At 34.0% G+C, this 60,948-nt stretch overlaps 1 protein-coding gene and 1 long non-coding RNA gene across 4 annotated transcripts; one reads left to right on the forward strand and one right to left on the reverse strand.

Moving 5' to 3' along the window:
- The first annotated feature begins 3,934 nt into the window (after positions 1-3,934).
- On the forward strand, positions 3,935-5,665 carry LOC145051534 (uncharacterized). Its single transcript, XR_013683682.1, has 3 exons — positions 3,935-4,290; positions 4,643-4,711; positions 5,319-5,665. It is a non-coding gene; the product is annotated as an uncharacterized LOC145051534 (long non-coding RNA).
- Positions 5,666-47,961: 42,296 nt separating this feature from the next.
- LOC145053912 (uncharacterized) lies at positions 47,962-55,899 on the reverse strand. 3 transcript variants are annotated; one of them, XM_079002031.1, is made up of 9 exons: positions 55,519-55,899; positions 52,955-55,071; positions 51,870-51,980; positions 51,589-51,676; positions 51,284-51,462; positions 51,054-51,197; positions 50,819-50,947; positions 50,557-50,738; positions 47,962-50,218 (listed from the first exon to the last, which is right to left on the reverse strand). In XM_079002031.1, exons 1-8 carry the CDS (start codon positions 55,736-55,738, stop codon positions 50,568-50,570), a joined length of 3,159 nt encoding a protein of 1,052 aa, XP_078858157.1. In that variant the 5' UTR covers positions 55,739-55,899; the 3' UTR covers positions 47,962-50,218; positions 50,557-50,567. The 3 variants fall into 3 exon arrangements, with proteins under 3 accessions (XP_078858157.1, XP_078858156.1, XP_078858155.1); XM_079002030.1 differs by lacking the exon at positions 47,962-50,218 and adding an exon at positions 50,365-50,418; XM_079002029.1 differs by lacking the exon at positions 47,962-50,218 and having other exon boundaries at positions 50,365-50,738.
- Positions 55,900-60,948: the final 5,049 nt, after the last annotated feature.

Here is a 60,948-nt window from a genome sequence, read left to right on the forward strand (position 1 = left end):
TATTTTTCAGTATATCATTAATTTAGTTTTGACAAATTAAACCTATCATAATGACTATATTAAGTTCAATTTCAATTTCAATTTCATTTATATTAGTGGTAATTAATGTTTTTCTTAATCTTTGTGTTTTTTATCTGTGGACAATAATATTGAGACGGAGGAGTATAATTTTAAGATATATATTTTTCACGTCATTTAATTTATTTTTCATTTTTCAATATATCATTAATTTAGTTTTTGACAAATTAAATCTATCATAATGACTATATTAAGTTCAATTTCAATTGCAATTTCATTTATAGTTTAAACATTTATATTTAACATTTTGTTATAATTAACGGATTTAGTATATGGGTCTGCCAACTAAACATATAATTTTAATTTATTTTTTTTTCTCATAATTTGCACTTATTTCAAATTTCAAATTCAAATAAACTTCTTATTTAATCTTTCGTATTTACTTTTGTTTTAATCAATTTGTATAGTATATGGGTCTCACAACTTGTTGTGATTATATGTGTATCATAAATAGAACATGAATTAGGGGTTGTTTGATATTGATGCTAATCCAGTTCGGTCCTCAATCAGAAATTGTTGTGTTTGATTTGGGTGGTTTATCGTCGAACTTAGTCCAAAGAAATCTGAGGATTCGGTCTTCATCTCAAAACCTTCTGACCAAGTTTTGGCTTTCAGTCGGCCCCAAATGACACGCCTTGTCCCCGTCTCCTTTAATCGATCATATGCTTTCTTTCATGTTTCTTCGTTCTTGGTTCGGTAGGGAAATCAATTTTAGGTATCTTAAATCAGTTTTGGATTTGAAGATCGATTTCAGGTATCTTAAATCAGTTTTCAATTTTAGACTCCACACAAAACCAGAAACGGAGAAAAATATCAATATGGTTAATGTTGAAACTTAAATTTGTTTTGGATTTGAAAGTCAACGAGTTAAGATTTTGCAGGTGAGTCCGAAATTAAGAAATCATGAATGAATTGGTGTTTGTTCCTGCTTAGTTATGTCGATTGAATTAAAAAAAAACGTTGTTCCTATTCCTTTTCATTCATTGAATTGGTTTTTGTTGATTGTTGATTGTGTTTATTATAAATCATTTAAGTGGGTTTCATCTAAAGCACATGACGGCCAATCAATTACTTCATCAACATTTATGGCCTATTTTTCGGTTTTTGTTTGCTCTTGGATCATTTATTGTGTTTATTATAAGTTGTGATTGTGTGTTTTTTATGCAACAGTGATTCATATGCAATTAGTCATCCCTTTTCAAGCATGTTATTTGGACTATGTGAAATCTGGTTCAACAAGCCTTGAAGAACAACTTGTAGCTTTGTGGGGTAAGATAAAAGAATGAAGGCAAAAGCTTAGGACTTTAAATGTAGTTTTAGAGTGTTGTGTAACATAGTCATTTTGCCTTCATTTTTTTAACCAACAAAGCTGCAAGTTTTAACCCAGTTAACACAGTCTGTTGTGTAACATAGTCATTTTGCCTTCATTCTTTTATCTTAACCCAGTCAGAAGCTTAGGACTTGAAGAACAACCTGCACCGGGCCTTCAGTTCACCTGGTCCACTCTTTAAGTCTACAGTATGATTCGACCACATGTATCGGGCCTTCAGTCTATCTGGCCCACTCGCCGAGCCTCGGCACGTCTGGACCGCCCTCTCGGGGCCTTCAGCCTATCCGGACCGCTCGTCGGGCCTTCGTCCTGACTATGCGCCCTCCCGAGTCTGCAGTCTATCCGGTCCGCCCTGGGTATGTTGGCCTACAACACAAAGCAAGAACCGCCTCAACCCAACCCCAATCAAACAACCATGTGCACATATAACATATAATCACATAACAATCCATAGACAACCAAACCGATCTAACAGATCATATAGCATAGCAACATCCTAACCGGGATACCGACCTGACCGGTCACTAACATAGCATTATCCTATATACCAGGACACCGACCTAAACCAGGTCACTAACATAACATACTACCATCCTAACTACCAGGATGTAATCAATAAACACATCATGCCACAATCCAGATACAAATATATAGAGGGCCGACCTTGGTGCCTTAGGCCTCGTTGATATAGTGAGGATAACTCACCTCGCAAGTAGCTCAGAAGGTAGTGTCAAACTCTTCTAGATGTTGCTCCAACTCTAACACCTATATTCACCAATGCCCCTTTGCTATCAAAATCCAATTTACCAAAATACCCTCAGAAGTCCAATAGTCAACCCTTGGTCAAAGTCAAAGTCAACTGCCAAAGTCAACAGTCCATGTTGACCTCAACTCGTCGAGTACAACCAGCCACTCGCCGATTTCCTTGCATAACTCGCCAACTCCCCGAGTCACATGAGCGACTCGTCGAGTTCCTAGTGTCAGTGGTCGTAAACCCTTGGGCAACTCGTCGAGTTTCCCTATACAAATCGTCGGGTTCATACATGTCCAAAGGTTGGGAAAATCCTAGCCGACTCGCCGAGTCGCTTGATTGACATCTTCATCAGACCCGCCGAGTCGTTTATCTGACTCGTCGAGCCTACAACTATCTTCATCGGACTCACCGAGTTTTCCTGACACTCGCCGATTCCATTCAGTCCTTCATCCATACAGAGGCTTTTTAAGCCATGCTAAGGCTCCATATTGTAGATCCAGTCCCCCAAGGCATGTTTTGTTGGAATAGTGTCTAAGGCTGCAACTATATTAGGCAAGTATTTGACCCGATTGTGCATGGTCCTTTTGGGTTGCCTTCACCATAGCAACTTGATAGGATGATTTATTAAGAGAGAATAAATATTATTAATATATTATGAGAATAATATAAAGAATAATAATATTGTTATTTGATTAATATAAGTCATAAATTAATTGGTATTAGTTTGGTGACTTAAAGAGATTAATTAAATAAGAGGGTATAAACTGTCAATTGTTTGATAGTTAAACTTTAGACTGTAAATCCATATTGGATAGGGGTGGACGGATTCTAGAAGCTAAAGGATAGCTTAAAATCGTCCAAGGCTATCTAAGGAATGGATTTGAATTGCTTTAAGAGAAGATTATCCAACTAGGGTTTAAGTTGTAACCCTTAAGGAGTCTACAAGTATAAATAGACCCTATGGCAAAGGGAAATCGACACTTTATTGAAAGTAGAGAACCCCTGGCCAAATTCCCTCCCCTCTCCTGTAACGCCCGGGTTTCAGGGCTAAGCATTTTTGTCAATGTAATAGTCTAGGTCAACTCTTGTAACTCTTTTTGAAATAATAAAGATGAAATATTTGAGTATTATGTGAATTATATGTGTTTATTATTTAATTATAAATGTATAATTAATAAAGAATAAAAATGAGCGTCAAAATTAAAGTGTGAGATAATCCCGATATCTCTACATAAAGTTGTAGAATATGTCTCAAGGTTTCCGTTCATATAAGGAACGCCGAAATCCAAGTTATAACGAAGAAGTTATGACCCGTCGAAGTTTCACGACAGAACCGGCACGATACCGGGAAGCGTGAATAGTGAATTTACGATAGAGCGAGATTTAGCCTTAGTGATCTAAACGAAAGTCGTAGAATATGTTAAACTAAGAACATCGATAAAAAGAACGCCCAAATCTGACTTCGTATGAAGAAGTTATGAGATTTTAAACAGACCAATCCTGTCCCGGCTTGTTAAAAATATAACTTTAAAAATAAAGTCAAAATTAGCCGACGGAGTCTAAACGAAAGTTGTAGAGTACGTCTTCACCTACGCGTGGATATAAAGAACGTCAAAAACGGAGTTCGTATGAACGAGTTACAAATTATAATAGCATATTTACGTATTAAAATAAAGTATAAATCATGTATACGTACACATATATATACATATGTATATATCATTAGAAAGGTATCGACGATGCGGTCATTATAAGACTAATGTTGAGTTCTTTCGACATTAGCTTAGTACAAATATCATTAAATCCATTTATAATAGTATTATAGAGGGGTGTTTAGTTGTTTATATAACTAAAAGGTCATTAAGTAATTATGGAGGGTAGTTTTTGAAAATTCAATTAGTATAAATAAGAGCCTTGGGCTCTCATATTTCTTGCACCATTCTCTTGATTCAAGAGTCTTTCTCTCCTTATCCCCCGAGCATTTCGGTCCCTCGTGATTCGACTTCTCTTTCTGTAGCTTAGTATAGTAAGGTGAGCGCTGAAGCGCTGCACGAATCTTTCTTAGAAAGATTCAGCGACGAAGTTCTGCCCCTGCAGAGCCCGACTCCTAGCTAAAACCCCCTTGTAAGTAAGTTATGCTTACCTTATTTTAATATAGCTTATATTTAAAATTAGTATTGTTATTATGAACTTATAATAAATATCTGAGCTATTATTATAACTTATATAAGTATCGTTATAATATATTTTTTTAACTACTCACGGTACGGGGAATCTGGTTTAAAGGGCCGCATAGGGTTGTTGGATTTCAGAAGTGCTATATGCCAAAATGGTCCTGCCCTCCGGTGTTTTATGTCTGGCCCCTGTCTGTACATAGTGGTTGGAAAATATTGTTTAACGCTTATATAATAATAATAATACTAAGACTAATAGTTGGTCACGGTAAATATTAGACTAAAATTTAGCGATAATAATGTTAGGTTTCGTCGAAGGAAAATAGAATCGTTAAAAGCAAGCGCTGCCCGATTTTGGAATCATCACCTTAACAAGTGAGTGCATAGTTACTTTCAGCTTACACATAGATATGAAGTATTTTAAATAAATTACGTGCTATGTGTGCATATTATCTGAATACTTGCTATCTATGTTGGATGAACATTGTTATACATGTTTTCAATGATTTAAACTGTATATGTATTTTATATCTACGAAAATGTTGGGGTAAAACATGGGTAGATGTAATAGCTGATGTGTGATAAAATGATGAGAGGCCTCGATGTTGATGTTGTTGTTTCTGTCATCTAGCGGAGTATGGATGACGACCACGGACTCTTCTAGACAGTCCAGTGGAACGCTAGCAGGCTCGCAACCTGTAGGTGTTTGTGAACGACGTGTTCACCGGTGTACTCCATCCCCCACATGGTTGCCTTTAGGACATTTATTGCTGAGGAATCCCCTTAGCAGTAGTGTCCGTCCCGATGATGATCCTTAGGCTAGGTCCCTTATGATAGGTGTTTAGGGACGTAAAGTGAGGATAACGGGAACGGGTAATCGGGTTATTGTTGATTGAATTAATAAACTTATTTATTGTGGGTTGAAAACCCTATGTGCTCACCAGGCTCCCAAGCCTGACCCACTCAGTTTTATGTATTACAGGTAGTGGCGCATGAGCATAGGTGTGATGTTTTGGACGAGGGATTACGGATATAGGCCTGTAGATATGAAATAATGTAGTAAGGCTTATATTGTACTGTTTATGCTTTTGATCTGTACGAACATGACATCCCGAGTCTTTTAATGAAATACATTTCTATGGAAATGCTTTTGATAAATCTTTATCATATTTTTGTTTTGGGACAAATTCCGCAACACTTTCATTTAAAATGTAACTCTGATTTTTAAACAAAGCATAAACAAACCGGTCTTTTGTGGCCGTGATTTTGGGGATGTCACATCTCCTCTCTCTCAAATCATCCTCCTTGCTATTTGGTGTTTGTAAGCCATTAGAGGAGTTACAATTGTGACTCTAGAGCTCCAAGACAACAAGATCAAACAAGAGATTCAAAGGTATGATTCTAGATCTGTTTTGTATTGTTCTTATACCTAATTATTCATTAGAAGTCTTGGATTCAAAGAATGTTTAATTAGAAAGTCAAGATCCAAGCATTAGGGTTTTGCATGCGCACATAGGAAAGTTCTTATGGCTAAAACCAATCAGTGGTATCAGAGCCTAGCTTGGTTTCTAATAAATTGTTGCTTGTTTGTTTGAAACTTAACTGCAAAATTCGATTTTTATGTTTCTGAGTCATGGACTCGGCGAGTTGGCCTGACTCGGCGAGTCCGTTGGTGCACTCGGCGAGTCCAAGCGTCAGGGAATGGCCAGATTCGGGATTTCTTCATGATTATCTTATGGAAACTTACCTTAATCATATTAGATCAACCCTAATCCGATTTTTTGATATATATGACTATAATCTTGATCTAATTAAATATATTTATCAGCTAATAAAATATTTAATTTCCTTATATGATAATTAATTAATTTTTTTGATTAATTTGGTAATTATCTTGCAAGAAATCTTGAATAAATCAAATATGGATAATTAGGAAATTAATTGTTAATTAGAATTATTTGTTATTTGATCCTCCAGGTTTTAAATGTTTAAAACTTGTCCTCAAGTTTTGATATTTATGTATTGTAATTAAAAGTTTTAATTTAGACAATTTAAATTTCAAACCCTAAGTTTTAAAAGTTAAAAATATAACCATATACTAATATAATATTACAAGATTAATATATATATATATATATATATATATATATATATATATATATGTATAACTAAAATGCTAGTCTTACTATTAGTAGGCCTCATTCACGAAGCCGATCTATAAGGTGGGTATAAGGTTGCGGCCTATAAAATGGCGCTTAATGGGTGTACACTCACACCCACCGCTTGCTTGATCGGTGGAGGGTCGTTAGCCGAACGGGTATGATAGGGCAACCTCATCCTCTCATTAAAAGTATAATATGAAATACAAAGTAACTACACATTTTAAAATTTCCCAATCTTAGTTACTTTAGGAAAAGTGAATTGATGCAATCCCATGAAATTACACTTTGCACCCTTGCTAAGAAGTTATTGGAGCGTGTGTGGTTTACCGGCACACTAATTGGTTCTAAGCAAATGTGGCAAAGGGTGATTCATTGTTTATCATAGTTCGATGGAGCGTGTGTGGTTTACCGGAACATCGAATAGGCGATCGTTACAATGAAGGCACCATGTGAATTTGCATGGTAATTCACACCCGCTTTGTGATCCTCGGTATCCCAGTCACAAACAAGAGGGGCATATCGAGATTTAAACATGCCATTGAATAGTTTCAGTGAATCTCATCCGAACCTAGGAATTCTCAATACATTTAGGACTTATAGTTAGTTTTTTTATGGTGGAGAATTAGTGAATCGTCATTCACTTACCTTCATATTATTTGCATGTTGGATTACGGCATCCCTTTTCTAGTATGTAAATGTTATTGTTGGATCCTAGCCCTAATTTTCTTATTGGGTGATAATTAGGGATTCTTATTCTAATCTATCTTTGTCCTTTTTTTTCTAATCGTAGATGTCGAACGCTAACAACGCTGCTGCTAGTTCTTTCACGTTGATGAGCCTTTGCCAAAAGGTCACCTTCGATGGAACGAACTTTAGCGAATGGATAAGATACATTCGCACCATTGCTCGCTATGAGGACAAGGAGTATGTCCTTGGTGAGAAGCTCGAGAAAATCAACCCCGAAATCGCTACTCCAGCCGAAATCACCGCTTTTGAGACTCATGAGCGAGATGCAACGAAGGTACATTGCATCATGATTGCTACCATGAACTCCGAATTCCAAAAGTCCTACGAGGACATGTACCCGTACGAGATGCACCAAGACTTATTGGAGAGATACCACCAGAACGCGAGACAAGAGCGTTACGAGATTTTCTCTAACATGATTTCTGCTAAGATGGGTCATGGAGAGTCTCTTACCGTGCACCTGCAAAAGATGCAAAGGTATGTCGACCGCTTCACAAGTTAAATGTTGACTTTGGGGAAGACTTGGCGATCGACATGGTGCTTCACTCTTTGCCTCCGATGTACAATCAATTTAGGATGAACTACCACATGAACAAAGAGGAGGTCAACCTAAGCAAACTCCAAGGTCTCTTGAGGGTCGCTGAGAGCAACTTCAAAGACAAGTCTATTGCACCAACTCCCAATCCACCCGCTGGTCCTGTCTTGGCTATTAGTCAAGGAAAGGGAAAGAAGAGGAAGGCTTCGTCTAAGAACTATCACAAGGTTAAAGCCCAAGATGGTGCCTCTTCTAGTGGGACCAAAGTTGATCCTGCTAAGCCCTGCCCTAATCCTAAGAGGCAGAGTGCCACCACTGCTACAAGATAGGACATTAGAAGAGAAGCTGCCCAGAGTACCTGCAAGCCATCAAGGAAGGAAAGATCAAGCCATCTTTCGCAGGTATATACACAATTAAATCTAACGATTCTAATCATGCTATTTCTTGGGTTCTTGACACCGGTTGTGGTTACCACATTTGTGTTGGATTAGTGTCTAAGTCCATAACTATTTTGGTATGTACTTGACCCGATGGTGCATGGTCCTTTTGGGTTGCCTTCACCAAAGCAACTTGATTGGAGAAATAAATAGAGAGGGAGGTTATTATGATTTATTAATATGTTATAACAATAATATATTAAAGGAGAAATCATATTTTTTTAATTAATATTGGTCAATAATTAATTAAGAATTAATTTTGTGATCAAGTGTAATTAATTAAACTAGAGAGGCTGAATTTTAATTATGTGATAGTTACGAAATAAGGTAAGGATTATCTTAATTATAGGGTGAACGAATTTAAGGAGATAATGCCTTAGAATTCGACTAGGATAAGGGTTTCTAAGACTTATCTTATGGTTGCTTGGTGGGCAAGCAACTAGATAAGGATAAGGACTAAAACCCTAATCTTTACACCTATCTAAACCCCCTAAGGCTCATGAATTCGTCTAAGCCTTCCCAAGAAGTCCTAAGGACGAATTTCCACCTCTCTCCTCTCTCTTTATACCTTCTCCATTTGCTCTTGGTGTTTGTAAGCCATTAGAGGAGTGACATTTGTGACTCTAAGCATTCCAAAGTCAATTGAAGGAGGAATTGGGATTGTTATTGCTACATAACAATCAAGGTAATATCATAAACCTAATTATATGTTAATATTGATTTCCATATGCTAGAATTAGGGTTTATAGTCTTGGATTCAAAGCATGTACAATAGAGAAACCTAGATCCAAGCATTAGGGTTTGTATGAGCACATATGATGTCTTATGACCAAAACCCATCAGTGGTATCAGAGACTTGATTGGTTTCTATTGTATTGATGCTTGAGATGTTTGAAAAAAATTCGATTTTTGGTGTTTTGCTTGATGGACTCGGCGAGTCCCACTGTGGACTCGGCGAGTTGCCCCTACTCGGTGAGTTGCCCCTACTCGGTGAGTTCCAAAGGGTGACTCGGCGAGTCGGTGCGTTAGACAGAGGTATATTCGGGATTTCTTGCTGTTTTTGCTTATGGATAGTTACCTTATCATGTTAGATCAATATTAATCTGATTATATGATATATTTGACTATAATTTTGATCTAATTGAAGATATTTATCAATTAATAAGATAATTGTTTCCTTATAAGATAATTGATTAATTATTTTGACTAAATTGATAAATTGTTTTGCAAGAAATCATTAAACAAATCAAATATGGATAATTATGTGATTAAATGTTAATTTAAATTATTTGTTATTTGATCCTTGTTGTTATGAAAAGTTTCATATTTTGCCCTTTAGGTTTTATAGTTTAAATTTGAACCCAAAGGTTTTGAAATTTAAATAGTTGAAACCCTTATGTTTTGAAAAAGGTTTCAAAACTTGCCCTCAAGTTTTGGAATTTAAATTTTGATGTGTATTTAAATTCTAAACTCTAATGTTTGAAATATTTCAAAACTTGCCCTCAAGTTTTGGAATTTAAAAGTTGATTAAAAGTTTAATTAGGAATGTTAAATTCTAAAACCCTAGTATTGTTTTGAAAAAGTTCAAATCACACCCTTATGGTTTTATTAATTAATTAAGGTGTATAATTAAAAGAGGTTTAATAAATCCATAAAATTTTTGGTTTACAATTTAATTGAATTAAAGGTATAATTGTTAAATTTGACCACCTAATATTTTAAAAGTATAAAATACACCCTATACTATATATAACATTAAAAGTCTAACATTATATATATGTATGAGTAAAAGTCAGTCTTACCGTTAGTAGGCCTCATTCACGAAGCTGGTCTATGAGGGGTGTTTAAGGAAATTGCCTATAAAATGGCGATTGAATGGGTATCCACTCTTACCCACCGCACTCTTGACTAGTGGAGGGTCGTTAGCCGAACGGGTAGGATAGGACGAAACCTTCCATTATAAGTATAATGAATTATCAAAGTAACTAAATGTTTTTATAAAATTCCCAATCTTAGTTACTTAGGCAAAAGTGAATTGATGCAATTCCATGAAATTACACTTTGTGCCCTTGCGAAGACATTAGTGGAGCGTGTGTGGTTTACTGGCACACTAAATGGTTCTAAGCAAAGGTAGCAAAGGGTGACTCAATGTTTGTCATAGTTCGGTGGAGCGTGTGTGGTTTACCGGCACATCGAATAGGTGACTATAACAGGTGAGGGAACCATGTAAGTTTGCATGGTTATTCACACCCGCTTTGTGATCCTCGGCATCCCAGTCACAAACAAGAGGGGCATATCGAGATTTAAACATGCCATTGAAAGTTCAATGAATCTCAAAGAATCTAGGAGTTTTCATAGATTTAAAACTTAAATTTCTTTTCGTTTTTCGTGGTGGAAATTAGTGAATCGTCATTCACTTACCTTCAAATGTTCTGAAATTTGGGTTACGGCATCCCTCTCCCGAGTTGTAGAATATTGTGGTGGGTCCTAGCCTTAGTATCTCATTTGGGTGATTTACTAAGGACTTATTCAATCAACTAACTTGAATTCGTTTTCTCCCGTTTTGTAGATGTCAAAGTTCGACAACTATGGTTTTCCCAAATCCCGTGGAACAAGCATTCCACATGAAGATGATATTCCATGATTCAGTCGAGGAACAAGAGATCATACTTCACTTCCTCCTCCTCCTCAAATTATTCTCCCTAACCCACAAGTTTAAAGGCTTGAAAAGTTCAAGATCACTCAAGCCCTTTTGGCAAGTAAACATAAAGAAGGAAAGTCAGTGTGTGCACACGTCCTAGGGATGAAGTCGCACATTGATAGGTTAAGAATGTTGGGATCCATTGTCTATGAGGAGATGGCTGTTGATTGGGTTCTTCAGTCACTTCCTAACTCATATAGTGAGTTCGTAAGAGATTACTATATGATGAACCGCGACGTGACCCTTATAGATCTCACCTATATGCTTATTGCTGCTGAATCAGCAATGGTTTGGCGCAATAGAAAAGCAAAGTTGATTGGTGAATCTGCCTTCAAGACCACTATGGGTATAGACAATGGCAACGAAAGACATGCTATGATCGAAAAGTTTGATCATAAGAGAAAGGCAATGTCTAAAGTAGTTCCATGTCATGTTCCAAAAGAGTCAATTTGCTTTTATTGCCAAGAGAAAGGGCATTGGAGACGAAGCTGCCCCATTTACCTAAGAGATCTAAGAGATGGGAGAGTCGAAACGTATGGCTCTAATATAGGTAAAATCCACTAACTAACTCTTTTAAGCTTCTATTCTAGATTCTTAATTCATAATGTGATAAGATTACAATTGATGTTTTGTAGAATCGAAGAAAAGAAAGGGAGCTTAAAGGAAGAAGTGAGCAGAATCTAACCATGAAGGAATGGATTTCGATCGCATTTCTCGAAGATTAGATTCTTAAGCTACTACTTAGAGTTAGAGTTAGATTGCTAAGAAAGATGTATTAGCATAAGTTTTTCAATGAGTTACATTGTAAGGACAAATTTTTCTGCAATAAAATAAATTTTGATTTTAAATTTTATTTATTTATCCTTGCAATGACGTGTATGAAAAATTGATGTTAAAATGTTTCTATTATTAGCAATAATAGATTTGGTTCTTATTATGTTATTTATGGAAAGTCGAGAGTTTACCAAATAGGGAGAGTTTCTCATCGCCCAAGTTTCAATTGGACAGAAATTTGGAATCACGCAACTTGGTTGCATGATGAATGAGAAATTTTGTATTTGGAAATTAGACTAGTTCGTTGACAAAGTGTCAAGTGAAGGACTAGCAGATCGAGCACACAAAGTTGCGTGTTGATCAAGTCCATCATAAGAGTAACAAACATATTCGTCATGTTTTACTAAAAGTTTAGTAAATGTGATTATACTTACAAGATTAAGTGTAATTATGAATTAATTCGGAATTGATTAAAAAGGTTTAAATCAATAGCATAACGAATAAGAAGAATCAAGTAGGCAGAAAGATAAAAGGTTTCTTCATTCTAAGAAGAAGGGAGAGTACCTTTTATACTTTATGATAGGTCTTAATGATTAAGAACCATATCTCAATTGATCCTCTAAGTGAGTCTTAGTACAATTGTATGTCTAAGAAGAGGAATCAAGGATTGAAGAAATGATTAAATCAAGAAGTCAATCATACTTCGTTCCAATAACAAGTCTTAAAGTTAAGATTGTGACATTGAGTGATAAGTATCAAGAAGGTTTGAAGCATTCATCAAATGTGGAAAAGTTGTGATGTCTTGGATAAGACAAAGACCAACTAAGACCAATTTATGAAGTGTTTTGATAAAAACTACACTAAATCTTGAATATTTGTTTGTCAAGAAATGTTTTGACAAAAGGATCTTATATGTCAAGGAGTCAGTGGGAGTCTTAATGGTCTTGAAAAGTTTCAAGAAGAAATCAAATAGACCTTATCAATCATCACTAGCACACGAGTTGAGGTTTACAACCTATCGTGTTGACATCATTTTGTTTCTATGCCGTTCCGATTGAGTTAATTATGCATATGAGTTCTATGAGTTCTCATTTGAATGCATAAAAGGCAAGGACCTTGATCAATGGAAAGTACATTGATAAGAAAAGGTGAACTGCTTAACTACTTGGAAGACATGGTGGGCAGCTGTGCTACCATAAAGGCAAGAAATCGAGATCAAGAAAGTTTGATCCATATGAGTTTGAATTTGTCGTAAACTTTGGTTTTAACAAATTCACATGGATAGGAACACATACACCGTTTAAATCTAAGTGTCATCAGATTTCCTCCTTCATGAAAATGATTGTGAGGAAATGCTTTCACTAAGAAAGATTTTAAGAAGATAATGATTGTAAAATTGCATTCTCGAATTCAATTATGGTTACGGTATCCCTTTCCATAATTTGAATTGTGAGGTTTGGCAATTGTTTACACACACATATGAACTATCTAAGGCAAATGTGTATAAGTTCAAGAAGCCTTGATAAAAGATTATCAAATCATTAAGTATTAGAAACATGAATTTAAGAGATTCAATAAGTATTGTTTTCTGAAAGTTTAGTTGTTTCTGAATACATGTCAAAGCTAGTGGGAGCATAAGTGTTATGTTTTATGGTAATCATCATGATAGTGGGAGCATAAAAGTTATGATTGTATGATTATTATGGAAAGTGTTGCAAGTTAGCAATATTAATTATAGAAAACAAGAGTTATACCTTGCAAAGTCGTAAGGGTTGTAAAGTTGTTTTGCTATAATTAAGGGAGAGAATATTATGCTTCAATTAAAATCTAAAGGATTAGGTTGAGAAATGTTAATAAATTTAGTCAAAGGTACATAGTGTGTTCTTAAAATTTCGATTATGATTACGACATTCCTCTTCACAATTCGGATTTTGAGAACATAGCAAATAAAACATTATGCGTCGTGTCCCATACGCTTCGGGTACAGGATCCATTGCAAATGCTTTGATATTTGACCATTCTAAAATTTTCCAAATGTCTAGCGCATTTAGAGGGAAAAAGGACTAGAATCGGTTTTGACTAAAATAATTAAACAACTATCAAAGGACAATCCAAAGTTCGCCGAGGATTGGTCGCTTGTGAGTAGTTGGAAGTATAGTATTGGAAAATATGGAAATGTTTCCATATTGGATGGACCATATCGACTCTATTATGAATAGAAAAGATTCTATTAAGAATGAGTTGTCATATGAAACATATGGAAGTGTGTCCATATTGGGAATTGAATATTGAGAAATCTATGACTAGATTAGAAACTTCTATGCAAAAGGATGTTCAAAGAATGTACTTTGAGTGAGAGACATCACGTCTATGGAATTGTCTTGTAACAATCTCCGATAGAAGACTTTGTAATATCATTGGCAATAGTCTTTGTGACTTTGGTGCAGTGACATTACGAAAGGATAAGTTGCATAGAATGTTAGAATCTAGCATATTCTATAAGTAGCAAGAATTTGATATTCTTTAACTTATGAAAAACGGATTTGGAGTTGTGAAATGAGAATGATTGGAAATGTGTTCAATGTGATCTATTTCACAAAGTCAGAACCATAGGTAAACATTGTGTGCATGCTAAGAGCATGGGACAAGTGTAATAATTCAAGTAAAAAGTTGATTACCCGAAACGACAAATAATGAGTAATCAATATGGTGATAAATAAAAGGCGTTTTATTTATACTCAAAGGTTTGAGGCCATATGGGATTAGTATTATTCTTGTGTTTCACATTTGCATGTTTTGACTTCCAGAATAATTGAATTTATTAAGAATAATCGAATTATTTGAACGGGCCACAATCATTTATATGTTGGAAGTAGATATGAATGAAGACTGTCGTGAATTGGTGTGTGGATTGTCTAAAAGAGTATTAGACATAAGCAAATGTTTGCTGCAACATTCATGAGTGCTTATGAATATGATTTGAGCATTGGATTAAACCCACGCTCACTTGGATCACTCCATGAATTGTATCACGAGTGATTGGTGAGACGATAACATCTTATATTCTTGAAACCGAGATGTGTGAGTTGTATCTTGCAAATCGGTTGCACATTGATAATATGTAAACGCACTAGTAACTGTTGGATTAGTGTCTAAGTCCATAACTATTTTGGTATGTACTTGACCCGATGGTGCATGGTCCTTTTGGGTTGCCTTCACCAAAGCAACTTGATTGGAGAAATAAATAGAAAGAGAGGATAATATGATTTATTAATATGTTATAAGAATAATATATTAAAGGAGAAATCATATTTGTTTAATTAATATTGGTCGATAATTAGTTTTGTGATCAAATGTAATTAATTAAACTAGAGGGGCTGAATTGTAATTATGTGATAGTTACAAAATAAGGTAAGAATTATCTTATAAGTATGGTGAACGAATTTAAGGTTGGAAAGCCTTAGAATTCGAGTATGATAAGGATTCAAGGATTATCTTATTGGTTGCTTAATGGATAATCAACTAGATAAGGATAATGACTGAAACCCTATCTCTACACCTATATAAACACCCCTAGGGTTATGAATTCGTGTATCCCTTCCCAAGAAGTCTTAGATACGAATTCTAACCTCCCTCCTCTCTCCTTTTACCTTCTCCACTTGCTTATGGTGTTTGTAAGCCATCAGAGGAGTGACACTTGTGACTCTTTGCTTTCCAAGGTCAATTCAAGGAGGAATTGGATTGTTATTGCTATATAACAATCAAGGTATGTTCTTAAACCTATTTACATGTGAATTCTGATTTCCATATGCTAGAATTAGGGTTCAAGTCTTGGATTCAAAGTATGTACAATAGAGAAACCTAGATCCGAGCTTTAGGGTTTGTATGAGCACATAGGATGTCTTATGACCAAAACCCATCAGTGGTATCAGAGCCATGATTGGTTTCTATTGTATTGATGCTTGATGTAACTGAAAATCGTGTTTTGGCCTCACTGTTCGACCTGACTCGGCGAGTCACTCTTGGACTCGGCGAGTCAGCCCTACTCGGCGAGTTCCAGAGGGTGACTCGGCGAGTCGGTGCGTCAGACAGTGCTTATCTCGGGATTTCTTGCTGTTTTTGCATTGGGATAATTACCTTATCATGTTAGATTAATATTAATCCGATTATATGATATATTTGACTATATTTTTAATCTAATTGAAGATATTTATCAATTAATAAGATAATTGTTTCCTTATAAGATAATTGATTAATTATTTTAAGTAAATTGATAAATTGTTTTGCAAGAAATCATCAAATATGGATAATTATGTGATTAAATGTTAATTTGAATTATTTGTTATTTGATCCTTGTTGTTGTGAAATGTTTCATATTTGGCCCTTTAGGTTTTATAGTTTAAATTTGAACCCCAAAAGTTTTGTTGTTTTGAAATTTAAATAGTTGAAACCCTAATGTTTTGGAAAAGGTTTCAAAACTTGCCCTCAAGTTTTGGAATTTAAATTTTGATTAAATAATTTAATTTTGATGCATATTTAAATTCTAAACCCAAATGTGTTGAAATGTTTCAAAACTTTCCCTCAAGTTTTGGAATTTAAAAGTTGATTAAAAGTTTAATTAGGAATGTTAAATTCTAAAACTAGTATAGTTTTGAAAAAGTTCAAATCACACCCTTATGGTTTTATTAACTAATTAAGGTGTTTAATTAAAGAGGTTTAATAAATCCATAAAAGTTTAGGTTTACAATTTAAGTAAATTAAAAGTATAATTGTTAAATTGAACCACCTAATATTTTAAAAGTGTAAAATACACCCTATACTATATATAACATTAAAAGTCTAACATTATATATATGTATAACTAAAAGTCAGTCTTACCGTTAGTAGGCCTCATTCACGAAGCTGGTCTATAAGGGGTGTTTAAGGAAATTGCCTATAAAATGGCGATTGAATGGGTATCCACTCTTACCCACCGCACTCTTGACTAGTGAAGGGTCGTTAGCCGAACGGGTAGGATAGGACGAAACCTTCCATTATAAGTATAATGAATTATAAAAGTAACTAAATGTTTTCAAAAAATTCCCAATCTTAGTTACTCAGGCAAAAGTGAATTGATGCAATTCCATGAAATTACACTTTGTGCCCTTGCGAAGACGTTAGTGGAGCGTGTGTGGTTAACCGGCACACTAAATGGGTCTAAGCAAAGGTAGCAAAGGGTGACTCAATGTTTGTCATAGTTCGGTGGAGCGTGTGTGGTTTACCGGCACATCGAATAGGCGACTGTAACATGTGAGGGCACCATGTAAGTTTGCATGGTTATTCACACCCGCTTTGTGATCCTCGGCATCCCAGTCACAAACAAGAGGGGCATATCGAGATATAAACATGCCATTGAAAGTTCAATGTATCTCAAAGGATCTAGGAGTTTTCATAGATTTAAAACATAAAATTATTTTTCGTTTTTCATGGTGGAAATTAGTGAATCGTCATTCACTTACCTTCAAATATTCTGCAATTAGGGTTACGGCATCCCTCTCCCAAGTTGTAGAATATTGTGTTGGGTCCTAGCCTTGGAATTTCATTTGGGTGATCTACCAAGGACTCAATCAATCAACTAACTTGAATTCGTTTTCTCCCGTATTGTAGATGTCAAAGTTCGACAACTATGGTCTTCTCAAATCCCGTGGAACAAGCATTCCACATGAAGATGATATTCCACGATTCAATCAAGGAACAAGAAATCATGCTTCACTTCCTCCTCCTCCTCCAATTATTCTCCCTAACCCACAAGATTGTAAAATTGAAAGGTTCAATATCACTCAAGCCCTTTTGGCAAGTAAACATAAAGAAGGAAAGTCGGTGTGTGCACACGTCCTAGGGATGAAGTCGTGCATTGATAGACTAAGAATGATGGGATCCGTTGTTAGTGAAGAGATGGCTGTTGATTGGGTTCTTCAGTCACTTCCCAACTCATATAGTGAGTTCGTAAGAGAGTACTATATGACGAACCACAACATGACCCTTATAGATCTCACCTACATGCTTGTTGCTGCTGAATCAATAATGGTTTGGCACAATAGAACAGCAAAGTTGATTGGTGAATCTGCCTTCAAGACCTCTATGGATATAGACAATGGCAATGAAAGACATGCAATGATCGAAAAGTTTGATCATAAGAGAAAGGCGATGTCTGAAGTAGTTCCATGTGTTATTCCAAAAGAGTCAATTTGCTTTTATTGCCAAGAGAAGGGGCATTGGAGACGAAGTTGCCCTAATTACCTAAGAGATCTAAGAGATGGGAGAGTCAAAGGTATGACTGCGCTTTAGGTAAGAATCCACTATCTAACTCCGTTAAGTTCCTATTCATTGATTCTTAATACATGATGTAATAAGATTGCATTTGAGTGTTTTTGTAGGATCGGTGAAAAGAAAGGAAGCTTGTTGAGAGAGCAAGATGAATCTAATCACCAAGAGATGGATCTTGATCGCATTGGACTTGAAGATTAGATTTTGAGCTTAAATAGTTATGATAGAGTTGTTAGAAATTTTCCTTTTACATAGTTTTCAATGGATTTTGCATTGTAAGGACAAATTTTTCCGCTGCTTTTTTATAAATAAAATAAATTTTCGTTTGACTTATTTATTTATTTGTTTATCTCCTTGCAATAAAATCGTTATGAAAATTGATGTTCGAATATTTCTACAACGAATGGATATGATTCTTAGTTATGTTATTTATGGAAATGTCAAGAATTTACCAAATAAGGAGAGTTTCTCATCGCCCAAAGTTTCAATCGGACAGAAATTTGGAATCATGCAACTTGGGTGCACGATGAATGATAAATTTCATATTTGGAAATTAGACAAATTCATTGACAAAGTGTCAAGTGAAGGACTAAGAGATCGAGTACACAAAGTTGTGTGTTGATCAAAGTCCACCATAAGAGTAACAATGATATTCGTCATGATTTACTAAAGGTTTAGTAAATATGATTATACTTACAAGATTAAGTGTAATTCTGAATTGATTAAAGGGTTTAGATCAATAGCAGAACGAATAAGAAGAATCAAGTAGGCAGAAAGATAAAAGTTTCTCCATTCTAAGAAGATGGGAGAGTACCTTTTATGCTTTATGATATGTCTTAGTGATTAAGAACCATATCTCAATTGATCCTCTAAGTGAGTCTTAGTACAATTGTATGTCTAAGAAGAGGAATCAAGAATTGAAGAAATGGTTAAATCAATAAGTCAATCATACTTCGTTCCAATAACAAGTCTTAAAGTTAAGAGTGTGACAATGAGTGAAAAGTATTAAAGGTTTATAACATTCATCAAATGTAGGAAGTTGTGATGTCTTGAATAAGACAAAGGCCAACTAGTACCAATTTATGAAGTGTTTTGATAAAAGCTACACTAACTCTTGAATATTTGTTTGTCAAGAAATGGTTATTGACAAAAGAATCGTATATGTCAAGGAGTCAGTGGGAGTCTTAATGGTCTTGAATAGTTTCAAGAACAAATCAAATAAACCTTACCAATCATCACTAGCACACGAGTTGAGGTTGACAACCTATCGTATTGACATTATTTTGATTATGTGCTGTTCCAATTGAGTTAATTATGCATATGAGTTCTATGAGTTCTCATCTTGAATGCATAAAAGGCAAGACACCTTAATCAATGAAAGGTACATTGATAAGAAAGGGTGAGATGCTTAACTACTTGGAAGACGTGGTGGGCAGCTGTGCTACCATGAGGCAAGAAATCAAGATTAAGAAAGTTCGATCCATATGAGTTTGAATTTGTCGTAAACGTTGGTTTTGACAAATTTACATGGATAGGAACATTTACACCGTTTAAAATCTAAGTGTCATAAGATTTCCTCCTTCATGAAAATGATTGTGAGGAAATGCTTTCACTAAGAAAGATTTTAAGAAGATAGTGATTGTAAAATTGCATTCTCGAATTCAATTATGGTTACGGCATCCCTTTCCATAATTTGAATTGTGAGGTTTGGCAATTAGTCTTAATTGTTTAGACAAGCATATGAACTATCGAAGGCAAAGGTGTATAAAGAATCCTTGATAAAAGATTATCAAAGCACTAAGTATTAGAAACATGAACTTAAGAAATTCAATAAGCATTGTTTTCTGAAAGTTAAGATGTTTATGAATACATGTCGAAGCTAGTGGGAGCATAAGTGTTATGTTTTATAATAATCATCAAGATAGTGGGAGCATAAAAGTTATGATTGTATGATTATTAAGGAAAGTATTGCAAGGTTAGCAATATTAATTATAGAAAACAAGAGTCATACTTTGCAAAGTCGCAATAGTTGAAGAGTTGTTTTGCTATAATTAAGGGAGAGAATATTATGCTTCATTTCAAATCTAAAGGTTTAGGTTGAGAAATGTTAATAAAATTTAGTCAAAGGTACAAAGTGTGTTCTTAAAATTTCGATTATGATTACGGCATCCCTCTTCACAATTCGAATTTTGAGAACATAGCAAATAAAACATTATGCGTCGTGTCCCATACGCTTCGGGTATAGGATCGATTGCAAATGCTTTAATGTTTGACCATTCTAAAATTTTCCGAATGTCTAGCACATTTAGGGGAAAAAAGGACTAGAATCGGTTTAGACTAAAATAATTAAACAACTATCAAAGGACAATCCAAGTTCGACGAGGATCGGTCGCTTGTGAGTAGTTGGAAGTATAGTATTGGAAAATATGGAAATGTTTCCATATTGGATGGACTATATCGACATCGTTACGAATAGATAAGATTCTATTAAGAATGAGTTGTCATATGGAACATATGGAAGTGTGTCCATATTGGGAATTGAATATTGAGAAATCTATGATTAGATTAGAAACTTCTATGCAAAAGGATGTTCAAAGAAAGTACTTTGAGTGAGAGACATCACATCTATGGAATTGTCTTGTCACAATCTCCGATAGAAGACTTTGTAATATCATTGGCAATAGTCTTTGTGACCTTGGTGCAGTGACATTACAAAAGGATCATTGCATAAAGTGTTAGAATCTAGCATATTCTATAAGTGGCAAATATTTGATATTCTTTCACTTATGAAAAGGATTTGGAGTTGTGAAATGAGAAGGATTGGAAATGTGTTCAATGTGATCTATTTCACAAAGTAAGAACCATAGGTAAACATTGTGTGCATGCTAGGAGCATGGGACAAGTGTTGAAATTCAAGTAAGAAGTTGATTACCCGAAACGACAAATAATGAGTAATCAATATGGTGATAAATAAAAGGTGTTTTATTTATGCTCAAAGGGTTGAGGCCATATGGGATTAGTATTATTCTTGTGTTTCACTTTGCATGTTTTGACTTCCAGAATAATTGAGTTTATTAAGAATAATCGAATTATTCAAACGGGCCACAGTCGTTCATATGTTGGAAGTAGATATGAATGAAGACTGTCGTGAATTGGTGTGTGGAATGTTTAGAAAAGTATTAGACATAAGCAAATGTTTGCTGCAACGTTCATGAGTGCTTATGAATGTGATTTGAGCATTGGATTAAACCCACGCTCACTTGGATCACTCCATGGATTATATCACGAGTGATTGGTGAGACGATAACATCTTATATTCTTGAGACCTAGATGTGTGAGTTGTATCTTGCAAATCGGTTGCACGTTGATAATATGTAAACGCACCAATAACTTGGTGTTATAAAACATATTGTTGTGTGTGATTCGGTGCGTGAGTGCAAGCGAGCATTGTATCAAAGTTTATCCGTTCCTTTTATCCAAAGTAGGATAAAAGCGATATCTTTGGGCCCCTCGATGGTTTAGTGATGACAAACGTAAATGCTCGGCCGGGCTAGGGCTAATTTGATTTGTTCAATTAGTCAGTCGTCATAAATCGGAAATCGAGATATAGTACAAAGAGAATGATTTGAAATCATATCTCATATGATATCTAGAATGGAGGAATATATGATCCCTTATCTAAGGACACGCGTATTTGATATGATCAGAGTTGACAGCGGCTTTGGAAAGCTACGATTGCAGATCGGGATCCGAAGTCATACGCAGAATAGTTATTAGACTTATCCAAGTGGGAGACTGTTGGATTAGTGTCTAAGTCCATAACTATTTTGGTATGTACTTGACCCGATGGTGCATGGTCCTTTTGGGTTGCCTTCACCAAAGCAACTTGATTGGAGAAATAAATAGAAAGAGAGGATAATATGATTTATTAATATGTTATAAGAATAATATATTAAAGGAGAAATCATATTTGTTTAATTAATATTGGTCGATAATTAGTTTTGTGATCAAATGTAATTAATTAAACTAGAGGGGCTGAATTGTAATTATGTGATAGTTACAAAATAAGGTAAGAATTATCTTATAAGTATGGTGAACGAATTTAAGGTTGGAAAGCCTTAGAATTCGAGTATGATAAGGATTCAAGGATTATCTTATTGGTTGCTTAATGGATAATCAACTAGATAAGGATAATGACTGAAACCCTATCTCTACACCTATATAAACACCCCTAGGGTTATGAATTCGTGTATCCCTTCCCAAGAAGTCTTAGATACGAATTCTAACCTCCCTCCTCTCTCCTTTTACCTTCTCCACTTGCTTATGGTGTTTGTAAGCCATCAGAGGAGTGACACTTGTGACTCTTTGCTTTCCAAGGTCAATTCAAGGAGGAATTGGATTGTTATTGCTATATAACAATCAAGGTATGTTCTTAAACCTATTTACATGTGAATTCTGATTTCCATATGCTAGAATTAGGGTTCAAGTCTTGGATTCAAAGTATGTACAATAGAGAAACCTAGATCCGAGCTTTAGGGTTTGTATGAGCACATAGGATGTCTTATGACCAAAACCCATCAGTAACTTGGTGTTATAAAACATATTGTTGTGTGTGATTCGGTGAGTAAGTGCAAGCAAGCATTGTATCAAAGTTTATCCGTTCCTTTTATCCAAGGTAGGATAAAAGCGATATCTTTGGGCCCCTCGATGATTTAGTGATGACAAACATAAATGCTCGGCCGGGCTAGGGCTAATTTGATTTGTTCAATTAGTCAGTCGTCATAAATCGGGAATCGAGATATAGTACAAAGAGAATGATTTGAAATCATATCTCATATGATATCTAGAATGGAGTAATATATGATCCTTTATCTAAGGACACGCGTATTTGATATGATCAGAGTTGACAGCGGCTTTGGAAAGCTACGATTGTAGATCAGGATCCAAAGTCATACGCAGAATAGTTGTTAGACTTATCCAAGTGGGAGACTGTTGGATTAGTGTCTAAGTCCATAACTATTTTGGTATGTACTTGACCCGATGGTGCATGGTCCTTTTGGGTTGCCTTCACCAAAGCAACTTGATTGGAGAAATAAATAGAGAGGGAGGTTATTATGATTTATTAATATGTTATAAGAATAATATATTAAAGGAGAAATCATATTTGTTTAATTAATATTGGTCAATAATTAATTAAGAATTAATTTTGTGATCAAGTGTAATTAATTAAACTAGAGAGGCTGAATTTTAATTATGTGATAGTTACAAAATAAGGTAAGGATTATCTTAATTATAGGGTGAACGAATTTAAGGAGATAATGCCTTACAATTCGACTAGGATAAGGGTTTCTAAGACTTATCTTATGGTTGCTTGGTGGGCAAGCAACTAGATAAGGATAAGGACTAAAACCCTAATCTTTACACCTATATAAACCCCCTAAGGCTCATGAATTCGTCTAAGCCTTCCCAAGAAGTCCTAAGGACGAATTTCTACCTCTCTCCTCTCTCTTTATACCTTCTCCATTTGCTCTTGGTGTTTGTAAGCCATTAGAAGAGTGACACTTGTGACTCTAAGCATTCCAAAGTCAATTCAAGGAGGAATTGGGATTGTTATTGCTACATAACAATCAAGGTAATATCATAAACCTAATTATATGTTAATATTGATTTCCATATGCTAGAATTAGGGTTTATAGTCTTGGATTCAAAGCATGTACAATAGAGAAACCTAGATCCAAGCATTAGGGTTTGTATGAGCACATAGGATGTCTTATGACCAAAACCCATCAATTTGTTCTAATGTGCAGGGACTAAGAAGAAGTAGGGATGTGGAGCAAGGAAGAATCAATCTAATCATGGGGAACAAAAGATCATCGCCTGTGACCAATATTGGAGTGTATTCTTTAGTGCTTAGGAATAATTTATGTTTAGATTTGAACAATTGTTGCGATTCGCCAGAAATGGCTAGAAACATCATTTCATTTCATGGTTTGTTTAGACAAGGTTTTAGATTTTCTTTTAATAATGAGAATGGTTCTATTTTAGCTTATCTAAATGTTGTCTTTTACTTTGAAGCTATACCATGTAATGGAATATATGAAACTGTTATGATTGTTGATAACTTAGGAAATGATGTTTTAAACATAAATTCTTCCACTAGTATGGATAAAGCATCCTTGTGGCATTGTCGTCTTGGACATGTCAACAAGAAACACATAGCCCAACTCCAAAAGGATGGAGTGTTGGAGTCATTCGACCTTAGGGCAGATGACACGTGCGAGTCTTGTTTACTTGGAAAGATGACTAAGTCACCCTTCACAAGTACGTGTGAAAGGGGTGAGGGTCTATTGGACCTAATACATACCGATGTATGTGGACCACTTAGATCAACCACGAAGGATGGGAACCGCTTCTACGTAACTTTTACCGATGATTATAGTAGATATGGGTATATCTATTTAATCAAGCAAAAGTCAGAAACCTTTGAAAAGTTCAAAGAGTTCAAGAATGAAGTAGAGAATCAATTGGGCAGGAAAATCAAGATGCTTCGATCCGATCGAGGAGGAGAGTACCTAAGTCTTGAATTCCACGATTATCTCAAGGAGTGTGGAATAGTTTCACAATTGACGCCTCCTAGGACACCGCAGTTGAATGGTGTGGCAGAAAGGCGTAATCGAACCTTGTTGGACATGGTTCGCTCTATGATGAGTTGTGCTTCACTACCTATCTCTTTTTCGGGGTATGCCTTAGAGACTGCCGCCCATATCCTTAACCGAGTCCCTACTAAGAAGGTTGCCAAAACACCTCATGAGATGTGGGCAGGGAAAGCTCCTTCGTTAGCACATATCAAGGTTTGGGGTTGCGAGGCTTTCGTAAGACGAGATACTCACGACAAGCTCGAACCTCGTAGTGAGCAATGTATTTTCATCGGCTACCCGTAGAAATCCTTTGGATATCTCTTCTATAGACCGAAGGACAATGTTGTCTTCGTTGCGAGGAGAGGAGTTTTCCGAGAGCGAGAACTCATAAGCCAAGGAGACAGTGGGAGGCAGATCGAGCTTGAAGAGATTCAAGAGTCGATAGATGAAGGAACCTCTACCGCTGACACTCAACCCGAGGAGGAAACTCCGGTTGAACCGATTGACGAATCCTTACCTCTTAGACGTTCCGATAGAGTTAGAGTTCAACCCCAGTTTTATGGTTTTCATATTACTACCAAAGGGGACACGTATATTAGTGATGGTACACTAATAAATCTTGATGAACCTAATAGCTATAAGGAAGCCATGGCAGGCCCGGAGTCTGAAAAGTGGAAAGAGGCAATGGATAGCGAGATCCAATCCATGTATGATAACCAAGTTTGGAATTTGGTCGATAATGTTCCCGGACGTAAGACCGTTGGGTGCAAGTGGATCTTCAAGAAGAAGACCGACGTGGATGGAAACGTACACACATATAAAGCGCGATTAGTCGCGAAGGGCTTTACTCAAACTTCCGGAGTTGACTATGATGAGACCTTCTCACCAGTTGCGAAGATAAAATCTATTAGAGTGATGCTAGCGATTGCCGCATTTCATGATTATGAGATTTGGCAAATGGACCATTTATGTAATTTTGTAAAGACATAACTGCAAAAATGGTCCTTGTGGTATACATTTTTCTAAGGTTTAGTCCAAACCTCGATTTTTTTTGGCTTCGTGGTCATTTTGAGCTAGTTTCGTTGCAGATTTGGTCCCTCAGTAAACTGAAATGACTTTAACACCCTTGGGGTATTTATTTTCTATTTTTCTTTCATTTTTTTAAAAATCTAATATCTTTTTTATTTATTTAAACAATAAAAAAATAAGAGTGTCCACCTCTCTTTCATTTTTTAAAAATCTATTTTTCTTTCATCTCTACCTTCTTCTGTGTTTTCGACCAGAAGAAGGTAGAGATGAAGTCGGCGTCTGAACAAAATCCCTCGTTCTGACCTATCCATCACCATCAGACCACCCAAACTTTCACCTTCTCATCCCTTTTTCTTCGTTTCTGGTTTTCGTTCGTCGAAAAAAACCAAATAGTGGTTGCATCAAGGGCTAAGGTTTGTTTTGTTCTAAATGATTTTTACGTAAGGGAATAAATGAGTGATATGTGAGAGGTGATTGGTGACTTTTGATTGTAGACCATCGATAGTTTTTTGAATGTCGATTTCTTGCTTGATCAATCGATTAGGGACTTCTGATTTATAAAGTGTGTATTCATGGATTCTCTAGTTTCTTAATCATTCAACATATGATTTCTAAAGTGGGTGCATGTTAACAGATCTTAGGGTGAAAAATCGGTTGGTGAAAAGCAACACAGAGCATTCTCCAACTTTATTAAAGTCATTTCAGTTTACCGAGGGACCAAATATTCAACGAAACTAGCTAAAAAGCACCATGAAGCCAAAAAATTGAACTTTGAACTAAACTTCAGAAAATAAAAATGCATACCACATGGACCATTTTTAAAAATTTGTCTTTTGTCAAAAATATAAAAAACAAATTGAATATACATACATATATATATATATATATCATATCATCATACATCATACATACTTATAAAGCTAGCATTTTTTCTTGAATCTCATGCATTTGAAACCCTCTTTTTTAACAAATGCAACTCAAAAGTTTTCTTAATTATGATTTAACACTCAAAAGTTTTATAACTTATATTATGTTTAATTAACATTTAGTGAAAAGTTTACTATAAAAAGGTCAATCTTTTGGGAAGACATGCATACAAATTATATAGAAATTTCAGAAAGAAAACAAACTTAAAGGTTTTTGTGTTGGATGTGCGACTCTGCCCCAGGTCCAAAACCCAACGAGGAACAGGAGAAAGGGCGGAAACACACATACTAAGTCTGCGTAATCATAATCATATACCACCCTCGCGTATACACTAAATAGCAATAGGTAGGCTGTATTCGTCCATAGCCTTTGTGCTCGAACTTGGTCTGTTGGACGAGTGGTATTTCGTGACGGTCTGCGGACATCTGACGATAAGGCTTCGTAGGACAAAGTACTCTTCACACGAGTACTGCGGGGTTTAGAATAAAAAAGATAAAACTGAGGTTTAGTTCGGACTTTCGATACGAATGACGAAAGTTTCGAGAACTTGCTGATCGAGGCGATAGAAACATATGAACTCAGTATGGTAAGGACCATGCCAACTCATGACGAATGAAAGCAACGAACTCTTTACTGAACTAAGTTTTGGTCAAATGAAAGAAACGTCTGATAAACGACGATGTATCCCTGGTATGCTCGATATTGTACTCCTAGTATGTTCAACAATGTACTCTTTGTAACTGTTCCCGTGTTTCATGTTTTCTAATTGAAGTTAACACTCCTATGTATCGTACCGCTATGTGCGCATACATACGAACAAAAGTGCTCTACTAAATGGTGGGGATACTTTATATCATAATCCTCTTTGGTACCACTACCATCGCCTGCCATATACAAGTTATGAATATTTAAGATGTACCAGGCAGTCGACTGAGTAACTCTGCCTCAAATCCTCAACCAATTAAGGGATGGGGACCTAAGAGGAGTCACTCACTCTAAGTCTGCAACATCTTAGTTGCGCACAACCCTGATGTATATGGTGAGCCATAACAGCTTCTCTAAGGGATCTTTTAGTTCTCTTGAATACGGTGACCTATTTCAACATGTGAGTTGTTATAGTTATTTTTAAGTGTTATCCCCAAATTTTAATCTTATATGAATATAAATTAATTTTAAAAGTAATTACTATTTTGAAAACGTACCACTACTCGTCGACGACTTTGTGTCTCTAATTGCTTGATCGCATGTTCTGTGTAGCTTAGTGACCATTAACTGCATGAACTTGTTTACCTAATGATTTAGTGAACATTGAATTGTTAGAGCTAGGATTGACCAATCTTAGTTAGTAATTAGAGTAAATAAGCTTATTTGTGCTAGAGAACATGCATTGTGACTATAATTGCGTTTATATAACAAATCTTACATAGCATATTTATATTCATAATTAGTTCTGTGTTTAATTATGAGTGAACATACATGGTTTGACATGAATTAGTTAATTACTGGTAAAGTTAGAACTAAATTACTAATACAATTAAAACCAACTTGATAATCCATAATCATTAGCTAGCTATAAGAAAGAAGTGGATTCAAACTAGACAAGAGTGTGTTTTTACTTATTGAATTTGAGCTAAGTTCGTCTGATCTTGTAAAATCAAATAAAACCCCTTTTAAACTTGTTAATAATTAGGTTAATTTAATAGTAAGTAGATTAATTAGTAACACCGTTCCCTGTGATCGACACCCAACTTAGCCAAGCTATCCTGTAATCTGACTAGGTACACTGCCTATAAGTGCATAGTTAGTTTAAGTTTGTTAGGTTATAAATATTAAAATTAGTGGGTACTTTTATGCACATCATATATAAAACTTTAGGAATATACCTTGCAAGATTATATACTTATCCGTAAGGGTCTTTTAAATTCTCACATAAGTTATTTATCTGGATAAAAATACTCCTATAGTATTCTAACTCTGAATGTACTTGTTCTGGGGTTCTCTTGACTGGTGTTCAGGTAAGTTTTAACTCTATTGCAACACCACATCATTTCCAAACACATGTTGGTCACATCTCGAATGAATATAGTTGATCAGGCTATATTGATCCTAGCTATGATTACATAACTATTCAGGTTGACGACAGTGCCCAACCTTTAAATACTTTAGTGCTGATCTCCTCGTGACACTAGTTCTATTATGTACATGTATGAGCAAGTAGGTATATTTTTATAACCTGTAGTTATACTCTAAAATATATCATTATCCAGAGCACTTAAGCCCCATTGCATTTATAGTTGTATATCTTTTATCGGTTGATATACTTAATTCACTATAAACAATGCTCTGATACCAATCTGTCACACCCCAAAACCGGAACGACGGAAACGTTCGGGGGTGGAGGACGTCATTTTTAGTATCACGAGATATGTATATGGTAAACAATGCTCTGATACCAATCTGTCACACCCCAAAACCGGAACGACGGAAACGTTCGGGGGTGGAGGACGTCATTTTTAGTATCACGAGATATGTATATGGTAAGCAAGTAATGAACAACCATTTCATTGAGAAAGAAAGTTTTTACAATGTGTGTGTTCACAAAACATAGAATTCATAAACAAATAACAAAACAAGACTTGAAGCTATAATGCTCCATCTTTTGATTTCCCAGCACGAGCACCTGTCTAATAGTCTCCTGAGAATACAAGTTATTTGAAAGAGTTGATCAGCAATTAAGCTGGTGAGTTCATAAGATTTTAGTGATGTGAGTAAGTTGTAAAATGTTGTGGAAAATGTATATGTAAAAGTGGTGTAAGTTGTAAGTTATGTTTTGAAAAGTTCTCTTGTTCCTCTAGAAAATCCTATATTTCCTACTTGAATGAAAGTTAAGTAAAATGACACTACAAGCCTTTCTATGGGTACTAAGTGGGTACAAGTTATATAAGAGTCAGAGTAAACAAACAATCGATTGTGCGCATCTGCCCTAAGCTCACAACCCGACGAGGAACAGAAAGTAAGGCGGATAGCACACATCCCATTGGTTGTTAGATCGTTGTCATATATAACCCTGGTGTATTCACTTGTTACTCATGGAGTTAATTGTAATGGTTCTTTTATATCTAATGAAAAGTTCTTTAAGAAAACCTATATTTCTTATAGTAAAATAGTGACCACAGTGACTACTTTTATAATAGCTTAGTTTATACTGCTATATATAATCTGATATCAGATAGAAAGTTAATTGAGTAAATCTGCCCTAAGCCCACAACCCAACGAGGAACAGGAAGTAAGGCGGAAAACACACATTTAACTACCTATTGGATATTAGTTTTATATATAAACATGGTGTATAAACTAAGGTATTATAGAGTTACTCACCTAAAGTCTTTAAAATTGTACTGGTTTAATAAAATGGATTAAACCCTTTTCTGGGAAGTTTCTAGTTTTGTATACCAAAAGTACTGACTTTGGAAAGTATGTTTTGTACTAGAAAAACTGTGTTTCGACTCAGTGTGTTATAACCTGACCCATACCTGGTACCCTTATGATGACTTAATGTATACTAAGCATACATGTATATAGAATCGGGTAGATAATAGATTGGGGGAATCCGTTCCAAGCCCACAGCCCAATGAGGAACAGGAAATGAAGCGGAGAGCACACATCATATTAGCTGTCGGATCCTATTGGTATATATGTATCCTATGGTGTATACATTAAGGAATCATAAGACTAGCATTATGGTCCTAACTTTTAATCGTAGCCTTCTACCAAGGCATCTTCTGATATGTGCTAGACTCGACTGTTTTGAAAGTAGCCTTCTACAAGACCCAACTGTACGACTATTATTATTATTCTAATCTACCTCATCGATCATGTGAATATGCCACATAGTAAAGGTATTAATAATATATTATCAGGAGTTTTATATCCTTTTGTAATTGTCGTAAGTACTGTAGTATTTGTAATAAGTGACTACTTTGTACTAATTTTGACTTAATTGAGTGTTAAGGCATAATGTGATGGCTAGAACCCGTACTATACGCTCTCTATCAAGAGATTCTGGGAACCAAACACGAACCTGCAATTCTGCAAGCCGTGAACATCCACATTACTATGATCATGTATACCCAATATAAAATCACAATGCAGTAGTGATTAATTGGTATAGTCAGATCCTGAACTTGTTCCATGCTATAGCACCTTGTTATGTTAGTTCTGTTATCGTATTGTATGATTCTCTTCACTGTTTGTTTGACTCTTGTATGAACTGACTCCTTGTGTGTTTCATTGTACTAGAAGTAATGAATACCATTCTCCTAAACTATACCTATTATAGTTTACTAATGTTCTACTTGGACTAAGTTATGCTTGAACCTTAAAACAGAGTTTTGTATAACTATAAAGTAACATAACTATAAAAGAGTGTTGAAATGTTTTGACAACTTATAAATAACATAAGTAACATTTTGAAAGATGTTTGTAACAAACAATTACACAATTACCATTGTGTTCAACTTGTATTCCCCCCCCCCCCCCTTAAAATAGTTAAAACAGTTGAAAGATTCATTATGGGGTATGAACTCACCTGATGTGGGTGATTCAAACGGGTAGGCGTGTAAGGATGAGAAGTTCCACAAATGAAGTCCCGAGACACAATAAGTCCTAAATGACATATATGGACACATATTGACATGAATATAGTGTTTATATACAACTATATGAAAGGAAACACCTTCCGGGACTAAGAAACACCTTGATCAAGTGTTGGAATCACATGTGGTTCATCAAAGGGAAGTGAAATGGTACTAAAAGGTGTTTATGGTTTTGGGACCAACTCCATTGGAGTTTACGGTTGTAAACCCATGAGTTTACGGCCGTAAACTCATGGTACCTCCAGCATTTTGTGTTTTGTAGCCTATATGTCCTAAAGAAGCATTCATACTTCTTATCTTAGCCTTAGGAAGTGTTTAGGGCACCATTTCACTCCTAAATGGAGTTTACGGTCCTTGGACCATTTGCCTTTGGGTTTACGGTCGTAAACCCATATGGTTTATGGTATTTTGATGTTTTCAAGCACTAAGCACATCAAGGAAGGGATCTAGGCTAGTTTCCAAGGCTTAGAAGGGACTAGGGCACACTTTGGCACCATTTTTAGGGTTTACGGTCCAAGAACATCTTGGACCGTAAACACCTTTGATCTTGACTTTCTTAGGTGTTTTCTTGATGTTTAGAAGTGTAACAAGTCTTATAATACTCTAGGATAGAAGTACTTACTAGGTAGAAGCTTGAAAAGGTGCTAAAAGTCCAAGAACACTAGTGTGTGTTCTTGGTGAAACTTGAAGATCTACACTTTTGGAATGATTTCACGGATGGAAGTGTCTAAGATCACTACATTAAGTAATATATCAACTCATTAGGGCTAGAAACACTTACAAGTTGAAGATCTTGAAGAATTATTGGATGATACTTGAGAGGAATTGAGTTTGGATCTTGAATTTGTGAAAAAGTGATAAAAATAACTAAGTCTCACTTATATAGCCCTTTGGGTTTACGGTCCAAATACCATTTGGGCCGTAAACTCCAAACTCTTGGAGTTTTTGGAACCATATTGATGTACAATAAACACTAGGGCATCCTCTCTCCAGTTATCTCTTAAAGTACTAACTTTAAAACACTCAAACTTATACCAAAAAGCTTGTAAGTTAGCAGAAACAGTTTTCGACTTCAATTGAAGTGAATGGTTGTACAGAAAAGAAATTTCAAGTTGTCACACGATCATACCACGAATTTCAGGAAGGGGGCTTTGTCTTATTGAAGGTGTCACCCTGGAAAGGGATTATCCGGTTCCGCAAGAGGGGCAAATTGGGGCCTCGGTTCATAGGTCCGTTCAGGATCATAGCCCGGGTGGGCAGGGTGGCATATCGTTTAGAGCTCCCAGAGGAGCTTAGTCGGATTCACAACACCTTCCATGTGTCTCAGCTCCGGAAGTGTGTTGCCGACGAGTCTTCCGTCATAGCCTTGGACGAAATTCAGTTGGATGACGGCCTGAATTATGTCGAGAGACCAGTTGCGATCCTAGACAGGAAGATGAAGAAGCTCCGTAATAAAGAAGTGAAATTGGTAAAGGTGCAATGGCAGCACCGGAAGGGTTCCGAATGGACCTGGGAATCGGATGATGAAATGCGAGGTTTCTATCCGGAGTTGTTTTGGCCAGCAGGCTTCGAGGACGAAGCCTAATTCAAGTGGGGGAGAGTTGTAACACCCTGATCCTCAGGTATTAATAATGATATTTTGGTTTGGATTTTTAAGAACCTACTCGACGAGTTGGCCTCCTTACTCGTCGAGTAGTAGCGGGTTTGTCCGCGAAGTTTAATGACCTACTCGCCGAGTCCAATATGGGACTCGACGAGTAGATGCTGGCAGATGAAACCCTAGATTTCGGGGCCTTGCACCCTATTTAAAGGGTCATTAGCCTCCCCTTTACAGCTCCTTACCTCCCAAAAACCCTGATTCGAGTGTGAGTGTGTTTCTTGGTGATTTTAAGCTTGAAGGAAGGATTTAGTGAAGGAAACACTTGAGGAAGCAAGCTAGAGGAAGCAAAGGACTCGTGGGGATTCAAGATCTACTTCTGTGGAGCACTTTCTGAAGGTATTAAGCTGTTCCTTGGCTCATTTCCACCCAAGACCCTCTTATGCATGGATTCTAAGAAAGGGCTTTTGTGTTTAAGCCAAGATCTGAAGTTGTAACTTCAAATCTGGACTCCTTTTGGCCTTTAGATGCATAAAGTTATCAGTTGTGCCTAGCTTGTGCCTCCCCTCTAGTGTATGACTCCATTCCAAGCTTAGATTTGCTATTTTAGGGCCTTAGAGCCTTGCATGTACGTAAAGTTTGCAACTTTACATGGAAAGCATGCCTCAGAAGCTTAGATCTGTAATTTGGAAGCATTGCATGGCTCAAAAGAGTCTGTATGGCTTAAGATCTGATAGGACTCGGCGAGTCGCAGGGGTGTGACTCGGCGAGTCATATGAAGGCAGGCATGGACTCGGCGAGTTGGATGAACGACTCGGCGAGCCCGATGAATATTGTCTTAGACTCGACGAGTTGGATGAACAACTCGGCGAGCCGGATGAAGATTACCTAGAACTCGACGAGTTGAAGGAACAACTCGGCGAGTCAAGTAAGATTCCCCCAGCTATTGGATGTTCGTAGACATGTCGAGTGGCAAGCAAGGAAACTCGACGAATGACATTAAATTATCAATCAAGACCGTGTGAACTCGACGAGTCACCTCGATGACTCGGTGAGTAGACGTTATCTTGGGAAACTCGGCGAGTCATTAGTTGTACTCGGCGAGTTAGGGTCAACATGGACTGTCTTGCAAAATATGTAGTTAAAATTAGATATCATATTTACTAATCAACTTATTTTAAAACTCTTGATGACATTTATCTATAATGATATATTTTGTATGACTTTATTTTTAATTTCAATGTTTAATATTTGAAAGTTTATATATGAAACCTTGGATGTTTTGGTGTGATATAAATAGTGTAATACAAAGTTTATTAGTTCAATATTGTTTATTAATAGCTCATTCAAAACAACTTATTTCTTATTTTATCCAAAAAAATATTATGGGACTTAATAAAAATAGATTATATTAATGTTATACAAAAACTTATAATATATATTGGATATTATAAAAGTAAAAGTAAAGTTTATAAGGTATGAACTATATTCGATAGTATCAAAATATAAATTGATGGATTTTCATGTTATTTGATTATTCGGTTAATGCCCAAAACATGACTAAAAACGTAAATTTCAACATATTTCTATTTTTTCTCATAATTATTTTAACCACTTAAATGCATTCATGCGCAACGCACGAGGTTACGCCTAGTACTATATTATAAAGCAAACATTTTTCTTTTCACCACATTTATTTGAAACTCCCATGATTTTTCAATTTCTTTCTAATAATAGTTATATATTGGTTAATAAGGTTCAATAAATATCAAACCTAAAGTGTAATCATATATAAACTAGATTTCTATATTAAAATAACATCATTACTTCTACTTATAAAGTTATTTTTTTGTACTTTTAACATATTATACTTAATTTATTAGTTTTATTACATTGTTGGATGTAAACCATTATCATTTTAAAAATACAATTTTGGAACAATTTGTATAAAATACTTCAATTATTAATTTAAATATAACATTACAGGATCAATTTAAAATAAATTTTAGTTTAAGTTAAGCAACCCAAAAAATATTTTGTAAATAGTTAAAAGTGATAAATTGTTGTGTCTTTCTAATAATGATTATAAGTTGATTAATAAGGTTAAATAAATAGCAAACCTAAAATATAATTATAAATAAGCAAAGTTTCAATTTTAAAATAATATATTTACTTCTACTTATAAAGTTCTGTCTTTAACTTTTAACATATTATATTTAATTTATTAGATTTGAAATGTTGTTATATGTAAACCATTATCAGTTTAAAGATACAACTTTTGAACAGTTTGGACAAAATACTTAAATTGTTAATTTAAATATAACATTATAGTGTCAACTTAAATATAAATTTTAGTTCCCCTAAAAAACCAAATAATATTTTGTAAATAGTTAAAAGTGATAAATTGTAGTGATTAATATAAAAACTAAATTTTAATCTCAATTTAACTAAAATATTTCTTAAATATATTTTTATCATCATTAAAAGTTTACAAATAAGTAGCTTAAAATAACTTACAATAACAATAGTTAAAAATAACTCTATATAAATGATTATATTGTTACCTTTAAAATAAAAAAACAATGTTTGATGTTTTAAATAATTATAATGATAGAAATTAAAACATTAAGCAAATAAATTTTTAAAATTTAATTAACAATAACAACAACTATAAATAACATTAAATCATATATTATATTTAATTTTATTCATGTGTAACTGTAACATCCAAAAATATGACCGAAAATTTTTTGTTTTAATAATAATAAAAATCATATACTGATCGTCATATCATGAAACCATACGTCAAATATCTCAACTCATAATAAAATGTCGTGAAACAATTGTGTCAAATCAAACTATGAATCAAAACAAACTCCCAGGATAAAGACTAAAGTTGTGGTGTGTACGATGTCATCATCCCGAGCTCTTCCCTTTACTTGCGGAAGTACCTGAAACCAAAACTGAAACTGTAAGCACGAAACTTAGTGAGCTCCCACAAACTACCACATACCATACAATAACATATAAGCAACTACTGGGCCTTGCCCACAGCATCGGACCGAAGTCTGGAACATCGGACCGAAGTTCGGAACTAACCAGGGCCTTGCCCTCTGCATCGGACCGAAGTCCGGAAATTGCATCGGACCGGAGTCCGGAACTAACCAGGGTCTTTCCCTCTGCATCGGACCGAAGTCCGGAACTGACTGAACATAGCATAATATAATCACAACTACTGGCATAAACACATATACTGCATACTGCATCAGACCGAGGTCCGGAACACATAATCACAAATCCATGCTTGAATCACAAAGACATCAAGCACACTGAACTACTACATCAGATTGAAGTCTGGAACTACTGCTAACTAACGGGCCGGCGTTGTGGCCGTAGACCCGTTCCTACTGGAAGGAAACTCACCTTGTAGCCTAGTTGCTGAAAGAACTACTCCAGAATCTGTCTGCTGCGGCTCCAGTTTCACCCCGATTACAATTTCCATAAGTACCCTCAATCAAATACTGATAATTATACTGAGGGTAAAATGACTATTTTACCCCTGGTCAAAGTCAACCTATTGGTCAAAGTCAACATTCAGTTGACCTGACTCGTCGAGTTGGGTCACCAACTCGTCGAGTCCTTACTCTCACTTTCTTGCTTCTGCTCGCTACTACTCGTCGAGTTTGGCATAGACTCAACGAGTTCCTCTTCGATACTAACACTCAGTCAATCTGCATCCGACTCGCCGAGTTGTATGAACAACTCGTCGAGTCCTCCTTCAACACATGAACACTCTGACTGTGACTCGCCGAGTTGTATGAACAACTCGTCGAGTCTGTTCTTGAGGCATGAAGATTGCCTTGGACTCGCCGATTCAGGGCATTGACTCACCGAGTCCTTCCATGAATGAGTCTAACCTCCAGCTCACTGAGTCCATCTCTCACTCATTGGTTCCACTCGGCATAACTTGAAAAGGGGAAAACAGGGGACTCGCGAATCGACTCGTTGAGTCTGAAGAATGACTCGCCGAGTCGTATACATGCAATCACTATATACTCGATTCTGCTTGAATCCAGTTCATTCCATTCATAGATCTAGGTTCTTAGGGCTTGTTTAACACGTAAATTTTCCAACTTTATGTGTAAATAAACACCAAATGAAGTTTTAAGGCTCAAGGTACACTATAAGAGTAGATCTAGGGCTTTCATGAAATATGGCTCCATAAAGGTATTAGATCTAGGCTTCTGGAACTCAAACATAGCTAGATCCGAAGGCTATTCATCTCAATGTGTCCTCTATGCTACTACCAAGCCAAGAAATGGTTCAAGAATAGCTTTAATGGTGTTCCAATGGGGATTTAAGCATAGAAACAGAAAAGGGTCGAGTTATACCTTACTATACTCTGAAATGCCACAAAGATCTTGGATCTCCTTCTTCTCCTCTTGATCTACCTTCCTTCTTCTCTCAAAATCTTCAAAGAATCACACCAAAACACACAAAATGCTAAGAGAGTGCTAGGGTTTCAAGAAGGATGCTCTGGGGGGTGATGGGGGCTGACTTGAGGTCCTAAAAAGTTGATTAAATAGGGTGCAAACCCTTGAAATTAGGGTTTCATCCAGACTGGCAGACTCGCCGAGTCCAGAATATGGACTCGTCGAGTCGCCAACTTAAACGTGCTCAATATCCCGACTCTACTCGACAAGTCTGGCTATTGACTCGTCGAGTTCCTCTTGAAAACTTGAAAAATAATTATTTAAATAACATACCAGAATTTGGGGTGTTACAGTAACTCGCGGGTAGAAGTCATTCAAACCATTGAGATTATACAGTTATAATAAATGTATATATTATAATATAATTCAAAATAATGAATATATTATATCAATTTAGTATACGAATTATTATATTATATTTAACAACAACGCTATTATTATATTTAAAAAAAACATATATTTGTAAAGATTTCAACTATATAGGTGTTTCTGTGCAACACGCGGGCATTCGTCTAGTACTATATTATAAAGGAAACATTTTTCCTTTCACCACATTCATTTGAAACTCCCAAACATTTTTCCTTTCACCACATTCATTTGAAACTCCCATGACTTTTCAATTTCTTTCTGATAATAGTTATAAGTTGGTTAATAAGGTGAAATAAATATCAAACCTAAAGTGTAATCATATATAAACTAAAATTTAATATTAAAATAAAATATTTACTTCTACTTATTATATATATATTTTTAACTTTTAACATAAATAAGTAGCTTAAAATAATTCACAATAACAATAGTTAAAAATAACTTTATATAAATGATTATATTATTACCTTTAAAATTTAAAAACAATGTTTGATGTTTTAAAAAATTATAATGATAGAAATTAAAACATTAAGCAAATAAACTTTAAAAAATTAATTAACAATAACAACATGTATAAATAACATTAAACCATATATTATATTTAATTTATTTACGTGTAACTCGCGGGTAGAAGTCATTTAAATGATTGACTAAACTACAATATTAAAATATCATATTATATTTCTATTTAAAAATTATGACTTTAACTTTTTAACATATTATAGTTAACTTATTAGTTTAAATATGTTGTCATATGTGAACAATTATCATTTTAAAGTCAAAACATTTGTATAATTTATGAGTTGATGCAAAATAGTTAAATTATTAATTTCAATATAATATTAAACAATTAACTTCAATCAAAATTTCAGTTAAACTTGAAAAAAATCAAGAGACTGTTTTATAAATAGTTAAAGATTATAAATTATAGTGTTAAACCTAAATTGTAATCCTAAATTAACAAAAAAATAATCATTAACAATTTTCAAATAAATAACTTAAAAATAACTTACAATAAGAATAGTTAAAAATAATATTATATAAAAAAAACTATAATATTTTCTTTAAAAAAAATTCAATGTTTTTTGTTTTAAATAACTACAATCATAGAAACTAACAATATTCATCAAATAAATTTTAAAAACATTAAATTTCTGAAACCAAATTAAAATAATTAAGAGTTTCGAAATACGTTATTTTAAACAACTTACAACAACAATAGTTAAAAGTAAAATTATATACAAAAATTATATTGTTGTCTTTAAAAACAAAACCATTGTTGATATTTTAAATAATTACGTTGATAGAAACTAAAATCTTAAGCAAATAAATTTTTTAAAATTAATTAATCATAACAACAACTATAAATATAATTAAATCATATATTATATTTAATTTTATTTATAAGTAACTTGCAGGTAGACGTCATTAAGACACTTACGGTTATACAATTTTAAAAGATATCTACATTATCATATAATTCAAAACAAACAATGTTTATATCAACTTATTATAAGATTTGTTATATAAAAGGTAATAACAATGTCATTGATATATTTAAAAAACATATATTTGTAAAATTTTCAAATATATTATTGTATTATGCGCAACGCGTGGGTATTCGCCTATTGTGTGTGTGTGTGTATATATATATAAATACATATATATATATATATATATATATATATATATATATATATATATATATCCCTATTCTAATAAAAGAATATGTTTAATCTCCTATTGACAAGTGTCATATAATTAGAGCTTCTCATTAATGTTATATATCACCAATTATGTCATTTGTCAACCTATTAATTATACAATTTAAATTTCAAATTTTAAATTTCCACTATAATTACACTAATTAATAATTGATTATCCATTTTAAATTTTAAATTTTAAAGTTTCCACTCTAATTATATTAAATTCATAACATTAGATTGAAAAACAAAATAAAATTAATACAGATTATAAGGTGATATAACTTCAAATATTTATTAAAATCAACAATTATAATTTTATATAATAAAAAAATATCTCTTAAGTAATAATTTATTTAAAATAATTGATTAATAGTTTTAATTTTTTAATATGAAAAATTAATTAATTTTATAACCGTGTTTCTCACGGGTTATAAACTAATATATATATATATAAAAGCAAATAACACAAGATCGGACCATTTTGAAACGGTCCTAACAAGCTAGACCGGTTTAACCGACCAATACCGATACAAAACCGTTAATATGCATCTCTAGCTAAAAGTAATTCAAAATCAATTAGGCTATACCAGAAACAGTTATACAGGTAAGTATTAACTATTAAGTAAGTAGGTAACTAACTAAGTGGGCTATTGGATTATTATTCAAATGTCAAAGTTATATAAAATATAAATGGGCTTGGGGCATCGTATGCTTTCTGTAGCTCAGATTCAAGACTTCAATAAGTCATATGGATCAGATAGATATTCGGCTGGTTTTAAGCGGCTCCTTATCACTTTAGAGTTTGTTCAGAGCATGTTTGACAAATTAAAAGCTCCAAACTATTTGAATTAGATTTTGGATTTTTTTTTATTTAAAATAAAAACAAAAATCCCTTACTCGAAACAAAACATTTTTTTCTAGTTTTTTTTTTTTTTTGAACTTTTAAAAGGTAAAATCTAAAAACTAAAAGCTCTCAGAAAATCTATATGCCTAACACACACTGTATAAAGTGATGCTAAATAGATCTCTAAAGGGACATATGCTGAATGGATCAAATATTTAGCCACCATACGATAAGTGTTTTCTCGGTCTCTATAATCCTTTGCAAACACGTTCAGCGACCAATTTTTCATTGGTTAGAAGTTTGTTTCGTGGTAATACTTCTGTTGTGTACGTAATATGTGTCACTAAATGATTTATTATGTCTTTCATTTCGACTAATATATATGCATGGTTGCTATGTAAAGATATAATATGCATTACATTCATAAATCAAATTAACAGTCATATCGAAGCTGGAAATACAAAAACAAGAAACAAATGCTCGACAATATAAATGTTACTTGTGTGTTAGGCTATAGATTCAAAGTCTTTATTTAAACGACGTCATTTAATCTTTTCAAGATCCCTTATTTTGTCTATAACCATACCTAACCCTACTTCCCCAAGATCCCTCCATACAGTCAGCACGATGACTCGACCTCTTCTTGAGTTCAACAATCTGAGCCTCCCACCTCCTCCCCTCTCCTCCATGATCTTTGAATGTACAACCATGACAGCCGAGTGTACAATCATACTCTGCTCGTGATACTGGATCCATGAGTGTCTTGTACGCTGCATGCAACATAATGAACGTTTTGACAGTGTCATGATCATGAGAAACATCAGGATGATACTTGAGAACTAGTGTTCTATAAGCTCTTTTGATCTCTTGGCATCCAGCTTTGCTTGAGCTTAAAGAAAGAAGTTTGTAAAAGTTGGTAGTCGAGCCTGAGCCTGAGCTTGAGCCTGTGTCATGGGATGCAGATGCAGAAACTACTGATCTGCATCCCGTGACACATGGGTTGTAACCAAAACATAGAGAGATATTGGCCATATATGATCGTTTATGTAATCTCGTTTTAGCATAAAGTTATTGGGGTTGTGTGTGATTGTGTTAGAGTTTGCTCTGGAGGAAATATATATAGTTGATAGTTTGCTACTAAACACGTTTTGTTTAATTAATATAAGGTGGTGGAAAAAGGAGACGACTGTTTCAAAAGTACAAGTGGATATGCATAGAGTATAAACTTGTTTAGCTGTGTGTTGAGGGAGAGTAGGACACGAGGAGAAGATAAGGTATAGAGACAAAGGCGAGAAGCTCAAAGGGAAAAAAAGTATTTAACAACAAATTGAAGACGAAAGCCCTGTTGACCTCATGGTTTACATCGACGGAAGGTTTCAATTTGTGTATAAAACATTCTGTCAACGTTTAGGATTTTTTTTTTTTTAAAATCCGTGTGGTTTATCTCAAGAAATCAGTGGATTTGATACATGTAATGTTCGTTTAAGTTTTCATAGTTCTCTATGACCCTTTGGTACCAACAGTGGAACATTATATGGATATGATATTTTACACCTTATTTATGGATTAACAAGTTTTTCTTATTGGGACAAATATACAAAACGATAACGAAACTAAAATACAAAATAAAGCTATAACATGGCAAATTACCTTTGCATTTCTATACTTATATGTATAGACGTGAGGAATAAGGACAATCCCACCCACACTAGAGGCAGCATGGCACCTGCCTCTCTCAAAAAGTTAAAGATATGTAAAAAAAGTCCTAAGAAAACTTTTTTTTAAAATTCACTTTTATATAATTTTCAATCACATCCTTTTAGCAAAATGGCAACGATCATGCTGCCCAAACTACCTTTGTCATATGCCCCATCAAAGATTTCAATAATATATTATAAATATTTCAATAATATGTTAAAATCAGGTAAACTGTTTGCGAGTATGTAACGATAAAATTATATAATGGCCAACAAATGTCACCCACTTCTAAAATCTACTCCTTTGTCAATACCACACATACATTTTCACAATACATGGTATCGCTGGATTATAAACTTTTTGTTAATTGGATGTAACTAACTAAAAGAATTCAAATTAAAAATATTAGATTGTATCAATAACTACAAAAAAAGAAAGTCTATCTAACATAGTACCACACGTTCTCCGTAATTTACATATATCCCACAAATAGCAACCACATTTTTAAATGCTACAACCAGAAAAGCTCATTTTAATTTAAGACAAAATTGCAAGAATGGTCCCTATGGTATGTCCAAAAATGTTACTTTGGACCAAATGTGGTATGTCCAAAAATGTTACTTTGGACCAAACAGATTTGGACTAGCGCAAATAGTCCAAAAGTTTTCATTTTGCTATGTTTTTGATTCAAAACAGTTTAAAATTTTTAAAAATAACGAATTTGCTCTTTTCCATTTTTTTTTTTGTTATTTAATTATTTTCTAACTAAAAAAATAAAAGAATCTCTCTCTCTCTCTCTCTCTCTCTCTCTCTCTCTCTCTCTCTCTCTCTCTCTCTCTCTCTCTCTCTCTCTCTCTCTCTCTCTCTCTCTCTCTCCTCCTAATCACCAGAAAAACCCAGCACCATCGAATTTGTTGCCTTCTTCAGCCCAACCTCTCATCTTCCTTCCATTTTAATGGCAGACCGACCCAATAACCACCAAACCGCCGCCATGGCCAACTGAAGCAAGCCTCCAATCGATCGCAAACAGGACCGTCGGTACTGTTCAGCGGAGAAGAAGAACCGGCGACAACCACCATTTTCCCTTTTGTATTCATCTCTTTTCGACCCTCAAGCAGCTTCTATTCGTTCTTCCTTATTCCTCCATCGATCTCAGTAACGATTTTTCTTTTCTTTTCAGAACACACCATTTTCATCTTCTTTGAATGTGATCCGGAGTTCCTTTTCAGTGTGTGTATTTAACCCAGATCTCAAAGTTTGATTATGGAACAGGTTCTGTAGGTGCCACCTCTGATCCCAGTGATGGTTATGAATCAGCTATAGGGGCAAGATCAGTTTTCAACTTAGCTTCTTCCAAGATCAGTTTGCAACCCAATTTAACTCCTAATCGAACATATCTAACCTCGTTTACCCCCAATTTCATTTAATTCATGCTCAAGCAAAGTCGATTCCTCAACAATACAAGGTATCTTATCAGATTCAAGCCTTAATCCTTGCAGGAAATAAGATTTTCGATTTTGGTTGGTGCTAGGGCTTGCTTTAACAGGAAGTTCCAACAAGGGTTAGATCGAAAAAACTGAACCTTGAAACACCAACAAGGTTAGATCGACGACAAGGATTTCACACTAGAAATCGGAACCCCCTTCACTTCTCAAAAACCAATCGCCAAACACAATCACCCAAAGTCGCACCCTCCTTCTCCTTCTTCTAAACTCGATTATAGTTCTTCTTTTTCTCCTTTCTGAATCGATTGTAGCTCCTTCTTTGATCTCTCTTTTTTTACATTTGCAACTGTTAGGAATGATGATAATTGAGGAATAAGGGAGGTCTTAGGTGATTGAAGGTGGCGTTGGGCGGTGGTGTTTGTGTGGGTGGTATAGGGTAATGAACAGGAGAGAGAGAGAGAGAGGGAGGGAGAAAGAGAGAGAGAGAGATTTTCTTTTATTTTTTTTTTATATTTTTTAGTTAGAAAATAATTAAATAACAAAAAGAAAAGAAAAAACAAATGGAAAAGGGCAAATTCGTCATTTTTAGAAATTTTAAATTGTTTTGGACCAAAAACGCAGCAAAATGAAAACCTTTGGACTATTTGTGCTAGTCCAAACCTGTTTGGCCAAAAATAGCATTTTTAGATATACCACAGGGATCATTCTTACAATTTTGTCTTAATTTAATAGTTAATTATCATATTCTCTTTAAAAGTTAAGTAGAAGATGTGAAAAAAATCATGAATAAACCATAGATGATCGAATAATAAGAGTTTTTGAAAGACGCAATATCGTCATAACAAATAAATGTCATTTTGTAGATTAATATATATATATATATATATATATATATATATATATATATATATATATATATATATAGGTTCAGGTTCATTTGAAACCATTCTAATTTTGTGAGACCGTGAGACCAAATCTAAAAATAAATTTAAAATTCAAAATAAATGGAAAAATTCAAAAATTATTTTTCTAAATATTATTTTCGGAACTTGAATTAACTAAAAAAAATATTAAAAAAATCCGTTTTTTTTTGAAAAATACGTGAAATATTCTAATAGAATATTACACTGACATATTCTAAAAAATAATTTTAAAATGCAGAATAAATGGAAAAATCTAAAATTCTTTTTTTAAATATTATTTTCGGAACTTGAATTAACTAAAATAAATAAAAATAAATTCCATTTTTTTTGAAAAATACGTGAAATATTCTAATAGAATATTACACTGTACATATTTTAAAAATTAATTTTAAAATGCAAAATAAATGGCAAATTCCAAAAAATTCTTTTTTTAAATATTATTTTCGGAACTTGAATTAACTAAAAAAAATAAAAAATAAATAAAAAAATGCGTCTCACGGTCTCACAAAATATAGGTGGTCTCAAATGAACGTAACCCTATATATATATATATATATATATATATATATATATATATATATATATATATATATATATATATATATATATATATATATATATATATATATATATATGGAAAACAAAAAGTCCTAAAAAAACCCTAAAAATCATAAAAATGCATAAAAAAATACTTAGAGATCACAAAAAAAAAATTGAATTTTTTTTTATAAAAAATCGCAGGTTTTTGTTAAAATTCATTGAAAAAAAAAATAAAAAATCAATTTTTTTGTAAAAAAAATTAAAATTTTTTTCACCGATTTTGTATAGAAAGCTGTGATTTTTTCAAAAAAAAATTTTGTGATTTCTAAGTATTTTTTTTATGTATTTTTATAATTTTTAGGGTTTTTTTGTTTTCCAATCAAATCGAAAAACCATTGTTTATATTGTATTTTGTTCAAAATGATTCTAATTTGTGGTGAAGTTTTTTGTAGGAACAATTCTAACGAATTTAGTAATAAAAATGTATTGTGTAATCATGAACCATTACACGGATTACCCGTAAAATGCTTATAGTATTTATTTTAGTCATATCATATTATCATTTATCAACGTCAAGCATAAAAAATGTCAAATTCCGCCTAATAGATATGTCAAATTTTGGATCTAAGACTACATTCATTTGGTAATCATTGATGACTTCAGTCTTCGACATATAAAAAAATCAATAAAAGAGAAAGAAATTATATTCATGCAATCTCTTAAGATCCAACTCACATACACAATCTTGGTTTGCAAACGTTCTCGCCACACGTAGTTCTTACCATTGGTTTGTTGTTTTCTTTATTTAGATTCTATAAAACATTAAAAGTTTATTTTTTTATAGAAAAAACAAATATTTATTTTTATTTATTTATAAAGAGACCAATATATTCTGTCATAATAAATAAGAATGATTTTACCACATGTCTTCTTCTCCTTCATTTTGACACTTGTTATTTTCTAGATTTTTTTGAATTACTTAATATCCACTTGTCATTATTATAGTTTTTTATTCAAATTCCACCTATTAAATGTCACCTCATGTTAATTAATTTTATAAATATATTAATTAATGTACATAACTTTCTATTAATATATTAATTAATGCATATGCATATTAATGTGGGAGAATTTCATACATGTTTCTCTTAAACCTCAAAATATCATATATGTCCAGCTTAATTTCTCAATATCATATTTATCCTTTACAAACCTTCAAAATATCATATTTGCTCAAATCATTTTTTATAATGTTATAAACATTTTATAATCATTTTTATACCATAGAATTATTATAATAATTAAAAATTTTAACCATATTATCCTTACATCTATAATAATGGAATGTGAACTTCTAAATTGTTGAAATGTTGCCCTCTTGACAAACAAAAAGATTCATCTTCAACCCTCTTTATGGAATGTATATTTTGATTGTTTTGCTTTTGTTGTTGTTGATTATTATCATGTTGATATTTTTGATATTACCATTGACATTTTTATGTTTAAAAAGTGAACATACGATATTTTGATATTTTAAAAGGGTATATATAATATTTTGATGTTTAAAAAGAACATATATGATATTTAGAAATTTTATGAATAGTATGTATGATATTTAGAAATTTTATGAAGGGTAATTATGATATTTATAAATTAAGTTTGATAAATATGATATTTTGATGTTTAATGTAGATAGTACATTCCATTTGTGAATTCATATTAATTAATTTTATTAGTACAGATTAATTAAAACAAAATTACATAAATAGTCCATGTGGTTTACCAAAGGTCACAAACTCAGTCATTATTTATTTTTTTATGAACATGGTCATTGTGGTTACCAAAACTTACGTGAATGGTCTTTTTTTGTTCACAATGTTACTTTTGATCTTTTTAATAAACTCGTATAATACACGAATCTCACACCTAATTGCTAATAAATTAATAAAAATGAAAGGATTGGATTGCATATTTGGATTAAAATATATATATTATTTTTAACAACCATCACCTAATGGCTCCGTGTAAGGAAGGTCCCAAGTTCAAATCAAATTAAGGGGCTTTAACTTCAACTAGAAGTGGACATTGAAAGGCTTGCAATTCGGTTTTCTTCTTCGGGTGGGTTAATTGGTTTTCAAAACTTTCATATCTACTCTAATAAATGAAGGTTTTTTTTTGACAATTTTCACTCTTACTCAATTTGTCAAATGTCATTTTGTGGTTATTTTGAATTAATTTTTTTTCCACATTCAACTTTATGAGCTTTTCTATTTTATTAGATTCAGTATAATATTTTATTGTAATAATTACAATAAAATTAGTAATAAATTGCTATTAATTTCATTAATAAACTTACCTTTTAATTTCAAAATTCCCAAAATTAAAGCTCATGAGTTTTTTTGTTCATTTATTTAAATTATTTGTTTAAATTTAAAAGACAAAAAATATTTCTATTATAATAATTCATTATTTTTTTATTTTCTTAAAAATTCAAAGTACTTAAATATTTTGACTTTTATATTTATTTTTTTAAAGAAAAAACATCATAGATGGTCCCTGTGGTTTTTCCAGATTTGAAGTTTAGTCCTCATGGTTTAAAAACATCATAGATTGTTCTTGTGCTTTCAAAACTTTTGACGATTGATCCTTGCAATCGTTGAGTGAACTGTATCTTCTTTGTGTTAGTTAACCTAAGCTTCACTCCTTGGGATAAGTTATCCAATAAATGTCGTGGAATAGGAAGAGATCATTTGAATACCGAAACTCTTCTACTTGCTAACTCAGTTAAGTTTTGTCCGTTAACTGAAGGGCATTTTCGTCATTTCACTACAACAGAGACCATTTATGATGTTTTCACTTATTTAAAAAAAAATATACTCTGATAAATGAAAGTTTTTTTTTGCCACATGTCACATTCTCATTCAATTTACCAAATGTCATTTTTTTGTTATTTTGAATTAATTTTTTTCCACATGCACATGCCATTTCTCAAATTAAAGCTTATTAATCTCTTTTGTTTATTTACTTAAATTTAAAATATAAAAAAATATTTCAATTTTAATAATTCATTATTTTTCTTATTTTCTTATAAATTTAAAGTTCTCAAATATTTAAATTTTTATATCTAACTTTTTTTTTTAAAATTAACTCATGTAATACATGAGTCTCACAACTAGTGAAATAATATTCAAAAGGTCTCCCTCCCTCTCTCTCTCTCTCTCTCTCTCTCTCTCTCTCTCTCTCCAAACGCAACTTTGACCTACACATAAACACATGGTCAATTGCAAAACAAATCTAGACTAAATATCATCATCGATTCACATGATCACAAACCAAATCTCCAAAATAAAATACAAATTAAACTATTGGTTCATCAACCATGCCATCCTTCTTTGTAATCTTCTCCAACTCCTGTGCATCCAATCGAATCTCAAATTGGTCGTCTCCTAATTTCATCTTGACCAATTAGTTGTGTTTAATTATGTAGTGAACCTTCTGGAAGAAGAACTACCATGGAACATTTGATTAAGAAGCACGAAGAGGACCATCATGATGGTCTTTCTTGGAAGCTTTCTTGCTCATTAGTAAAGAGTTATTCTGAAGAATTAAAGATTCATCTAAGAAGAAGAAAAGATCTCTAACAGAGATTATCCCTTCACAACCTCTTATTGAAGTAAAGAAACTCAATCCCATTCAAAATTGAAACTGATGCTAAAAACCATGACTCAAAAATCGAATCGATGTTCTTCATCTGGATGAACCCACTTAATAGAAAAACTCCATCGATTGATTACAGATAATAAGCACAAACTATAATTTTGAGGAAGGCAACGATTCGGAGAACCCTTTTGAAATCGAGATACCCACTACAAATCTTTCAGTTCAGCTTCGGAGATGGTGGATATTGAGTGTATCGGTGTGTAAGATAGGTCACCGAAGATTTGAGTTCATCGCCATTCCTGGTGGTGCTCGTTGTCGTTTCAGGCAGTGTTCTTCGGATTATAATTTTTTGCATAGGTTTTCGTATCAGATATGCCCTTCGACTTTTGGATTAAGGTTTAGTTTCAAATCGGGGACTAAGAACAAGTCCCCTTCTCCATATTTGTTTCATATTTGGAACATTAAGTGTATGTTTGTGTTGTGTTTTGATGAATACGACCACCGTGTGAAATGTATGTGTGTTTTAATTTGACAAGACAAATAATTGTGTGGTTTTTTTTTTTTTTTTTTTTTTAGAGAGAGAGAGAGAGAGAGAGAGAGAGAGACCTTTGAATATTATTTCATTTTTAAAAAAAATAAGTGAAAACATCATAAATGGTCCATGTGGTAGTGAACAAAAATGTCCTTTAGTTAACGGACAAAACTTAACGAAGTTAACAATAAGGACCAATCGCCAAAAGTTTTGTTTTAGTTTTGAAAACAAGGGACTATCTATGATGTTTTTAAACCACATGGACTAAACTTCAGATCTGAGGAAACCACAGAGACCATTTATGATGTTAACTTCACTCGCAACTAATAATCTTAATATAATCTTAATAAAGTATTAAGACTACTTCAAACTTCATACTTTTAAAATGGGAGGGAAGTTAATGAAAGTATGCCATATCGTTCGGCAAAGAAAATAAAGTTATCTCCATAGTTATAAAATAAAGAAGATGACAAATCACAATTTACAAATCTAGAAAACTATAATTGGTTTTGAATAAAATTCAAAAACTAATAGTTAACTTAAGTTTTTAAAACATTATAACGAGCCTAAAAAGGATTAGTACCTTATTTTGTATAAGACGTTTAACAAACAAATAGAAGTGTTTGTTTAAGATTTTTCAGAAAAACAAGCTAATTAAACATAGTTGGACTTTTTTAGGCTTGTTTAACTAATGGTTTTAAGTTTTAAAATATAAATATGAAATTTTATATTAATAGTTTAGTATCTTATTCAGTTAACCCGAATTAAAAAAAAATTAACCAAACCCAAACCGAATAATGTTTTCCTTATTCGGTTAATTGAACCGAATAACCCAAATCTTATTTGGTTTGGGTGTGCTATTGAGATTCGGATTTTTTTGACACCCCAAGTTAAAGCTATAGACTAAGGGAGACCAATACATTTTTTAAATAAAACACAGAAATTCTTTTTAATAAAATATAGAATTGGTTTGGATCAAGAAAAAAAAATAGTCCAAGGCTTGAGCACCAACATCTCTATAAAAGTTAAATACTTATTATAGGTGCACTTGCTTTTTGCAAAATTAATCCTTAACATATCCTTAAAATCTTCCAATCGTTTCTAACGTCCACATGGAATTATAATGTGAGCACCGAGCAGCACGTCAAGTATGAAGAAGTGCACCTTTTAACATAGGGGTAAATGTCAATTAATTTTCTAACCACAAATGTATTATTAGACCCATTGTCAAATGATATTTTCTAAACGAGAACACTCAATTTTTGTTTAAAAAAATATATAAAGCCCTACCTAACTCGTGAAGTAAACAATTAAAAAAAATAGCACATTCACCAATTGCCAACTGGTTGCATATATCCAATGGTCTGTTAAGCAAATATAGGAATGGGGTAAATTTTATACACATGCAATTACAAATACCTAGACAATACATGTGATCTATAGACATCTTTTTACACACGTGGATCAAAATAAATGATAAGAGATAGCAGAAGAGTGTGTACCTTAGCTGTATCTATGAAGTGGATATTTTTTCAACCAAAGACACAATCACCGCCACATTGTCCGGCTTGCCGCCACTATATCCGGTGTATCCGGCCGCCTGAGCAGCATCTGAGAACGGACTTCTTACAAATGCAGACACCCCTACCTCTTGTGCTCGTGTCGCCAATACTTTAGCAACTTCCTAAAATTGCAATTAATTGATAGCAATCAAGTATTGAAGAGGAAAAAAAAAGGAGATTAATATTTATATTTTATATTCACCTCTGGTTTCATCCCAGCTTGTAGTGACTTTGAGACCACCATAGCTATTTCTTGCTCGTATAGATTGTCAAAAAGTCCATCTGTTGCAGATACAACTATGTCACCTTCATCTAATTCGATTATGTGTTCCTGAGATATATATATATATATAATATAAAGTATCAAAAATTAATTACGTTACTATTTGTTATATTAATAAAATTAATAAAATAAAAATATTTGAAAACATGCATACCTCCACAAGGTGCAAGGGATCATCGAGATTTTCAACTTGCAATGCGAAGTGGAACTCGTGAAGCAATGGAGAAGATTTCTTGTAAACAGCACCATGTCTGATTATCAAGAATCCCGTGTCTCCGATGTTGGCCACATGAAGAGCCTGTTGGAAATTAAATTTATCAGAAAATATATATTTCATTTTTTTTTAATGGTTGGGTTATAATTAAATTAATTAGAAATACACACCTGACCATTGAAGTTTGCTATCATAATATTTGAGGAACCTGACATATTTGTTTCTTTGACACCTCTACAAAGAAGTTCAACAGGGCTGGTCATTGGAACATTGCTGGTGGCATCTGAGACTGAGACAATCTCTTCACAGGTTCTCATGAGCTCTTGGGCATAAACTCCTGGATCCGTGCCTGTATTTCAGAAAATAGAAATTAAACAAAAGGGTGATACTAAAAATAAGAACTATTATTTTTTTTACAGAATAAAAACAATCAAAATTATGGATGGGTTGCATTCTGCTACAATGAATTAAATACCTTGGAATGACCATTGGCTAACCCCACTAGCTACTCCTAGCCATTTACTGCTAGACAGAAAGTACGCATCATCTCCACCTGTCAATGCCTGGAATTATTATTTCTATTACTAATCCAGATGGTTACCTCTTATGCCAAAAATTATATTTCTCTGTTACAATCCAATACAACTGAATGTAGGATGACATAAATATGTGGAACTGATTAGTCAAATGACAAAACTAATGAAAAACATACTATATGTAATGATTGTCTGAAACCATGCATAAAAGAAATTATACCTTAAATGGATGCTCCAACAAAGCTGCACCAGAAGACAGGATATAGCCTGTCAGATAAATTTCCTCAAATCTTTCTGCTTCCACTTGTGAGACATTGGCAACTTGTTCAACCTACAAATCATAAACAAATCAAATATAACCTGTTGGGTCCAAAAATTACAGGTAACAATTTCTGTAGAAGAAATTATTTAAATTAAATACAGATAAGTATAATATTATAAACTATTTGACCAATTAGTATAGTTACAAAGATGGGACAAATATATTATAACTACATTTTAATGGAATGAATCTACTGCCTTATATATTATTAAGTATTTGTATTAATGGTAAAGTAATTAAGTAGTATTGGTATGTTCAAAATATTAAGTTAGGCCAGAATGTATCTAAATAGATATTATTAGATCGGGTAAAATCTAGGCAATTGAACAAGTATTTAAGGTTATATGTATGAGTAGACAAACTTATGTGGGATAAAAAATCAAAAGGTGCTTATACAAGAATATAGGACTTAAGAATTTGACCTTTTGACTATTTGAAAACGGTCAAGACTTAACATAACTTTTTTGTATATATTGTATTCATTGTTTATTGGCATATTTTTTAATGTATTTTTAAGGTCATTTAATCTAATATTGTTACTAATCATGTTCTAAATTAGTAATCGTAATAAAATCATAAACAAAGAACTCAAGCAACAAACTTTGAACACAAGTTTTTTTTTTCGTTTACCATTAATTTTCGCAAACTCATAGTGATATATTTTTTTATAGAATCACTAGTAAGCACTTTTAGTATAACTTGCAAGTCAAATTGTTTGTTAGTACATATATTTTTCAACAATTTTTAAAATTATTTTAATCAACTATTGTTCAAATCAGCTTCTATTATAAAAAGTTGACTATACTATAGAAAAATGTACCCATAGGCAGGTATCCGACTACTTAGATTTGCTTCTTACAAAATGTAAGCTATTGTGCTATCACTTCATATGAAATGGCACAAATAGTACTTTCCTAACATCCAAATATCCAATTAAACACTTCATCACATTTATGTAAAAGGAAAAGGAACAAGAGTCTAACCAGCATTGAGCTTTCAAGTGCATCAACTTCAGCACATTGTTCCAACATGCTGTGATTTACTCCCTCATCTTGAACTAGTAGAGCCTCTAATTGATGCAATGATCGCTCAACATCCTCGATGTAATTGTCACCTGCATCCTCTTCAATAATTTGTAAAATCACATCATCTAGACTTTGACCTTTAGTATCCTGAACTTCAATATCTGAAACTTGGATGCTATGCTTAAGCTCAACAGGGGTTAAACATGGCTGCTTTTCCTCCTCTTCTAGAACTGGTTCTGCATGCATAACATTTGAAACATCATTCTCATCGCTATTACCTGTGTTCACTTCTTGCAACCCTTCTACCAAATTCCCATTTGCAGCTTCCGTAAGTTCAATATCTGAAGTATGCATGGTTTCTGGACACATTGAATCTTTTGCATCACTCTCTGTAGTATCTTTGGTTTCCACCTCAAGCAACTCATCCATGGCTTCAATATGTGAAGCTTGCATAGTTTCAAGCTTGAAAGATTCAGATGGATCCTCAGTTTCATCAATGACTTGTAAAATTCCATCATCCGAGTTTAGACCCATAGTATCCTGAAGTTCAATATCTGAAACTTGCATGGTGGGATTGAACTCAAGAGGGGCTGATTGGGGCTGGCTTACCTCCTCTTCTATAATTGGTTCTGACTCTTCTATAAAGGTAACAGGCATCACAAAGCTCACTTGTTGCAACTCATCTTCCACAGGCCGATCCTTAACATCCATGCCTTTAGCAGTTGAAACTTCCATGGTTGCCTCAAGATTGACATCAGCAAGTTGAATCTGGCTTACCTCATCTAAAGTTGGTTCAGCTACTGATGGATCCGATGGTGGCATCTCATCTATGAAAGTACCCTCATTCATGTTCCTATCTTGCAACCCTTCCTCCATATCCTCATTTGCAGCATCCATAAGTTCAGCATCTGAAGTATTTGAGATTGTGGGAGACAGTAAACCCTTTGTATTACTTGTGGTAGTATCTTCAGGTTCCACCTTGTGCAACTCATCTATTTGTGTAATATCCATGAGCTCAACTTGCAACTCAATTTCATTGTGGGTTTGTAAAAGCACATCATCTGGATTCTGATCCATTGAATCATGAAGTTCAATATCTGAAACTTGCATAACAGGCTTGAGGGGGGCAGGGGTTGATTGGGGTTGGCTGACATCCTCTTCTAGAATTGGGCCTGACTCTCCTACACTGGATACAGGCATCACATATGCAACATCATTCTCATCCCTCTTATTGGTGCTCACTTCTTGCAACTCATTTTCCATAGCTTGATCCTTAACATCTATGCCTTCAGTACTTGAAATTTCCATGGTTGCCTCAACCTTGACATCAACAGATTGGAGCTGGCTTGCCTCATCTAAAGGTTCAGCTCCTAATGAATCAGATGCTGGCATCTCATCTACGAGAGTAATCCCATTGATGTTCATATCTTGTAACTCTTCATTGACATCCTCATTTGCAGCACCCATCAGTTCAACATCTGTAATATGTATAGTTGCAGGAGGGATTATATCTTCTGTATCACTCTCGCTAGCATCTTCAGTTTCCACCTTGTCCAACTCATCCTCAGCATATGGTTGTTTAACATCCATGACTTCAACATCTGAAGCTTGTATACTTTCAGGCTTAACAGAAACTAATTGAACCTCAGTTTCATCATCAGGTTGAGCAGTGCATTCTGTTGTATCAAGCGTGCTCTCTACATCTTTAAGAGATTCGTTCATTTTAGCATCAAATTGCAATGAAATAACTTCTTCCTCAGATATATATGACACTCTTTCGATCAATTCTGCATGAGTATCTCTCAAATCACTAGTGACATTAGTTTCCCTTTCAGCAATGTCACTGTCAATGTCTACATTTGTAATCTCATCAGCAACCTCAGTAAGTCTGTCAACATCACTTACAGATTCTCCTTCAGTTGTCTTTTCAACTATCTGTCTATCCTGATCTCCATCTAATACGTTCACATCATTACTTTCCACTTCAGCTTTTCTCTCTATTTCTTCCACTTCATCATTTTTCACTACCTCAGAAGCATCGCCAAACTGGAATATTAAACTGCCATCATGATGTTCTGCCAATACAAAATATCAAATAACACTTAAGATAGCGTAATAGACACTGGATTTATTTTTACAACAGTTATTTCATCTATGTAGGCTAACAATATAGCTGGAAGGTAATTCACTATTTGTGTTTTAATCAAAAAAATTCCACGCACCAAAAAAGGACATCTAATAGCTTTCTTGCAAGCTCAGAGCACTAGAGATTTAACGAAAGATCAAACAATGGTGATTAGAGCTTTTCAGGACCAAGTATCCATCCAAAAGATACATTCTATTTTAGGACTAAAAATATTCATCGTATATCTAATATATCACTACTTCACGGCAAATATCACTTATAGGCTTACAGCATCAGAATCGAAATCTTACTACTTAATTCTTGGAATTGTTAACCGACAATTTGGAAACATAATACTAAACGGATCAATGGAACTGTGAAGCGGATAAGAATGTACCTGTGGTTGCAACGAGAACTACATCCGATGAAGATTGAGCGACTATAGGCGGATGAAGTGATAACTTTCTGTTTCCTAATCTCCTATCGATTAGTATGAGATTGCCATGAAATGGAAAAACAGGGCGGAGAGTGGTAGCGTAGGGTTTTAGAGGTTTGTTGAAAGAGGGAAAGAGATTGAAAGATCGATAATTAAATATATTAGAACATTGATTAGACATTGTTAGTAATCTAAAGAATCTGACTTCATCTGTTGTTGTTTAGGGTTTTGATTCAAAGAAGATTGAGATCAGGAGTGGCTTCAGTGAAGTCCGTTTGCGCTTGTGGATGTTTTGGCGCTTAGATTAGTTGGGACCCATATAACAAGAGCCAACCGAGTACGAACAGTCGATATTAAAAACTTTTGATTCTTATTTATCCAAGAAAAGGGATTTCATAATATGGCGGAGAATATACGATGGACAGTAGTATACCTCTTCGATTTCGGGTGTATTTCGTTAACAAAAAAATATATTAAATGAAATATATTTTTTTCCTTTTTTAATCCATTCTTTTTACTTATTAGATCAAGAAAACCATCAAAATTAAAAGAAAAAAACTATGAAAAGAAATAAGAATAATGAATTAAAAAAATAATATATTTTTTCGATTTGTATAAATTGGTAACTGAGTTTTTTCATTTATATTTGTCTTTTTCATTCATATTTTTCTGTCAACCATTTTATCTGTAAACATTGAATCATTATGGCTAACTGCTTCAAGTAAATAAAAAAATGTTTTAATAGATAATATATTTTTCACTTTATACGTATTTAGTCTTTAATATTTTTTGCACGTTTAGTCATTAATTTTTTTTATACATTTAGTTCTTAATATTTTTTTCTTGCAAAATAAGTTATTATTGGTTTTTTTACACATTCAATACTTCTGACATATATCTTTAGGTTCTCTTAAAACATCCTACATGAGACAACTATTAATGTGTTGTTCATGACTGTTGATGTTTATGACCACCGTGACCTCAGTTGCTTGTTTACTTAGGTCTTATGCTCTAAACGTCATAACTTATTCATACGATCATGGATTTTAACGATTTTTATATCAACACGTCCATATTTGTTATATATCAACGTTTTTTTTATAAAATCATAAGTAAAAAACTAAAAATATATTACATTTTAACGGAAGTAATCTAAAAGAAAATTATAGTAGACTTAAATATGAACGCATACATATAAAGATCGTCAAAATCTGAGATCGTATGAAAAAGTTACGACGTTTAAAACACAAGACCTAAGCACCACACAATGGAGGCCGTAGTGGTCATAAACATAAATAGCCCCGAACGTCTTATTAATGATTGTCATATGCTGGGTTCCATGAGAGAAACCTAAAAAAATTGTTTATAAGTATTGAACGTGTACAAAAACGACTTATTTTGCAACAAAAAAATTATTAAGGACTAAATGTGCAAAAATATAGTAAGAACTAAATGTGTACATAGTGAGAAATATATTACCCTATTAAGTCATTTTTCCGGCTTACGTAGAGTAGTCGGTCAAAAGGACTGAATGTGTACAGTTAAATAAGTTGAAGATGCAAATGTGAACGAAAAAAACTCAATGACCAAATGTATACATGTAACGCCCATGTTTCTGGGCTAAGCCTTAGTATGATAATGTAATAGTTAGGGTCAACAATTGTAACCTATTTTGAAGTAATAAAGAGGAATTGCTTGAATATTATGAGAATTATGTGATTCTATGTGCATTATATTTATTTATAAGATATAATAAATTAAGAATGAAAATAAGGGTCAAAATAAAATAATAGATAAACCCAATATCTGTGAAGAAAGTTGTAGTGATCGTGACAAGGATTCCAGAGATATAAAAAAACGTCGAAATCCGAGTTATAATGAATAAGTTATGATCTGTCGAAGTTTCGCGACAAAACAGACACGACGTTGAGTGACGTAAAAAGCGAGTTTACGATAAAATACTTTTTAGCCTTAACAATCTAAATGAAAGTCGTAGTATACGTTAAACCAAGAACGTGCATAAAAAGAACATCCAAATCCGACTTCGTTTGAGGATGTTATGAATTTTATAAAATTAGGCATAACAGTGTGCAGTCCAGAGTTCGAATTTTAGATAGAACAATTTTTAGCCGACACAACCTAAACGAGAATCGAAGATCTCATTAATAGGAGATCAACGATAAAACGACAGACGAAAACGGACGTTGGATGACAAAGATATGAATTTTTAACGGACTTTTCTTGCCCCGACTTGTTAAAAATATAACTTTAAAAATAAAGTCAAAATTAGTCGACGGGGTCTAAACGAAAGTTATAGAGTACGTCTCCACCTACGCATGGATATAAAGAACATTGAAAGCGGAGCTCGTATGCGGAGGTTATGAATTTTAGAAGTCAGGAATGGAAAATGTGAGACTGCTCAGGGAACTCCCCGCGTACTCGCACACTAGGTCCGGAATCAGCCACGTCGTTCCATCTGATGGTTGACACCTGCCCTCTCGTACTCACCACGTAAGTGGGTACGCCCTACGCACCGAGGTACGCACAACGTACATGCGAGGGTATGCCCAACGTAACCGAGGTTTCAGGCCTATAAATAGAGGTGCGAGGCAGCCTCATTCTTCACACCAAAAACTCTTTCTTTCTCTCTCCACTCTCTCTCTAAACCTCCAAAAACACCCCTAATCCCCTAGGAAACTTCCCTAGTGCTAGAAGAAAGCCCCGGAGCGTCCGAAATCTCCGAGAAAAAAGCTTTTCGGCTCGGAAAGTTCCTCCCCCGCAGAGCTCGGTTTCTAGCAAACCTCCCGGTTTCGTTGAAGGAAATCATATTGTTAAGAAGCGAAGCGCTGTCCAAGTTGGAATCACCACTTTATCAGGTGAGTGCATAGTTACTTTCATCTTACACATAGATATGAAGTATTTTTATATAAATTACATGCTATGTGTGCATATTATCTGTTTACCTGAGATCTATGTTGGATGAACGATTTAAACATTTTTTTTATGATTCACACTATATATGTATTTTATATCTACAAATATGTTGGGTAAAACATGGGTAGATGAAATAGTTGATGTGTGATGAAATAAAATGATGAGAGACCTCGATGTTTACGATGATCTAGTCATCTAGCAGAGTATAGATGACGACCACAGACTATTCTAGACAGTCCAGTGGAATGCTAGAAGACTCACAACCTGTAGGTATTTATTTGAACTACGTGTTCACCAGGTGTACTCCATCCCCCTCATGGTTGCCTTATTTAACATGTATTGTTAAGGAATCCCCAGAATAATCTTGTCCACCCTGATGAAAAATCCTTAGGCTATGTCCCTTATAATAGATGCTTTAGGGACGTAAAGTGAGGATAACGAAAACGGGTAATCGGGCTGAATGATTTGATGAAAATAATAAACTTACTTATTATGGGTTGAAAACCTTATATGCTCACCAGGCTCCAAAGCCTGGCCCACTCAGTTTCTTGTATTACAGGTAGTGACACAAGAGCATAAATGTGATGATCTGATGAGCAATTATGGATTATAAGTCAGTAGAAATAAATAGAATGTTTTAAGGCCTATGATGTTTTTGTGGCCAATGTTGTTTTTGTTTATGCTTTGGATCTGTAATGACAATGACATCCCGAGGTTTGTAATATAATGAAAATACATTTCTTCGGAAATGCTTTGATAAATTCTTTATCATATTTTTGGGAACAAATTCCGCAACATATTTCTTTAAAAGTATACTCTGATTTTTAAATAAAGTATAAATAAATCGGTCTTTTATGGCTGTGAAATTGGGGATGTCACAGTTGGTATCAGAGCATTAGTTTAAGTGAACTTTGAATTTGTAGGATTTCTAGACTTAAACTTAGAATGCTAAACGATGATTGTGAGATGAGTGTCTACTATAATTTAGACACGAGCACTAGTTTATTTTAGGAAATATGCCTAAAATGTTTTTTTGTGCTAAATGCTTTATTTTATATCTATAAAGATGCCTTATATGCTATTATTTGTTAGGATTATGGTCTATTGCCGACCAGATCTGGAAACCTTACGTCTTCAGGATTCTAAGCGTTCGACTACGATATTAGAACTAGCATGTAACGTTTCGGAGTAATAAGGAGGATTTAAACGTATATCGTAAATAAAGATCTAAATTCACCTACTTTGGTGTATAGATCGACATGGCGAGAACCCAAAGTGGACTCGGAAATGCAAATGGAAACATGAATCATTAGCCTCAATCCCAAGTGAATGAGCCAGTACCGGTGGTAGCAACTGCACCTCATCCATCACACAATGGCTAGAGTACAAGCCATGATTTGGGCTATGATGGTCGAACAGAGGGAAAAGATGAGACATATGTTGCTGAATAATAGGGATGAACCTTCGATGCTTATTGAACAACCAAAATTGAATGACAGACAGTCAAAAGAAGAGGACTACAGTAGGACTGTTGGTTAAGCTGAACCGCCAGTGGTTAGGAGGAACAACTAGGATGAAGGAGTCGAGAGCAACGGATGCAAGTATAAGGACTTCACAACTTGCAAGCCGTCGATTTTCATTGGGAAAGAATATCAAATTGGAGTTATGGACTGGATCTTGGAGATGGAGTTGGCCTTCGAAACATGTGGTTGCAAGGGCAAGCTACAAACCACATATGTAGTACGTCAGTTCAAAGGTGGCGTTGTTCGCTGGTGGAACACTCTAGGGAAGACCATAAGCCCTAATGAGCCACTACAGCTGACATGGGAAAAGTTTTTGGTGCACTTTAAATGCAAGTACTGCTTGGCTCAAAATCTGCTTGAACTAGAGAACCAATTCCTGACATTGATGAATACACCAATGCCTTCACTGACAAAATGGAGTTTGCTTTGCGCATCGTCCCAGATGAGCTGACGAAAATCAACAAGTACGTAAAGGGACTTCCATGGGAGTACGTGGTGCCAGTACACCAGTCATCTACTCTGGAGACAGCTATCTGGGTTGCCAAGTCTGTTGAAGAAATGATTAAGGGAAGAGCTGTCAACAAGGTTGAGGTTGGCGAAAAGAGGAAGTTTAAGGGATCTACAAGTTCCAACAAGAAGAGCAAGTATGGTTCAAGGAAATTTGCAGGATGAGGAAATGAAGCGAAGTGGAGTGAGAAGTGTAAAAAGAAATAGATCGGGAAATGTAGCGAGGAGGTGACTTGCTACAAATGTGGAAAGGCAGGACATTATGCCAACGAGTGCACATCCAACAAGGTGTGCTATGGATGTAACGAAGAAGGGCCCATATTCAACATATTGCTTTAATGTTACATATTGACTCATTAAGACCAATAATGGATGTTTATTCCCATGAGCACTCAGAAAATGTACAAGCAACCACTAATACGAATCC

This window comes from Lactuca serriola, chromosome 5, assembly GCF_051521515.1.
Source record: "Lactuca serriola cultivar US96UC23 chromosome 5, Lser_US96UC23_V15, whole genome shotgun sequence".
NCBI lineage: Eukaryota > Viridiplantae > Streptophyta > Magnoliopsida > Asterales > Asteraceae > Lactuca > Lactuca serriola.

What these genes read in the sequence shown, in the direction of transcription:
- LOC145053912 (XM_079002031.1), bottom strand. Translation starts at nt 55,738, where the DNA reads ATGTCTAATCAATGTTCTAATATATTTAATTATCGATCTTTCAATCTC. An exon ending in AGTTCTCGTTGCAACCACAG is followed by an intron (nt 55,072 to 55,518) that starts GTACATTCTTAT and finishes TTGTATTGGCAG; the next exon opens with AACATCATGATGGCAGTTTA. An exon ending in AAGCTGGGATGAAACCAGAG is followed by an intron (nt 50,739 to 50,818) that starts GTGAATATAAAA and finishes TTGCAATTTTAG; the next exon opens with GAAGTTGCTAAAGTATTGGC.